This window comes from Gadus macrocephalus, chromosome 16 (assembly GCF_031168955.1).
Source record: "Gadus macrocephalus chromosome 16, ASM3116895v1".
Lineage (NCBI taxonomy): Eukaryota > Metazoa > Chordata > Actinopteri > Gadiformes > Gadidae > Gadus > Gadus macrocephalus.
This window is the reverse complement of record NC_082397.1, coordinates 9,613,342-9,674,289: the sequence shown is the minus strand read 5'-3', so window position 1 is coordinate 9,674,289 and position 60,948 is coordinate 9,613,342. Positions and strand designations below refer to the sequence as shown.

General features: G+C 40.3%; 9 protein-coding genes and 1 long non-coding RNA gene across 11 annotated transcripts in view; 1 reads left to right on the top strand and 9 right to left on the bottom strand.

Annotated features, from left to right (window-relative positions):
- Nucleotides 1-824: 824 nt before the first annotated feature.
- On the bottom strand, nt 825-4,152 carry LOC132474375 (extracellular calcium-sensing receptor-like). Its single transcript, XM_060075024.1, has 6 exons — nt 4,004-4,152; nt 3,622-3,913; nt 2,673-3,467; nt 2,340-2,567; nt 2,096-2,219; nt 825-1,726 (listed from the first exon to the last, which is right to left on the bottom strand). The coding sequence occupies exons 1-6, from the start codon at nt 4,135-4,137 to the stop codon at nt 825-827; spliced, it is 2,475 nt and encodes an 824-aa protein (XP_059931007.1). The 5' UTR covers nt 4,138-4,152.
- A 1,528-nt stretch (nt 4,153-5,680) lies between these two features.
- LOC132474377 (extracellular calcium-sensing receptor-like) lies at nt 5,681-8,968 on the bottom strand. Its single transcript, XM_060075029.1, has 6 exons — nt 8,820-8,968; nt 8,435-8,726; nt 7,484-8,278; nt 7,150-7,377; nt 6,906-7,029; nt 5,681-6,586 (listed from the first exon to the last, which is right to left on the bottom strand). The coding sequence occupies exons 1-6, from the start codon at nt 8,951-8,953 to the stop codon at nt 5,685-5,687; spliced, it is 2,475 nt and encodes an 824-aa protein (XP_059931012.1). The 5' UTR covers nt 8,954-8,968; the 3' UTR covers nt 5,681-5,684.
- Nucleotides 8,969-10,156: 1,188 nt separating this feature from the next.
- LOC132474637 (extracellular calcium-sensing receptor-like) lies at nt 10,157-13,678 on the bottom strand. Its single transcript, XM_060075432.1, has 6 exons — nt 13,497-13,678; nt 13,114-13,405; nt 12,159-12,953; nt 11,826-12,053; nt 11,611-11,734; nt 10,157-11,073 (listed from the first exon to the last, which is right to left on the bottom strand). The coding sequence occupies exons 1-6, from the start codon at nt 13,628-13,630 to the stop codon at nt 10,172-10,174; spliced, it is 2,475 nt and encodes an 824-aa protein (XP_059931415.1). The 5' UTR covers nt 13,631-13,678; the 3' UTR covers nt 10,157-10,171.
- Nucleotides 13,679-14,584: 906 nt separating this feature from the next.
- LOC132474636 (extracellular calcium-sensing receptor-like) lies at nt 14,585-19,034 on the bottom strand. The gene is made up of 6 exons (XM_060075431.1): nt 18,847-19,034; nt 18,431-18,722; nt 17,480-18,274; nt 17,140-17,367; nt 16,944-17,067; nt 14,585-15,590 (listed from the first exon to the last, which is right to left on the bottom strand). Exons 1-6 carry the CDS (start codon nt 18,978-18,980, stop codon nt 14,689-14,691), a joined length of 2,475 nt encoding a protein of 824 aa, XP_059931414.1. The 5' UTR covers nt 18,981-19,034; the 3' UTR covers nt 14,585-14,688.
- Nucleotides 19,035-20,388: 1,354 nt separating this feature from the next.
- On the bottom strand, nt 20,389-24,727 carry LOC132474432 (extracellular calcium-sensing receptor-like). Its single transcript, XM_060075137.1, has 6 exons — nt 24,562-24,727; nt 24,138-24,429; nt 23,234-23,994; nt 22,859-23,126; nt 22,663-22,786; nt 20,389-21,290 (listed from the first exon to the last, which is right to left on the bottom strand). The coding sequence occupies exons 1-6, from the start codon at nt 24,693-24,695 to the stop codon at nt 20,389-20,391; spliced, it is 2,481 nt and encodes an 826-aa protein (XP_059931120.1). The 5' UTR covers nt 24,696-24,727.
- A 777-nt stretch (nt 24,728-25,504) lies between these two features.
- LOC132474433 (extracellular calcium-sensing receptor-like) lies at nt 25,505-29,625 on the bottom strand. The gene is made up of 6 exons (XM_060075138.1): nt 29,129-29,625; nt 28,632-28,920; nt 27,521-28,345; nt 27,200-27,430; nt 26,963-27,086; nt 25,505-26,830 (listed from the first exon to the last, which is right to left on the bottom strand). Exons 1-6 carry the CDS (start codon nt 29,332-29,334, stop codon nt 25,917-25,919), a joined length of 2,589 nt encoding a protein of 862 aa, XP_059931121.1. The 5' UTR covers nt 29,335-29,625; the 3' UTR covers nt 25,505-25,916.
- Nucleotides 29,626-29,778: 153 nt separating this feature from the next.
- Nucleotides 29,779-33,503, bottom strand: LOC132474430 (extracellular calcium-sensing receptor-like). Of its 2 annotated transcripts, XM_060075136.1 has the most exons (7): nt 33,289-33,503; nt 32,759-33,047; nt 32,164-32,666; nt 31,851-32,124; nt 31,475-31,702; nt 31,056-31,179; nt 29,779-30,689 (listed from the first exon to the last, which is right to left on the bottom strand). In XM_060075136.1, exons 1-7 carry the CDS (start codon nt 33,489-33,491, stop codon nt 29,779-29,781), a joined length of 2,532 nt encoding a protein of 843 aa, XP_059931119.1. In that variant the 5' UTR covers nt 33,492-33,503. The 2 variants fall into 2 exon arrangements, with proteins under 2 accessions (XP_059931119.1, XP_059931118.1); XM_060075135.1 differs by having other exon boundaries at nt 31,851-32,666.
- Nucleotides 33,504-35,277: 1,774 nt separating this feature from the next.
- On the bottom strand, nt 35,278-38,482 carry LOC132474434 (extracellular calcium-sensing receptor-like). The gene is made up of 6 exons (XM_060075139.1): nt 38,224-38,482; nt 37,823-38,111; nt 36,964-37,716; nt 36,655-36,882; nt 36,334-36,457; nt 35,278-36,179 (listed from the first exon to the last, which is right to left on the bottom strand). The coding sequence occupies exons 1-6, from the start codon at nt 38,475-38,477 to the stop codon at nt 35,278-35,280; spliced, it is 2,550 nt and encodes an 849-aa protein (XP_059931122.1). The 5' UTR covers nt 38,478-38,482.
- A 6,588-nt stretch (nt 38,483-45,070) lies between these two features.
- On the top strand, nt 45,071-49,321 carry LOC132475051 (extracellular calcium-sensing receptor-like). The gene is made up of 10 exons (XM_060076017.1): nt 45,071-45,693; nt 45,908-46,205; nt 46,321-46,407; nt 46,521-46,628; nt 46,699-46,865; nt 47,000-47,471; nt 47,582-47,812; nt 47,898-48,021; nt 48,104-48,576; nt 48,681-49,321. Exons 1-10 carry the CDS (start codon nt 45,416-45,418, stop codon nt 49,113-49,115), a joined length of 2,673 nt encoding a protein of 890 aa, XP_059932000.1. The 5' UTR covers nt 45,071-45,415; the 3' UTR covers nt 49,116-49,321.
- Nucleotides 49,322-60,415: 11,094 nt separating this feature from the next.
- Nucleotides 60,416-60,948, bottom strand: part of LOC132474751 (uncharacterized) — a 1,471-nt gene continuing 938 nt past the window's right edge. The window contains exon 2 of the long non-coding RNA XR_009529720.1: nt 60,416-60,948. This exon is cut by the window's right edge and continues 233 nt beyond it. This is a non-coding gene — a long non-coding RNA (uncharacterized LOC132474751).

Genomic DNA, 60,948 nt, shown 5'->3' with positions numbered 1-60,948 from the left:
CCCTCCACCCTGACCCGCCTCTTAAAAACAGCAAATTTGTTGAAAGCTCATTGTGGGACTGGCTCGTACTGGCTGTAATTATGCACCAAGGCTGAATTTCTTGAACGTCTTCAAAATACCGTAAAAAGGGCACACTAACACCTATATATAAGCATCCATAAAGCAGCATGCCATGGGACCTTTAAACCACTGTTTGTGTGTGTGTCTTTGTGCTTGTGTCTTTGTGTGTGTGTATGTATGTGTGTGCATGTATGTATCCATATTTGTCTGTGTGAGTGTGGGTCATAGTGTGTGTCTTGAGTGTGTGTATGTGCGTGTTTGAGTCAGTATTTCTGTCTGTGTGTGTGTGTCGGTCTGTGCGCGCATTCATTTTTGGGAGCAAAAAAAAACAGGGCTGTAGTACAACGACCCACCCTTTTCAGAGGAGTAGTTGGGGCTAGGAGTAATGATGTGCACCTGTGAATCAGTTTGAGATGCCGGTCGCTGGGGTTGGCGTGCATGGGCTGTGAATACCTTGGGTGACTGCTTGCAGTCCTAGTTATAGATGACAGTTTTACTTACTGACTGAAAGTTTTAAACTCACCTCATCACAGTTACTAGGATGTAAATGCCAAAAAAGGAAGCTGGGGGTTTATTTGTATGTAATAACGTTAACATGATTATAAATGATGAATTATGATAGCTAAAGCACTTTCGAATAAAGATGACAAAAATAAGAAACCAAGAGGCCAGGATGGCACAAAGAACACATGTCACACTCATGAATGCTGAAGTCTTTATTGGAAAATTTATTTTTTGGACTATGAATAGAAACTTCTGTAAAACTAACTCTTCTTCTCCATCATATTCTTTTTTGTGTTTCTTTCTGGTTTCAACAATATTATGTAGCATTTTGGAACAAAAATACAAAAAAGTAAACCAAAACTAGAGGCCAGGATAGCAAATATTTCCACAGCCACACTGAACTTCCCAGGAGAACTGACATAAGCAGGGATGAAGGTCATCCAGACTGCACAGAATATCAACATGCTGAAGGTGATGAATTTGGCCTCATTGAAGTTATCAGGCAGCTTTCTGGCCAGAATAGCCAGTATGAAACATAACATAGCTAGGAGTCCTATATAACCCAACACAGCCCAGAAACCTATAGCGGATCCCAATGCACATTCTAGAATGATCTTATCTTTAAAATGTCTTAAATTCTTAAACGGATAGGGAGGGTTCGCTGTTACCCAAACTATGCAAATCACAACCTGTATAAAAGTAAAAGCTAGAACAACGATTCTTTGTCGACGAGGTCCAAACCATTTCATTAGATTACTTCCGGGTAGTGTTGCCTTAAAGGCCATTAGCACAGCAAGAGTTTTCCCCAGAACACAAGAGATACAGAGGACAAAGGTGATCCCAAAAGCTGTGTGGCGAAAAATACAGGACCAGTCTGAGGGACGGCCGATGAAGGTCAGAGAACACAGGAAACACAGAGTCAAGGAGAAGAGCAGCAGGAAGCTCAGCTCAGAATTGTTGGCCTTGACGATTGGAGTATTCCTATGTCTGAAGAAAATGAATGCCACTGTAGCAGTCAAGCAGGCTCCTAACAAGGAAGACAGTGTGAGAATTGTCCCCATGATTTCAGTGTATGACAAAAACTCAGTTTCCTTTTTCTCACATTCGTCTCTTCTCTTATTGGACCAGAACTCAGGATGACATCTAACACAGGTGATTGAATCTAAAATTAAATAAAAAATATGAGGTTACATTTATTAAAATAGCATTAGTAGCATTATATAATTTAAGCATTTTTTTTAATGATCTTGTTTTGCCAGTTCTCTCATTTATTTTCTACTTTTGTTTGGAATGCACAATTATTCATATATATGGTAAACCATACATATGTTTTTACCAATATATTTCATTATATTCAGTGTAACTTTCATAATGGACACATTATTATATAATGTGTCCTTTATGACTGAATGAATTCATAATGGATATATGACTGCATACATTGCAGTCAAATGATTGCGATGTAAAAGTAAACACAAATGATTATATTTATGGCTGTAATCCTACATTCTCTTGAGCCAGGCTATAGTACCTGTTGTGTTACTGACTTCCCCCTCTGCACACGGTATACAGTCATAGCAGCAGACAGGCTTTCCTTTCTGGAGGACCTTTCGAGTTCCCAAAGCACATGTCCCACTGCAGACTGAAATAGGTACCTGCATGTGAAAACACAGTCAGAGGACTTTCAACTGTATTTAAAATTGAACATACAATGATGTTTAAACATCATTCATAGACTGTGCTGATCAATATTTAATGGAGCAAATTAATTTAACCTGTTTTGAGTTATTTGCCCACGTCAATGTTAGGTTATCTATATGAAGCTGTTTTTCTTCAGGCAGAGACGCATCAAAGAGGCCAACAGTAACAAACTCCACACTGCCATCCTTCTTGGGCTGCCAATTTATGATGTCATACTTTGCAGCTGGGTCTCCATACTGATTAAAGTAAACCTCTTCTCCATCTTTTGTTTTAAACCTTATTTTTTTTAAATGCTGCAAAATCTGACGACAAATGATTAATTTTAGCACATTGATCACATTTAGGGCCTATCTAAATCTCCAATCAACGAGTAATTTACAGTTAATCACATTTTGTTTATAACTCACCACTTGCGGATCTGATGCTATAGTGTTGCTACATGTGTCTCCACAGCCAAGAATTGTATGAAGAGTGTGGGCAACTGCATACACTGCTTTATATACATTGTTAAAGATTGGCATAAGTGACATATCATGGAAGCTGTTTTTTATCTGTGTCAGATCCTCATAACCAGTACACTGTTTGAGTGTTTTTTCTGTTTGATTTATATGATTAAAAATACAACCAAAGGTTTTCTCCCAGAACTCTATGAACAATTTATTTCCAGAGGAGTTGAGTGGCTTCACATCCAAAATGAACTCTCTAAGGCCAGTGACATGGGCCTTTCGGATGGCAAGGCCGATGGAGCCATCCAGGATGTAGTGGCCCTTCGCTTGTGCATTTTGGGAATCTGATATCCAGCTTTCAGTGCCTACCCATTGGTACCCTGTGAGGTTGTGATGGGCAAACTCCTCAATTAGCACATCCATATCCATATGATTGACAAACGCAATAATAACTTTGGATGTAGAACCTTTAATGGTCTCTATAATCTTCTGCTTTTGTTCTGGTGGATCTGTTCTGATAAAAGGCAATGAGTACTCAAGACAGATTCCGAGCTGTGTTGCTGTATCTATGAATATGGCCATTCCATTGTTTCCATAGTCATCGTTTGATCTAATAGCCCCTACCCAGGTCCATCCAAAGTGCTTGACCATTTGGGCCAGGGCTCTGCTCTGGTAGTAGTCACTGGGTATGGTTCTGAGGAAGGATGGATACCGGACTTTGTTGCTAAGACAAGCACATGTTGCAAAGTGGCTGACCTGGGGGACAGAAAAAAAAAAAATCACAAATTCAGTTTTCAAGTTAGAATTGCAGATAAGGTGAAAGACATTGAAAGAATACAGAACTATCAGCATACAGAAAAATAGACAGATTTTGTGTGTTCAGGAAAGAGGTTACTTGGAAAGACTTTACCAATGGAGTGTGAAAGGGTCCAATAACTGTGGATATTGCCATGCAAGGAGAAGACGAGGTCACTCCTACAATGGCAGGGACAGATCCACTGCAAGGTTTCTCTGACATGGAGGCCACTTCCTCATTGCCATTAATCAAAGACAGCGCGACTTTAACTGCCCGTGCAATTGAACCACATAGATCATACAATTTATAACCTAGTTTAATGCCAGGCAGAATGTCTGTGCTGTTGTTTATCTCCTCAATGGCAAACAGCATCACCTGGGCATACTGGATCGCTCTGAAATTCAGACTTCAACCAAAGGGTTTTTATTACATATATAATCGAATACATGTTCATTAGAATTTGGTAAATCTATATATGTATATGATTTCAAACTACCTTATACACTGTAGTGGAAGTGGTCTGTGCACGTAGGTCGACTCCACAGTCTTGAAGGTGCTGTGGAAGGAGAAGATTCCACCCAAGATGATGTCTCCAGTCTTGAAGAGCTGGGGCTCCTCTGGCTCCCCCATCAGACTGCACACTCGCTCCTCAGACTTGGAGAAAGACGCCACGAGCAAAAGCTGTAGAAGAGCCAAACCCTGCTCTGACCACCTCTGTGTGGAGAGCATACCTAACATGGGTGGCATCACATGCAGCAAAGAACATGGCTGATACAGCACTGGTATTTATATCAAAGAGGAGTGCATCAAATATAGTAATCTGACCGTATGAGGGGGGGGGGGGGGGAGGGGGAAACAAAGATTTATTTTATAAAAATGTAATGCAGTGAAAGCGCAATGGATAAATGGTCTTCCATTAAATTTCCTGTGATTAATGAATCAATGTTATTCAAGCCATGCAGTATTGAAAATTAAACACAAATCATTCAACACTATTGCATTTTCTATGTTTCACGATTATCAGCCCTCATATGATTTACCCTAAGAAACTAAAAACCAGAGAAATCCCAGTCAGTTTTTTAGATCAAGCCAAAGTATAGATGACTAGCTAAACTAGAAACGTAGTAAGTTGCTGCAGTTTACTATAGTATTTAAATCGTAATATTTTGGTTCTTAGTGGATCTTTTGCATTGGCACTATTAACCACAATATTTGAATACAGTTATATGTCATTGAGACGGCATTGTTCGTATCACAAATACAATCAATGCACTTGTATTTTGTAATATATCATAGCAAATGTTCGATATAATTAATAATTGTTCATGATTCAACTGTTTAATTTTAAACCTGCTTCATATTTTTTGGTTGGTCTCATTGTCTTCTGGAGAGGTGGCTACCACAAATGCTAACCATTTCCAACATTGTGGAGCCTAACGTCAATATTAAACCTTGAAACACAATGTAAAGCTGAAACAGTTGCGTTATTTCTTATTACACTGGCGCTACAATGATTAATAGATTGGAAACATGATTGTTAAGTACCGGGCGTCTATTTGACGACCCCAGTACCTATGGCTAGAGGCTAGGTGCTTGCTACATATCTGGTGTACTTCCAGTAGAAGCTAAATGCTAAAAACAATGCTTTAAAACAATATTTTATCGTCATGCTATTTATACAAACGATATGTCATATGAAATCTAAGACTCCACATAGAGTCCAACGGTATAAGCCTCTTCATTTTGTGAGCCTATCTCGATTACCTAGATGTGAAGGGTTAGTAACATACTTTTCCAAGTTACTACCACACACACACACACACACACACACACACACACACACACACACACACACACACACACACACACACACACACACACACACACACACACACACAGTGTGTGGCTTTATTACAACATAATTCCAACTTTACTTTGCACTACAGCACTCACCACACTTTCTGCAGGAAATGCATCTTGTAGTTTGAATTTCACATTCTTAATATAATTATATATGATCAATAATTGAAAGGATAGCTACAGCACTTTGAAATAAACACAGCAAATAACAAACAAAGAGGCCAGAATGGCACGAAGAACAAATGCCACGCTGATGAATGCTAAAGTCTTTATTGGAAAACGTATTTCTTGGACTATGAATATAAACTTTTGTAAAATTAACTCTTCTTATCCATCATATTCTTTTTTGTGTTTCTTTCTGGTTTCAACAATATTATGTAGCACTTTGGAATAAAAATACAAAATAGTAACCCAAAACTAGAGGCCAGGATAGCAAATATTTCCACAGCCACACTGAACTTCCCAGGAGAACTGACATAAGCAGGGATGAAGGTCATCCAGACTGCACAGAATATCAACATGCTGAAGGTGATGAATTTGGCCTCATTGAAGTTATCAGGCAGCTTTCTGGCCAGAAAAGCCAGCATGAAACATAATAAAGCTAAGAGTCCTATGTACCCCAACACAGCCCAGAACCCTATAGGGGATCCTAATGCACATTCTAGAATGATCTTATCTTTAAAATGTCTTAAATTCTTAAACGGATGAGGAGGGTTGGCTGTTAACCAAACTATACAAATCACAATTTGTATAAAAGTAAAAGCCAGAACAACAATTCTCTGTCGACGAGGTCCAAACCATTTCATAAGATTACTACCGGGTAGTGTGGCCTTAAAGGCCATCAACACAGCAAGAGTTTTCCCCAGAACACAAGAGATACAGAGGACAAAGGTGATCCCAAACGCTGTGTGGCGAAGCATACAGGACCAGTCTGAGGGACGGCCGATGAAGGTCAGAGAACACAGGAAACACAGAGTCAAGGAGAAGAGCAGCAGGAAGCTCAGCTCAGAGTTGTTGGCCTTGACTATTGGAGTATTCCTATGTCTGAAGAAAATTAATGCCACTGTAGCAGTCAAGCAGGCTCCTATTAAGGAAGACAGTGTGAGAATTGTCCCCATGATTTCAGTGTATGACAAAAACTCAGTTTCCTTTTTCTCACATTCGTCTCTTCTCTTATTGGACCAGAACTCAGGAGGACATCTCACACAGGTGATAGAATCTAAAATTCAATTAAAATATAAGTTAGAGTTATTACATTTATTAAAAGACATTTTTTATGAAAGAAAGTAGCACGATGATATAAATTAAGTATTTTTTTCAATTATCTTATTTGGCGAGTTCTCTTATTTAGTTTCTACTATTCTTTGGAATGGACGGTTTATTCATCCCTGTATATGTTAAACAATACATATGTTTATACAAATAAATGTTGTTATAGTAAGTGTATCTTTTATAATGGAGACAGCAATGTAAAAGTAAACACAAATTATTATTTTCATGACAATAATCCTACATTCTCCTGAGCCAGACTATAGTACCTGTTGTGTTACTGACATCCCCCTCTGCACACGGTATACAGTCATAGCAGCAGACAGGCTTTCCTTTCTGGAGGACCTTTCGAGTTCCCAAAGCACATGTCCCACTGCAGACTGAAATAGGTACCTGCATGTGAAAACACGGTCAGAGTAGTTTCAAATGTATTTGAAATTGAACAAACAATTATGGATAAAAATTCTTCACGGAGTGTGCTGATCAATATTTAATGGAAAAACAGAACTTAACCTGTTTTGAATTATTTGCCCACGTCAAGGTTAGGTTATCTAGATGTAGCTGTTTTTCTTCAGGCAGAGAGGCATCAAAGAGACCAACAGTAACAAACTCCTCACTGCCATCTTTCTTGGGCTGCCAATTTATGATGTCATACTTTGCAGCTGGGTCTCCATACTGATTAAAGTAAACCTCTTCTCCATCTTTTGTTTCAAACCTTATATTTTTTAAATGTTCCAAAATCTGATGACAAATGCTTAATTTTAGCACATTGTTCATATCCAGGGTTTATTTAAATCACCAGTCAACAGAGTCATTTACAGTTAATAACATTTTGTTTATAACTCACCACATGCGAATCTGATGCTATAGTGTTGCCACATGTGTCTCCACAGCCAAGAATTTTATGAAGAGTGTGGGCAACTGCATACACTGCTTTATATACATTGTTAAAGTATGGCATAAGTGACATATCATGGAAGCTGTTTTTTATCTGTGTCAGATCTTCATAACCAGTACACTGTTTGAGCGTTTCTTCTCTTTGATTTATATGATTAAAAATACAACCAAAGGTTTTCTCCCAGAACTCTGTGAACAATTTATTTCCAGAGGAGTTGAGTGGCTTCACATCCAACATGAAGTCTCTAAGGCCAGTGACATGGGCCTTTCGGATGGCAAGGCCAATAGAGCCATCCAGGATGTAGTGTCCCTTCGCTTGTGCATTTTGGGAATCTGATATCCATCCCTCAGTGCCTACCCATTGGAAACCTGTGAGGTTGTGGTGGGCAAACTCCTCAATTAGTATGTCCATATCCATATGATTGAGGAACCCAATAATAACCTTGGAAGTAGAACCCTTAATAGTCTCTATAATCTTCTGCGTTTGTTCTGGTGGATCCGTCCTGAAAAAAGGCAATGAGTACTCAAGACAGATTCCGAGCTGGGAGGCTATTTCTATAAATGTGGCCATTCCATTGTTCCCATAGTCATCATTTGTTCTAATAGCCCCTACCCAGGTCCAACCAAAGTGTTTGACCATTTGGGCTAGAGCTCTACTCTGGTAGTAGTCACTGGGTATGGTTCTGAGGAAGGATGGATACTTGACTTTGTTGCTAAGACAAGCACATGTTGCATAGTGGCTGACCTGGGGGACGGACACAAAATTATCAGAATTGCAGTTTTCAAGTTAGTATTGCAACTAAGGTGAAAAAAAAGTAGCGAAAAGAACAGAACTAGAAGCATACAGAAAAAAAGCCAAATTTTCTATGTTCAGGAAAGAGGTTACTTGGAAAGACTTTACCAATGGAGTGTGAAAGGGTCCAATAATTGTGGATATTGCCATGGAAGGAGAAGACGAGGTAACTCCTACAATGGCAGGGACAGATCCACTGCAAGGTTTCTCTGACATGGAGGCCATTTCCTCATTCCCATTAATCAAAGACAGCGCGACTTTAACTGCCCGTGCAATCGAACCACATAGATCATACAATTTATAACCTAGTTTAATGCCAGGCAGAATGTCTGTGCTGTTGTTTATCTCCTCAATGGCAAACAGCATCACCTGGGCAAACTGGATCGCTCTGAAATTCAGACTTCAACCAAAGGGTTATTATGATTACATATATAATCGAATACATGGCCATTAGAATTTGGTAAATCTACATATGTATATGATTTAAAACTACCTTATACACTGTAGTGGTAGTGGTCTGTGCATGTAGGTGGACTCCACAGTCTTGTAGCTGCTGTGGAAGGAGAAGATTCCACCCAAAATGATGTCTCCAGTCTTGAAGAGCTGGGGCTCCTCTGGCTCCCCCATCAGGCTGCACACTCGCTCCTCAGACTTGGAGAAAGACGCCACGAGCAAAAGCTGTAGAAGAGCCAAACCCTGCTCTGACCACCTCTGTGTGGAGAGCATACCTAACATGGGTGGCATCACATGCAGCAAAGAACAATGCTGATACAGGACTGGTATTTATATCAAAGAGGAGTGTGAAAAATATAGTAATCTGACCGTATTGATCCCTCCTGGGGGGGGGGTTAACAATCACATTGTTATCTGTCATTTAGATGGCGTTATTCGCATCACAAATACAATCAACACACTTGTGTTTTGTTATATATCATAGCAAATATTCAATATAATTAATACTTTTTTCATGATTCAACTGTTTAATATAAAACCTGCTTCTTATTTTTTCAGTTGGTCTCATTGTCTTCTGGTGAGGTGGCCTTAACAAATGCTAACCATTTCCGACATTGCGAAGCTTAACGTCAATATTAAACCTAGAAACAAAATGTAGAACTAAAACAGTTACAGTCTTTCTTATTACACTGGTGCTACAATGATTAATAGATTGGAAATATGATTGTTAAGTACGGGCGTCTATGTGACGACCCCCGTACATATGGCTAGAGGCTAGGTGCTTGATACATATCTGGTGTACTTCCAGTAGAAGCTAAATGCTGAATACAATGCTTTAAAACAACATTTTACCGCCATGTTATCTATACAAACGATATGTCATATAAAATCTAAGACTCCACATAGAGTCCAACAGTATAAGCCTCTTCATTTTTTGAGCCTATCTCGATTACCTAGATGTGAAGGAATAAGGTGAGTACCATACTTTTCCAAGTTACTACCACACACACACACACACACACACACACACACACACACACACACACACACACACACACACACACACACACACACACACACACACACACACACACACACACACACACACACACACACACACAAACAGTGTGTGGCTTCATTACAACTTATTTCCAACCTTTCTTTGCACTACAGCACGCACCGCATTTTCTGCAGGAAATGCATCTTCTAGTTTGAATGTCACAATCTTAATGATCAATTATTGAAATGATAGATATAGCACTTTGAAATAAAGATAGAAAATAACAAACCAAGAGGCTTGGATGGTACAAAGAACAAATGTTACGCTGATGAATGCTAAAGTCTTTATTGGAAAACATATTTTTTGGACTATGAATATAAACTTTTGTAAAACTAACTCTTCTTATCCATCATATTCTTTTTTGTGTTTCTTTCTGGTTTCAACAATATTATGTAGCATTTTGGAATAAAAATACAAAAAAGTAACCCAAAACTAGAGGCCAGGATAGCAAATATTTCCACAGCCACACTGAACTTCCCAGGAGAACTGACATAAGCAGGGATGAAGGTCATCCAGACTGCACAGAATATCAACATGCTGAAGGTGATGAATTTGGCTTCATTGAAGTTATCAGGCAGCTTTCTGGCCAGAAAAGCCAGTATGAAACATAACAAAGCTAAGAGTCCTATGTACCCCAACACAGCCCAGAACCCTATAGGGGATCCTAACGCACATTCTAGAATGATCTTATCCTTAAAATGTCTTAAATTCTTAAACGGATAGGGAGGGTTGGCTATTAACCAAACTATACAAATCACAACTTGTATAAAAGTAAAAGCTAGAACAACGATTCTCTGTCGACGAGGTCCAAACCATTTCATAAGATTACTACCGGGTAGTGTGGCCTTAAAGGCCATCAACACAGCAAGAGTTTTCCCCAGAACACAAGAGATACAGAGGACAAAGGTGATCCCAAACGCTGTGTGGCGAAGCATACAGGACCAGTCTGAGGGACGGCCGATGAAGGTCAGAGAACACAGGAAACACAGAGTCAAGGAGAAGAGCAGCAGGAAGCTCAGCTCAGAGTTGTTGGCCTTGACTATTGGAGTATTCCTATGTCTGAAGAAAATGAATGCCACTGTAGCAGTCAAGCAGGCTCCTAGCAAGGAAGACACTGTGAGAATTGTCCCCATGATTTCGGTATATGACAAAAACTCAGTTTCCTTTTTCTCACATTCATCTCTTCTCTCATTGGACCAGAACTCAGGATGGCATTTTACACAGGTGATCGAATCTAAAATTAAATGAAATATCCATTACAATTATCACATTTATTGAGAGACATTTTTTTATGAAAGAATGTAGCATGATGAGGAAAATGTAGCATTTATAAATGTATTTTGTCTCACTAGTCTTGTTATTTACTTTCTAATATTGCTTAGAATGTTTAGTGTATTTATCTAATTTTTGTGTAATTATAATCGGTGTAATATTAGTAATGGAGACTTTTTCCCATGAATGCATGTCAAATAAACACAGTTGTGGCCCACAGCATTAATAATGGTCTTGTTTGTGCTAGAGACCAACAGGGCTTGAGCGCTGTATTGCTTAGCCTACTCCACTCATTCCTTGGCAGTAACCACTTCCTTAAGGAAACACATATCAAAGTTATAGGATGCAACTTTACTTACTCTGCATTTACTGTATAAATGCTCCATTAACAAATTCATGGTAACTTTCTTGTGATGATTAACTGCCTAAAAGAATGGTTGACAACTAATTCATATATTTATGGCACTACCCTACATTATCTTGAGGAACACTATAGTACCTGTTGTGTTACTGACTTCCCCCTCTGCACACGGTATACAGTCATAGCAGCAGACAGGCTTTCCTTTCTGGAGGACCTTGCGAGTTCCCAAAGTACATGTCCCACTGCAGACTGAGATAGGTACCTGCATGTGAATACACAGTCAGAGTTGATTCCACTGTACTGATCTGAACTTGACTGTGCTGATCATTATTTAATGGAAAAAATAACTTAACCTGTTTTGAGTTATTTGCCCAGGTCAAGGTTAGGTTATCTAGATGTAGCTGTTTGTCTTCAGGCAGAGACGCATCATAGAGGCCAATAGTAACAAACTCCACACTGCCATCCTTCTTGGGCTGCCAGTTTATGATGTCATACTTTGCAGCTGGGTCTCCATTCTCATTAAAGTAAACGTCCTCTCCCTCTTTTGTTTTGAACCTTATTTTTTTTAAATGCTGCAAAATCTGATGGCAAATGCTTAATTTTAGCACAATGTTCGCATTCAGTGCCTTTTTAAATCACCAATCTACCGAATAATTTAAAGTTAATCACATTTGTTTATAACTCACCACTTGCGGATCTGATGCCATAGTGTTGCTGCACATGTCTCCACAGCCAAGAATTTTATGAAGAGTGTGGGCAACTGCATACACTGCTTTATATACATTGTTAAAGATAGGCATAAGTGACATGTCATGGAAGCTGTTTTTTATCTCCGTAAGGTCTTCAAAACCTGTACATTGTTCTAGATTTTCTCCTGTTTGCTTGTTATGATGAAAAATGCAACCAAAGGCTGTCTCCCAGAACTCTGTGAATAATTTATTTCCAGAGAAGTTGAGTGGTTTCACATCCAACATGAACTCTCTCAGGCCAGTGACATGGGCCTTTCGGATGGCCAGGCCAATGGAGCCTTCAAGGATGTAGTTGCCCTTTGCAATAGCAGTTTGGGAATCCGATATCCAGCTTTCAGTGCCTACCCATTGGAACCCTGTGAGGTTGTGGTGGGCAAACTCCTCTATGAGTACATCCATATCCATATGAGAGAGGAACCCAATAATAACCTTGGAAGAGGAACCCTTAATGGTGTCTATAATCTTCTGCTTTTGTTCGGGTGAATCTGTCCTGAAAAAAGGCAATGAGTACTCAAGGCAGATGCCGAGCTGTGTGGCTATTTCTATAAATGTGGCCATTCCATTGTTCCCATAGTCATCATTTGTTCTGATAGCCCCTACCCAGGTCCAACCAAAGTGCTTGACCATTTGGGCTAGAGCTCTACTTTGGTAGTAGTCACTTGGTATGGTTCTGAGGAAGGATGGATACTTGACTTTGTTGCTAAGACAAGCACATGTTGCAAAGTGGCTTACCTGGAGGATAGAGAATAATATCAGAAATGCATTATTACAGATCAGAAAAACGTACAAAGTGAGAAATTAACACAAATGAAAAGATACAGACAGCTAGAACCGTAAAAAAAGACACATGATATCTCAATGTTCAACCAAGGATTATTTTGAAACACTTCACCATTGGGGTGTGAAAAGGTCCAATTACTGTGGATACAGCCATACAGGGGGAAGATGAGGTCACTCCTATAATGGCAGGGACAGATCCACTGCATGGCTTCTCAGACATGGTGGCTGTTTCCTCATTTCCATTGATCAAAGAAAGTGCAACTCTGACAGCTCGCGCAAGTGAACCACATACATCATACATCTGGTAGCCTAGTTTAATGCCAGGCAGAAGGTCTGTGCTGTTGTTTATCTCCTCAATGGCAAACAGCATTGACTGGGCAAACTGGAACGCTCTGAAATTCAGACTTGAACCAAAGGGTAGTTATTACATATAACATCAAAACATGTCCTTTAGAATTAGTTAAATCTATATGTATATATACAATTTAAAACTACCTTATACACTGGAGTGGTAGTGGTCTGTGCATGTAGGACGACTCCACAGTCCTCCAGCTGCTGTGGAACGAGAAGATACCACCCAAAATGATGTCTCCAGTCTTGAAGAGCTGGGGCTCCTCTGGCTCCCCCATTAGGCTGCATGCTCGCTCCTCAGACTTGGAGAAGGACGCCACGAGCAAAAGCTGCAGAAGAGCCAAACCCTGCTCCGACCACCTCTGTGTGGAGAGCATTACTAACATGGGTGGCATCACATGCAGCAAAGAACAAGGCTGATACAGCACTGGTATTTATATCAAAGAGGAGTGTATCAAATATAGTAATCTGACAGTATTAAACCTTCTGGGGTAGGGGGTAAACTATTTGTTCAGGTGAGCACACTTGTTAAACCAAACGTTACCCATTTATTTAATAAAAATGTAATGCAGAGAAAGCAAAATGGAATCGTTATGAATGCTTTTAGATGAGTTAACTGGCAGATATGCCCATAAGTTGATTAAGGTTAGTATGATGGAAACGCAAACATAAATGATGTAACAATATTATATTTGTTTTATTCTTATGATTATCAGCCCTCAAGTGATGTAGCCTAATAAGTCTCAAAACTAGGTCAGGTTTCAGCTCAAACTATAGCACATAGGACTTAACTAGATAGTTTCTTGATGCAGTTTGACGTAGTATTTGCATGTTTTTGCTGTGATTGGAGCATTTGCATTTCTACTATATCACCGTATTTATATACATGGTCTTGTTACATTGAGACGAATATGAATGTCAGTGTGGGAAAAAAATGTGTGTCAGAGCAGTAGAAGGAGGCAGTCTTGTTTCTGTTCTGTTTTCATTAGAAATGATCCACTTTGATGATAATGAGACGGCACCATATTATCTTTGTGCAGAACATTATTTCATTTCCTTTGAGTTTACTGACTGAACATTTTAAAACTCGTTTTATCATGTTTACCAGGGAGCAATTGGCAAAAAGGCAAGATGGGTGGTTATTTGAATTTCTTTATGTTCATAGGATTATATTTTAATAAGAAATTAAAATGATAGCTATGGCTCTTTTGAATAAAGCTAGAAAAGCACAAATCAAGCTGCAAAGATGGCAAAAATATAATTTGTCCCAGTCATTCATGCTACAGTCAATAATGAAATATATATTATTTAACTATGAATGAGTACATCTACTAATCTAACTCTTCTTATCCATCATGTTCTTTTTTGTGTTTCTTTCTGGTTTAAACAATATTATGTAGCATTTAGGGAAAAAAATACAAAATAGTAACCCAAAACTAGAGGCCAGGATAGCAAATATTTCCACAGCAACACTGAACTTCCCAGGAGAACTGACATAAGCAGGGATGAAGGTCATCCAGACTGCACAGAATATCAACATGCTGAAGGTGATGAATTTGGCCTCATTGAAGTTATCAGGCAGCTTTCTGGCCAGAAAAGCCAGCATGAAACATAATAAAGCTAAGAGTCCTATGTACCCCAACACAGCCCAGAACCCTATAGGGGATCCTAATGCACATTCTAGAATGATCTTATCTTTAAAATGTCTTAAATTCTTAAATGGATAGGGAGGGTTGGCTGTTAACCAAACAATACAAATCCCAACTTGTATAAAAGTAAAAGCCAGAACAACAATTCTCTGTCGGCGAGGTCCAAACCATTTCATAAGATTGCTACCGGGTAGTGTAGCTTTAAAGGCCATCAACACAGCAAGAGTTTTCCCCAGAACACAAGAGATACAGAGGACAAAGGTGATCCCAAATGCTGTGTGGCGAAGCATACAGGACCAGTCTGATGGACGGCCGATGAAGGTCAGAGAACACAGGAAACACAGAGTCAAGGAGAAGAGCAGCAGGAAGCTCAGCTCAGAGTTGTTGGCCTTGACTATTGGAGTATTCCTATGTCTGAAGAAAATGAATGCCACTGTAGCAGTCAAGCAGGCTCCTATCAAGGAAGACAGTGTGAGAATTGATCCCATGATTTCAGTAAATGACAGAAACTCAGTTTCCTTTTTCTCACAATCATCTCTTCTCTCATTGGACCAGAACTCAGGATGACATCGCACACAAGTGATAGAATCTAAAATTCAATAAAATAAGGTATAAACATTAGATTTCATGAACATTTTAAGGAAAGTAGTAACATTGTGTAAAATACATAACAATCTTATGATTATTAAAGGTCCCGTGTATAGAATTGAGTGTCATTAGGAACAGACTTGACAAATGGAATATAATAATCATAAATAAGTTTGTTTTATTAGTGTTTAATCCCATGAAAATAAGAATTGTGTTTTTGGCACCTTAGAATGCACCCTCTATATCTACACTGAGAAAAGGTCATTTTCAATGGACCCTCCCACTTTGGACCCAAATTGTACTACGGACGCCCAGAATGGACAAAAGAAGTTGTGCATCTTTAATTGACAATCATGCCCTATCTTACTTGTAAACTTTGACCTATTCTTTTTCGGACAGCTAAACTAAATACAATTAATGAATCCATCAAGGATTCCCATCACTTAACTTTTGGCAACTTGATACTGTCTTAGATGATGAAATCATTTTGGTGAAACCGACTGACACATTACCGCCAAGTACAGGCCCCCGTAACCCTTCCTACATCTTTGTAAAGGGAGGGGTGGATATTAAGAAGGTGGTAATCTGCAACCTCACCGCTAGATGCCAATAGTTCCTACATACTGGACCTTGACAATGTAATCTAAAACTGCATTGCTTTCTCTAAGGTCTTCTGGATTGTGATGAGAACCCATGATAAAAATAAATGCAAAAAAACCTTCACTTTTGAAGCATCAAAGCGCAACAAGTAATTTTTTAACCACGCTAATTCACTTGAAAAGGGCTTTTGAAGCTCTCCTAACCCCCATAGTATGTTGATACTTTGCAAGTTAAGAACCAAGATGCAGGTTATTAACAGCTTCAAAAGCCATTTCACATTGTCCTTCAAAACACTTGTTGTCAACACATATGGTCTGTGGAAACAGAAGAATATAATAGTCATCTCCAACCAGTTTGGCTGTTTGTTTTCAAGCAACTGACTAATGTGAATGCCAATTATGAAATTGTGATCTTATGCATATATTGTTAGACGATAGATGTTCATGATTGGGATATTTACATTACAGTCATAATGGAAGGATAATCTAACTGTCATGATAAATTACTTGCAGATAAGTGCCATAGATGAGTAAATAGAAGTGTCTCAAAGCATTATCTTGTTTGATTTACAGCTGCTGGGTAACATAAAGTGCTAGGCCGTTTAATTATTTAGACTGCTTCACTAATTGCTGATCAAGCTACACTGCCTTTATGAAACAGTCCATAGATAAATGTATAAGCCTCCCCTGTCTTTAATCTGCTTTGACACTTCTGTGAAAGGGTTCCCTAATTGAACTAAGAGCAATGCTAGTACCTGTCCTGTTACTGACTTCGCCTTCTGCACACGGTATACAGTCATAGCAGCAGACAGGCTTTCCTTTCTGGAGGACCTTGCGAGTTCCCGAATCACAGGTTCCACTGCAGATGGACACCGGTACCTGCATGTGCAAAACATATTTTATAAAGGGGTCTGAGGTCTGGGCTTATAATTATGCCAAAACAAGTTGTACCTTTTTTGAGTTATTTGCCCAATTAAACGTCTTGTTATCTAGATTGAGTTGTTTGTCTTCAGGCAGAGAAGCATCATAGAGACCGATAGTAACAAACTCCACACTGCCATCCTTCTTGGGCTGCCAGTTTATGATGTCATACTTTGCAGCTGGGTCTCCATTCTCATTAAAGTAAACCTCCTCTCCCTCTTTTGTTTTAAAATGAATTTTTTTGATATTTTGCAAAATCTGAAAATAGATGCTTGATTTATTATTCATCATGGATTTCCTTCAGACAAGCTTTTTTTATAACAGCGTTTACGTTACATTTATATTATATAGCATTATGTGTGTAACTGACCGTGAATGGATCTGGTGATGCAGTGTTGCTACACTTTTGCCCACAGCCAAGAATATTATGAAGACTGTGCGCTATTGCATACACTCCTTTATATACATTGTTAAAGATAGGCATAAGTGACATGTCATTGAAGCTATTTTCCAACCCTGTGATATCTTCGTAACCAGTACACTCTTTCTGACTGCCTGCTGTTTCCTTTGTCCGTTTAAAGCTACAATGAAAAGCGGTCTCCCAGAACTTTGTGAACAATTTCTCTCCAGAGGAGTTGAGTGGTTTCACATGCAACATGAACTCTCTCAGTCCAGTGACCTCAGCCTTTGGGATGGCAAGACCAACCGAGCCATCAAGGATGTAGTGACCCTCTGTCGTAGCTGTTACAGAATCTGATATCCAGGCCTCAGTGCCTACCCATTGGTAACCTGTGAGGTTGTGGTGGGCAAACTCCTCAATGAGTATTTCCAAATCCATGTGTGACAGGAAGGTGACAATTACCCGAGAAGTGGAACCCTTAATGATATCTATTATTCTCTTTATCTTTTCTGCTGGATCTGTTCTGAAAAATGAGACTGAGTACTCAAGGCAGATGCCGAGCTGTGTTGCTGTGTCTGTGAATGTGGCCATTCCATTAGTCCCATAGTCATCACTCGATCTGATGGCCCCTACCCAGGTCCAACCAAAGTGCTTGACCATTTGGGCCAGGGCTCTACTCTGGTAGTAGTCACTTGGTATGGTTCTGAGGAAGGATGGATACTTGACTTTGTTGCTAAGACAAGCACATGTTGCAAAGTGGCTAACCTAGGGGATAGAGAGGAACGATATAACAAATGTGTTATTATAGATAAGTTACTCAAAGTGAATATAAAAATCAACATAAAACTACAAATTTAGAAGCAAATGCTTTTGAAATATATTCTATGATTAGGCTCGAGATTATTTGATGAAACCCTTTACCAGTGGGATGTAGAAAGGTCCTAAGACGGTGGATATAGCCATGCAGGGGGAAGAGGAGGTTTCTCCCATAATGGCAGGGACAGAGCCACGACAAGGTTTATCAGACAAGGAGGCTGTTTCCTCATTAACATCCGTCAAAGCCAGCGCCACTCTCACAGATCGTGCAATTGAACCACATGCATCATACATCATATATCCCAGTGTAATGCCGGGCAGAAGGTCGGTGCTGTTGTTTATCTCTTCAATTGCAAATAGCATCGCCTGGGCATACTGGAACGCTCTGAAATTAAGACTTGAATCAAATGGTTAAGGATCCAAATATGCATTTATCATATGACTTTAAATTTGATGTGAAACCTTAAATGATGAAATGCAATGTATATGTATGGATATAGACATGCAACATTTTTTATTACCTAGTGCACTGCAGTGGTAGGGGTCTGCGCGCGTAAGTCGGCTCCACAGTCTTCCAGTTGCTGTGGAACGAGAAAATACCACCCAAGATGATGTCTCCAGTCTTGAAGAGCTGGGGCTCCTCTGGCTCCCCCATCAGGCTGCACACTTGCTCCTCAGACTTGGAGAAAGACGCCACGAGCAAAAGCTGTAGAAGAGCCAAACCCTGCTCTGACCACCTCTGTATGGAGAGCATACCTAACACGGGTGGCATCACATGCAGCAAAGAACAAAGCATACACAGTAGTGGCCTTTATAGGGAGTTTGAAACATGATGTATTGGGACAATAATTCTAATCTGTATGGTGTTTTGTGTGTGTGTGTGTGTGTGTGTGTGTGTGTGTGTGTGTGTGTGTGTGTGTGTGTGTGTGTGTGTGTGTGTGTGTGTGTGTGTGTGTGTGTGTGTGTGTGTGGGGGGGGGGGGGGGGGGGGGGGGGTGGGGGTGGGTGTGTGATAGTTTTTGTGTGTGTGTGTGTGTGTGTGTGTGTGTCTGTGTGTGTGTGTGTGTGTGTGTGTGTGTGTGTGTGTGTGTGTGTGTGTGTGTGTGTGTGTGTGTGTGTGTGTGTGTATGTGTGTGTGCATGCACATGCACATGAAGAGAGGTCATGAATGAGCTCTCTTCTTCTTGTAGGAGTCATTGCAGAGAGTATACGGGAAGGTTGGCAATCTGCTCCAGTAGTGTCTACATTTGACCTGACCCCATGAATCAGGACAGCCAAGCCGCTATGGAACCATGTAGCATAAGGCTGACTTATGTTCATAAGGAACTTATGGGGGTTGTTTTTTACTCGTACTGTTGGCTACTTTTAATTATGACTGCTATGTCGGGGATGATATGATAGTGGTGCAATTGAAACAACTCAAAGCATACAGTACATGTATTTTAACTGGCTAGATTAAGGCTTTTCTAGTTTTTATTTATTTATTTTATTGTAGCCTTTATTTTTGCCAATCTAGCGTGAAAGACTTTACTGTAACTCAAAGTTGTGTTGGTGAAATTATGCCCGGACAAGCACAGACGTTTCCATGGTTATTTTATTTCGTTACTTTACCCATGTTTTTTTACAAGGAATGAAGTACATGAAAAATATGACATCAAGATAATGTAAATTGCATTAATAATTTACACTGATAATATATTCTTTCTTCAATAATAATTTTTTCACATTAGTATCATTGCAAGCATAAAAACACAGTGGCCCATAATTTAATTTTACATTTTACTAGTAACATCATTCATGGCTTGGTGAAAGGAGATTTGGTATGTTGCCATGATTTTTATATAATTACATAGTTTGCATTATGTGAAATGTGGTCATACTTTAATTACAGTAGTTATTATATATGATATATATTTATGTACATCAACTTCAAAGAAAACCACCTTTCCAATGTTGTTGAATGTATAATGCAATGTCCTCTATAATGTTCTTCGTGTTATCGGGCCCATCAAATGTTTCTCTGTATTTTCTCTGGTGTAAGCAATATAATGTAGCGCTTGGAATCTAACTCTTCTTATCCATCATGTTCTTTTTTGTGTTTCTTTCTGGTTTCAACAATATTATGTAGCATTTTGGGAAAAAAATACAAAATAGTAACCCAAAACTAGAGGCCAGGATGGCAAATATTTCAACAACCACACTGAACTTCCCAGGAGAACTGACATAAGCAGGGATGAAGGTCATCCAGACTGCACAGAATATCAACATGCTGAAGGTGATGAATTTGGCCTCATTGAAGTTATCAGGCAGCTTTCTGGCCAGAAAAGCCAGTATGAAACATAACAAAGCTAAGAGTCCTATGTACCCCAACACAGCCCAGAACCCTATAGGGGATCCTAACGCACATTCTAGAATGATCTTATCTTTAAAATGTCTTAAATTCTTAAACGGATAAGGAGGGTTGGCTGTTAACCAAACAATACAAATCCCAATTTGTATAAAAGTAAAAGCCAGAACAACAATTCTCTGTCGTCTTGGTCCAAACCATTTCATAAGATTACTACCTGGTAGTGTAGCCTTAAATGCCATCAACACAGCAAGAGTTTTCCCCAGAACACAAGAGATACAGAGGACAAAGGTGATCCCAAACGCTGTGTGGCGAAGCATACAGGACCAGTCTGAGGGACGGCCGATGAAGGTCAGAGAACACAGGAAACACAGAGTCAAGGAGAAGAGCAGCAGGAAGCTCAGCTCAGAGTTGTTGGCCTTGACTATTGGAGTATTCCTATGTCTGAAGAAAATGAATGCCACTGTAGCTGTCAAGCAGGCTCCTATCAAGGAAGACAGTGTGAGAATTGATCCCATGATTTCAGTAAATGACAGAAACTCAGTTTCCTTTTTCTCACAATCATCTCTTCTCTCATTGGACCAGAACTCAGGATGACATCGCACACAAGTGATAGAATCTAAAATTCAATAAAATAAGGTATAAATATTAGATTTCATGACAAATTGGAGGAAAGTAGCAACATTGTGTAAAATACATAACACTCTTATGATTATTAAAGGTTCTGTGTGTAGAATTAAGTGGCATAAGGATCGGAATTGACAAATGGAATATAATAATCATAGCTAAGTATGTTTAATTAGCGTTTAATCCCATGGAAATAAGAATTGTTGTGTTTTTGCAACCTTAGAATGCACCCTCTATATCTACACTGAGAAAAGGTCATCTTCAATGGAGCCTTCAACTTTGGACCCGAATGTTACTACAGAAGCCCAGAATTGACAAACAATACTGGAGGTTTTGCATCTTAAATTGACAATCATACCCTATGTTACTTGTAAGCTTTGACCTATACCTTTGTGGACTAAATTAACCTAAACACAATTGTTTAATCTATCAACGATTCCCATCACTTAACATTTGGCAGCATGATGCTGTTACATATGAGGAAATCATTTTTGTAGAACCAACTGACACATTACCGTCAAGTACAGGACCCCGTAACCCTTCCCACCACCTTTGTAAAGGGAGGGGTGGATATTCAGTGGGTGGTAATCTGCAACCTCACCGCTAGATGCCAATAGTTCCTACACACTGGACCTTTAAAATTTAATCTAAATATGCATTGCTTCCTCTAAAGTGTTCTGGATTTGTGATGAGAATCCATGATAGAAATGAGTGTGAAAAACCTTCACTTTTGAACCATCAAAGCGCAATAAAAAAAAATATGATCCACTCTAATTCACTTGAAAAGAGCTTTTGATGCTATTCTAAACCCCATAGCATGTTGATACTTTGCAAGGTAAGAACCAAGATGCAGGTTATAAACAGCTTCAAAAGCCATTTCACATTGTCCTTCAAAACACTTGTTGTCAACACATATGGTCTGTGGAAACAGAAGAATAATAGTAATCTCCAACCAGTTTGGCTGTTTGTTTTCAAGCTACTGACAAATATGAATGCCAATTATAAAATTGTAATCTTATGCATACGTAGATTGTTAGACGATAGATGTTCATGATTGGGATATTTACATTACAGTCATAATGGAAAGATAATCTAACTGTCATGATAAATCACTTGCAGAAGATATGTGCCATAGATGAGTAAATAGAAGTGTCTCAAAGCATTATCTTGTTTGATTTACAGCTGCTGGGTAACATAAAGTGCTAGGCCGTTTAATTATTTAGACTGCTTCACTAATTGCTGATCAAGCTACACTGCCTTTTTGAAACAGTCCATATATAAAGTTATAAGCCTCCCCTGTCTTTAATCTGCTTTGACACTTCTGTGAAAGGGTTCCCTAATTGAACTAAGAGCAATGCTAGTACCTGTCCTGTTACTGACTTCGCCTTCTGCACACGGTATACAGTCATAGCAGCAGACAGGCTTTCCTTTCTGGAGGACCTTGCGAGTTCCCGAATCACAGGTTCCACTGCAGATGGACACCGGTACCTGCATGTGCAAAACATATTTTATAAAGGGGTCTGAGGCCTGGGTTTATTATTGTGCCAAAACAAGTTATACCTTTTTTGAGTTATTTGCCCAATTAAACGTCTTGTTATCTAGATTGAGTTGTTTGTCTTCAGGCAGAGAAGCATCATAGAGACCGATAGTAACAAACTCCACACTGCCATCCTTCTTGGGCTGCCAGTTTATGATGTCATACTTTGCAGCTGGGTCTCCATTCTCATTAAAGTAAACCTCCTCTCCCTCTTTGGTTTTAAAATGAATATTTTTGATATTCTGCAAAATCTGAAAATAAATGCTTGATTTATTATTAATCATATATTTCCTTAAGAGATTTTTTTTTTTCAAACCACGTTTACGTTACATTTATATTATATAGCATTATGTGTTTAACTCACCGTAAATGGATCTGGTGATGCAGTGTTGCTACACTTTTGCCCACAGCCAAGAATATTGTGAAGACTGTGGGCTATTGCATACACTCCTTTATATACATTGTTAAAGATAGGCATAAGTGACATGTCATTGAAGCTATTTTCCAACCCTGCGAGATCTTCATAACCCGTACACTCTTTCTGGCTTCCTGCTGTTTCCTTTGTCTGTTTAAAGCTACAATGAAATGCAGTCTCCCAGAACTGTGTGAACAATTTCTCTCCAGAGGAGTTGAGTGGTTTCACATCCAACATGAACTCTCTCAGCCCAGAGACCTCTGCCTTTGGGATGGCAAGACCAACCGAGCCATCAAGGATGTAGTGACCCTCTGTCGTAGCTGTTACAGAATCTGATATCCAGGCCTCAGTGCCTACCCATTGGTAACCTGTGAGGTTGTGGTGGGCAAACTCCTCAATGAGTATTTCCAAATCAGTGTATGACAGGAAGGTGACAATAACCCGAGAAGTGGAACCCTTAATGATGTCTATTATTCTCTGTATCTTTTCTGATGGATCTGTTCTGAAAAATGAGACTGAGTACTCAAGGCAGATGCCGAGCTGTGTTGCTGTGTCTGTGAATGTGGCCATTCCATTAGTCCCATAGTCATCACTAGATCTGATGGCCCCTACCCAGGTCCAACCAAAGTGCTTGACCATTTGGGCCAGGGCTCTACTCTGGTAGTAGTCACTAGGTATGGTTCTGAGGAAGGATGGATACCGGACTTTGTTGCTAAGACAAGCACATGTTGCAAAGTGGCTAACCTAGGGGATAGAGAGGAACAATATAAAAATAATATTATTATAGATTACAATTTCACGAAGTGATTATAAAAATCGAATTAAAAATGAAATATTTGAAATATTTTCTATGATTAGGCTCGAGATTATTTTATGAAACCCTTTACCAGTGGGATGTAGAAAGGTCCTAAGACGGTGGATATAGCCATGCACGGGGAAGAGGAGGCCTCTCCAATAATGGCAGGGACAGAGCCACGACAAGGATTCTCTGACAAGGAGGCTGTTTCCTCATTAACATCCGTCAAAGCCAGCGCCACTCTCACAGATCGGGCAATTGAACCACATGTATCATACATCATATATCCCAGTGTAATGCCGGGCAGAAGGTCGGTGCTGTTGTTTATCTCTTCAATTGCAAATAGCATCGCCTGGGCATACTGGAACGCTCTGAAATTAAGACTTGAATCAAATGGTTAAGGATCCAAATACGCATTTAGTTCCACCCCATATGACTCTAAATTTGCTGTGAAACTTTGAATGATGAAATACAATGTATATGTACGTATATAGACATTCAACATTTTTTATTACCTAGTGCACTGCAGTGGTAGGGGTCTGTGCGCGTAGGTCAACTCCACAGTCTTCCACTTGCTCTGGAAGGAGAAGATTCCACCCAAGATGACGTCTCCAGTCTTGAAGAGCTGGGGCTCCTCTGGCTCCCCCATCAGGCTGCACACTCGCTCCTCAGACTTGGAGAAAGACGCCACGAGCAAAAGCTGTAGAAGAGCCAAACCCTGCTCCGACCACCTCTGTGTGGAGAGCATTACTAACATGGGTGGCATCACATGCAGCAAAGAACAAAGCATACACAGCATTGGCCTTTATAGGGAGTTTGATGCATGATGTATTGGGACAATAATCCTAATCTGTATGGTGTGTGTGTGTGTGTGTGTGTGTGTGTGTGTGTGTGTGTGTGTGTGTGTGTGTGTGTGTGTGTGTGTGTGTGTGTTTGTGTGTGTGTGTGTGTGTGTGTGTGTGTGTGTGTGTGTGTGTGTGTGTGTGTGTGTGTGTGTGTGTGTGTGCATGCACATGCATTAATTTGTGTGAGGTCACGAATGAGCTCTCTTCTTCTTGTATGAGTCGTTGTAGAGAGCATGTAGGGAAGGTTGGCAATCTGCTCCAGTAGTGTCTACATTTGACCTGACCCCATGAATCAGGACAGCCAAGCCGCTATGGAACCATGTAGCATAAGGCTGACTTATGTTCATAAGGAACTTATGGTGGTTGTTTTTTACTCGTACTGTTGGCTACTTTTAATTATGACTGCTATGTCGGGGATGATATGATAGTGGTGCAATTGAAACAACTCAAAGCATACAGTACATGTATTTTAACTGGCTGCCGCTAGAATCGTGCTTTTCTAGTTTTAATTTATTTATTGTATTGTAGCCTTTATTTTGGCCAATCTAGCGTGAAAGACTTTACTGTAACTCAAAGTTGTGTTGGTGAAATTATGCCCCAACAAGCACAGACGTTTCCATGGTTATTTTATTTCGCTACTTTACCCATGTATTTTTACAAGGAATCAAGTACATGAAAAATATGACATCAAGATAATGTAAATTGCATTAATAATTTACACTGATAATATATCCTTTCTTCAATAATATTTTTTGCACATTACTATCATTGCAAGCATAAAAACACAGTGGCCCATAACTTAATTTTACATTTTACTAGTAACATCATTCATGGCTTGGTGAAAGGATATTCGTTATGTTGCCATGACTTTTATATATAGTTATATAGTTTGCACTATGTGAAATGTGGTCATACTTTAATTACAGTAGTTATTATATATGATATATATTTATGTACATCAACTTCAAAGAAAAACACATTTCCAATGTTGTTGAATACAGTGTGTTTATATAATGCAATGTCATCTATAATGTTCTTGGTGTTATCTGGCCCATCAAATGTTTCTTTGTATTTTTCTCTGGTGTAAGCAATATAATGTAGCACTTGGGAAGAAAAATACAAAATAACAACCCATAGCTTGAAGCTAGAATTGCAAATATCTCCACAGCTACAGTGAACTTCCCAGGAGAACTGACATAAGCAGGGATGAAGGTGATCCAGACTGCACAGAATATCAACATGCTGAAGGTGATAAATTTTGCCTCATTGAAGTTATCAGGCAGCTTTCTGGCCAGAAAAGCCAGTATGAAACATAACATAGCTAGGAGTCCTATATACCCCAACACAGCCCAGAACCCTATAGGGGATCCTAGGGCACATTCTAGTATGATCTTATCCATATAGGTTTCCATATTCTTAATGGGATATGGAGGATTAATTGTTAACCAAAGAATACAAATCAAAACCTGTATGAGAGTGAAAGCCAATACACTGAGTCTCTGCTGAGTTGGACCAAACCATTTCATAACATTACTACCGGGTAATGTAGCCCTGAAGGCCATTAGCACCACTATAGTTTTCCCCAGAACACAAGAGATACAGAGGACAAAGGTGATCCCAAAAGCTGTGTGGCGAAGCATACAGGACCAGTCTGAGGGACGGACGATGAAGGTCAGAGAACACAGGAAACACAGAGTCAAGGAGAAGAGCAGCAGGAAGCTCAGCTCAGAGTTGTTTGCCCTGACTATTGGAGTCAGTCGGTAGTGGTAAAATATCAGTGCTATGGTTATCGACAAACAGGCTCCAAACACAGAAAATGTTACTAATAAAATACCCATGAGTTCTCTGAAGGTTAGAAACTCAATAGCTTTCAAATCACAGTTATTTCTCTTCGTGTTGGACTTGTACTCAGGAGGGCATTTGTCACATTTCACTGCATCTGAAAGCATAGATATATTTAAGCTGCACAGTAGAGACAACCTCAGAGACACCAGTACAGTGCTAGCAGGGATTCGGCCCAACAGAAACATGATGAAGGCTAAGGAAAAGGCAAGGAATCCTGCTGTCTCACTTGTGCTGTTGCTGAACTCCCCGTCAGCACAGGGGATGCAATCAAAACAGCAGATAGCTTTTCCCTTGACGAAAGCCCTCCGAGTCCCTGGTAGACAGCTCTCACTGCATATAGATCGGGGAACCTGCACCACAATAACCCAAGATCAGTCATGTTAAAATGGAAAACAATGATTAAAATTCAATGAGACTTATTGATGATGTATCATGTCGTAATTCAATCTAAGAGTTATCCTGCCTGTGTCTGTTGACCAGCCCAGACAGCGCTGACAGCTGGCTTCATTTTAAACTGCTGGCCCTCAGCTTGCGAGGCGTCGTAGTCGCCAATTGTTTCAAATCGGATGTAGCTGGATTCATCCATCTGCCAGTTCACCAGGGCGTAGCGGGCCGCTGGGTCTCCCATGTCATCAAAAGACACAGTCTCACCGATCTTAGTGGTGAAGTTCACCTGCGTCAGGTAATGCAGCACCTGCAGATAAGCATTTGCATCGTTACTGCTTTAGGATTCTCAACATTAAATTGCACTACAGGAAAATTGTAAACAGTACATAAAGCACACCTGCCATGGTTCTACGTTGCCCCTGTCTGCACATGAGTTGTTCTCAAAGGGACCCTTTGCATCTTGGCAGGTGAGCAACTGGTGCAATGCATGGGCTACAGCATATGTGGCCTTGTAGATATTATTCAGCAGACTAGCATCGGATACATCTGTGAAGCGGGATTGTGTCTCCCGTAGAGACTCCTTCCCGCTGCAGGATGTGACTAAATCCTGGGCCGGAGCTTCGGCCCCAGGAATGAGTGTGCAGCTGAACACATTCTCCCACAGCTCCACCAGCCCCTGGTCATACGGCTGTGTAGATGGCCTGCTATTGACCAGGAACTCCTGTAGTCCAGGGACATGAGCATTGTGTGCAGCAAAACCAACAGCACCCTGCACCACAGCATAGTTCACTGGGGAAGCAATGTAACGGTATGTTATCCAGCCCTCACTGCCCACCCACTGAAGTCCGGTCACATTCTGGAGGTACAGCTCTTTAATGAGGATGTCTAGATCAGTGCCATCGGCAAATGCAACTATAACCTTAGAGGACGACTTTTTGATGATGTCTACCACCTTCAGGAACCACTTCCTTGGGTCAGTTCTGTAAATGGGCAATGAGTACTCGACACATACACCTTCCTTTTTAGCTGCCTTCAGGAAGGTAGCCATTCCACCATTCCCATAGTCGCTGTTTGTTCGGATCGCCCCTACCCAGGTCCAACCAAAGTGCTTCACAAGCTTTGCCAGTGCTTGGCTCTGGTAAAGGTCACTGGGGATAGTTCTGAAGAAGGACTCATATTCTTTTCTGTTGCTAAGGCATGCACAGGTGGCTGAATGACTTATCTGAAACACATATTAGATAGACAAGCCAATTTTCCTCATGAGTATTTTCAACACCATAACAATGCTTTTTTCCTCTGGCAAAACACGTTATGAAGCATTCACATATGTTAGTAAGCAAGAAACGTATCTAAGAACAATGTTTAATCAGCCTGAGATGGGGAGAGTGAAGGGGAAGAGGATTTAAAGAGAGGGAGCCAGAAAGAGACACAAAGGGAAAGAGAAATCTCATGATAGATGTTTTACCATTTTAGTTCATTCACTTCGAACCCTTGACACACTAACTCACCACAGGTATATGGAAGGCCCCCATGGTGCTCGCTATACCTATAGTGGAGGTGGAGGTGGTTTCTCCAATGACTGCCTGAACAGTTAGCTTCTTGCAGCTGCCTTCCCCTTCCATACCATTCCATCCGTTCATTAGGTTGAGAGAGGCTCTGACAGAGAGAGGGATGCTCGGGCAAGAGTCAAAGATGCTATAGCCCAGCGTTATCCCTGGAAGCAGCTCAGAGCTGTTGTTGATCTCCTCTATAGCAAACATCATGGTGTATGCATATTGTAGTTCACCTGGATCCAGTCTGTGAATCATTTCCAAAACGAATACATGAGATGAGAAATGTTGATTGTGACATTCACTGTTACATTCATGTTACATTCAGGGTTACAAAAATGTACCCCTGGATGATTATTTCTGACATTAGTGAATTCATTCTGCAGCAAAAGCAGGGCAATATGTCATCCCGCATAAATCACATTCTATAATATCAATGCATCACATTTTCTTACCCATTACATTGCACGCTTCCCGGGTCAACCTGGAAAGATGGGTTGACACTGACTGGATTCTGATGGAAGGAGAAAATGCCTCCTATGTTGATGTCCCCTTCCTTTGAAAACTGAGAGAGTTCTTTAGTGCCGTATGTTCGACAGACGGATTCCTTGCCTCTGACAGCCAGCAGAGAGAGAAGCAGCAGGTTCGCTAACTGCAGCATCGCTAGCTTTCTGTGTATACCTCCTATAGAGGGAGCTGTTCATCAAATCCCTCAAGTCTAAGCGTTTTATATTCTATTCCTTGATTGGCACAACACTTTGGGGAATTCATTTAAACGTCAGTGACTGTCAGTGTTTTCCTCACCGATGATGATGATGATGACATATGTTGTGGCATTAGCAGAATCCATTGATAGGCCTATTCCATTCGCCATGCTCATTTTCCAATTAAATAACTGCCGTCAATCAATCTATAGTCCATGGCGATGTCAATAGAGACTTAATTGGTTTGAATTTCATTATAACATTTAGATAAGTCTGGTATACATTTGAAAATATTTGAAACGGCTGTTCATTGTGCACACAGTTAACATCACACTGATATATATATGATCTTTCATTGTTTAATACTGCTAATTCAATCAAGTCTAGTGTTTAATATTGGGTTACAGTGATTTCCGCTGGGTTTTTCCCATCATATTCATTTTGGTATTCCTCTCTGGTTTAAGAAGTAAGATATAAAGTTTTGGAGCAAATATGCAAAAAAGCAATCCAAAGCTTGAGGCCAGAATTGCAAATATCTCCACAGCTACGGTGAACTTCCCAGGAGAACTGACATAAGCAGGGATGAAGGTGATCCAGACTGCACAGAATATCAACATGCTGAAGGTGATGAATTTGGCCTCATTGAAGTTATCAGGCAGCTTTCTAGCCAGAAAAGCCAGTATGAAACATAACAAAGCTAGGAGGCCTATATACCCCAAAACAGCCCAGAACCCTATAGGGGATCCTAGGGCACATTCTAGGATGATCTTTTCGCTAGACTGCTCAGTATTTCTGTATGGAAATGGTGGGGCCAGAGTTAACCATAACACACACACCATAACCTGTACTAAGATACAACCAAAAACACTGGTTCTTTGTATTGGCAATGAGCACTGAGGAACTGTATTTTTGGGCAGTTTTGCCTTGAAGGCTACCACGACTGCTACAGTCTTTGCCAGGACACAAGACATGCACATTGAAAAGGTGATCCCGAAAGCTGTGTGGCGAAGCATACAGGACCAGTCTGAGGGACTGCCAATGAAGGTCAGAGAACACAGGAAACACAGAGTCAAGGAGAAGAGCAGCAGGAAGCTCAGCTCAGAGTTACTCGCTTTTACCAGAGGTGTGTGTCGAAAGTGGAAGAAGACCACTGACACGATCAAGGTTAAACTTGTTCCAAACAATGATATAGCAGTGAGGAGGGCTCCCATAGTTTCTTCAAAAGACAGGAACTCAACCACCTTGGGGACACACAGGCTGTGGTCTTCATTTGACCAGAATTGCAACAAACACTTGTTGCATTCTGCAGAATCTGAAAGCAAAGCACTAATTTTAGAGTTATTACATTTTACAAATACATTGACTTGCCATGCATTTCAGATGCCGATCGTTAACAAGCAGGTAGGGGACAGCCATTTTGCTAAATGATGGCCACAGTCAGGCTGCAAGAATGTAGTTTCAAATACAGATATCAAAAAACTTGAGGGACAGTATCCTTCCCGTTAGTATTAACAGATCCCAGAATCACATTTTGAAAACCTATGGGAAAATATTTAATTATATGAATGTAAAGTACATATTTTGAATATGCATCATACAACACATTCTGAACACAAATATTCAATCATATTTGTGTGTTTTGTCGTATGCAAGTCGTCACCTGCCGAGGAAGTCTTACCAGTGGCATTGCTGATCTCTCCGGCACCGCAGGGAATGCAGGAGAAGCAGCAGACAGGTTTCCCTTTAATCGTAGCCTGCCGGAAACCTTTCAAACAGCTGGCACTGCACACAGACTGAGGTCTCTGCAACATCACCACAACAACACTGCTCAGCCTGGCTTCATATATTTCACATGGATAAAAAGCATTACTGTCATATTATTATACTAATAAGTGTAATTTTAATTGTTCAAACATTTATGCTATATATAGTATATACTACGATTATTAGCCTAACACTTATATCAACTATTATTTTATATTTTGTATGCACACAAGCACTAAAAAAAATGGATTATACAAAGTATTTGTCATGTATTTTTGGAGAACTTGAAAAAACAAGATATAAATTAATAAATATATACAATTAAAGACCTACTTCTCTAGATTCAGCAGCCCATGTGATGTTAATGCCATTCATAGTGAATTGCTTTTTATTTGGTAATGAGGCCTCGTAGTTCCCTACTGTAACAAACATTGGCTCGCCGGCTCGGTTCCTCTGCCAGTTCACCAGTTCATACATGGCCGCTGGATCTCCGTTCTGATCAAAATATACCCTTTCCCCTGACTTCAGAGAGAAGTTCACCTCCTTCAGGTATTTCAATACCTAAAAGAACAATTTACATCAAACATTGACATGAAAAAATAATGTGAATGTTACGAAAATGTACAAGTTGAATATATGATGAAATAACATATCTTATGCAGATGCTTATATTAATAGATGTGTCTGTGTTACATCTGTGTCATCTCACCTGCACTCTCTTTGAATTGTTTGTCCATGTACATGATGGATTGACATTGCCCCCTGTCTTTTCACAGTTTAACATGTTATGAATGGTGTGGGCCACAGCATATACTGCTTTATACACATTGTTAGATATCCGTAACTCTGACACATCAGTGTACGGATTACCGATGTTTTCTAGTTTCTCTGATCCAGAGCACTGCCTGTCATTGGCCTGGTTTTCCAAGTCGCTGTCGAATTTGCAGTCAAACATCGTCTCCCAGAACTCTTTAAGTAGGCTGCTCTGAGAGTCTTGACTCGGGCTCACCCGTAGCAAGAACTCTTTCAACCCTGAAATGTTTGACTTCCTAATGGTGAACCCCAGCGATCCGGTCAGGATGGCGGTGTTTCTCTGGGTGGCCAGGTGGCCGGCCGTGATCCAGGACTCGCTGCCCACCCACTGCAGACCTGTCAGGTTCTGCTTCACCGCTTCTTCAATCAGGATGTCCATCTCTCCCTGAGCGAGGAAGGCCACCAGCACCCTGGTGGTTCCTCGGCGGATCACACTGACCACCCGGGCCACCTTCTCTCTGGTGTCCAGTCTGGAGATGGTTTCTGAATACTCGATGCAGACCCCCTCCAGACGGGCAGCGTCTGCAAAGGCAACCATGCCGTTGTTGCCATAGTCGTTGTCACTCCGGACCGACCCCACCCAGGTCCAACCAAAGTGTTTGACCAGCTTTGCCAGTGCTCGGCTCTGGTAGTAGTCACTCGGTATGGTCCTAAAGAAGGTAGGGTACTTGGTTTTATCACTCAGACAGGCGCATGTCGCAAAATGGCTGATCTAAATAGGAAATGAGAAGGAAAATAACGAGGAAAATAAATGTTTACGATACAATGGTAACAGTTTGATGAATATCAATTATAAACATTTACCACTGGTATCTGGAACGCCCCTAATGTTCTGAGCATGATAATGGTGGAGGAAGATTCAGAGGCTCCTATGACTGTATGAATAGAGGACTTTTCAGAGCAGGTTTTCCCATACGTTGTGTCATTTCCATTAAGCAGAGCCATCGCCACACGCATAGATGCCATGATGGAGCCACAGCTGTCAAACACTTTGTAGCCCAGTGTGACGTTAGGGAGTAGAGAGCTGCTATTGTTGATTTCCTCAATAGCAAAGATCATTGTTTGTACAAAACGAAACTCTCTGAAGTTAATCCTGTAAACCAAGGAAAACCATAACAGAAGTTATAGGACAATAAAAGCATACAGTCAATATTGGACTTCTCAAACGATCTCAGAGCTGCACCACCATGTCTTGAAAAGAGTGCAGAGCATCTATCGCAGTCAGGAAATGTAAAGCAGATTTTATTTTTTAAATATTATTTAATTGTATCTAAACTGTTGCTTTAAGAATGCACCTGGAAGAGGATAGACCATATAGTAAGCCCATATAGTACCTGGAACAGGTTAGAGAATTTGGAGTGTCTGTGAAGGAGAGCAGAGGACTGGAGATCTGGCTATGGATGGAGAAGACCCCTCCAATAGTGACGTCTCCTTCCTTAGACAGCAAGCAATGCTCTGGGCTCCTCAGCATCTGACAGAGTGGATCTCCATCTTCTTCCCCAAAGGCTCCTAGGATCCCAAGCAGAAGGAGCAGCATTGTAACGTTGAACAGTATCGCTGTGAACACAGTCCAATCAATGGACACACGCTGCAATCGCATCAAATAGAATGTTATGCATGTTTAACACTAAAGCTTTATACACATTTGTGAACGTCGATGACATCCGGTTGGCGAGGGGCCAAAACAGAGCTCAATGACGTCCAATAGTTCCTGCTGTTCCCTTAAAGGAAACGTGGCCGCCATTTTCTTTGTTACGCGGCCGCTGCTGTGGAAACAGTTACAACCGTTTCTAATTTACAATTTTTTTAAGCGGAGGCAATCAAATCATATTTGAATCAATCTAATAATTTTTTGTTGTTATATTTTTGTGTCCGATCATTGATTTATTTCGTAAGAAGCAGTGTAATAAGTAGGATAATGTACGGCGCGCCTACATTATTTTTAAATTAACCCTGAAAGGGTGAATGAAGATACTGCATCCCCCTTCAGGGTTTATTTGTTTAATGATAGCGCTATAGTGCACCGTCACTGAAGATTTAGTAGAGTTACAGTTGGGGGGAAAGATGCACCGGAAAGGTTTTAGTGAAAGTGTACACATTCTTTGCACTATTATATTTTATTGTTTATTTTTAGATTGGGCCTAGTACATTTTTTTTATCTGTTGTGCACTTTATTGTTTACTTGTCTATATCTGTTGTGCCTGTGCACTTTAGCTCTTTCACCGTGGGATGGTGAGAAATATATTTTTGATTGCTTTGTATGTTTGTTACAAATTGACGACAAAGCTGACAATGAATTCGACTTTGACTTTTTTTATTTTTTTATTTTGTAAAACGCTTTGGCAGTAAATCTTTCATTGATTCAATGGGAACAGCACCAAAAAGCAGTACTGCCTTGACAAGTCTGTGTGCGACTTGGCCATATTAGTGGCCCTTATTGGCTTATTATGATATCTTAGATATCTCAATGGTATGTTTGAACGTATTTGTCAGTGCTTTTATTTTCTTTCATTTTGTTTTTGAGTCGGTTGAAATGTGAAGCGTTTGACGATCATCGAAGATTTTAATAGTTAATGGAGTCTGATTGAGGGACCAGTTATTAATGTTTTATCGTGAAAAGGTATCGGTATCTATATAAAAAATTATCACAAAATATGTAGAATACACATATTCTGTATAACTTAAGGTTTACAGGGGTTACACACACAGAGACACAGAGAAACACACAGATAAACACACAAACACATGCACAAACACACAAACACACACGCACACACACACACACACACACACACACACACACACACACACACACACACACACACACACACACACACACACTGACATTTGTGAATTGATTAATGCTCAAATTGACCATGGCCAGTTATCACAGTGCGTCAATCTATGGCAGGGAGATGGAGAGAGGCTCCCTTCCTCTTGTTTCTGATGTTGTATGATGTAACTTGAAGCAGCTTGATAATTTGATTAATTGTATGTACTCGCATGATCTTTCACTTTTTGGTAGCATCGTCATGGTCGAATGCACTTATTTTGATTCACTTTTGACAAAGTAACGACATTACATTGATATAATGTCATGTTCATGTTTCTTTTAGTTTTTGTGCAATTTAATAACTTTGAACGTTCGTTTCATTGAACTTAAAAAAACATGATAAATATTTAAATCAACATCTGATACTGTTTCATGTATTTATTCTACAATTATTTCAGAATAAAAAAGAACAATATTCAAAAGCGAGAAGTAAGGAAAATTTGAAATAATATTTAATTTAAGATATATAGTCATATCTTTATTGAGGTATTTATTTACCTTTTGCCATCATGTGTTTCTTTGTGTTCAGTTCTGGCTTGAATAAAATAATGAAGCATTTTGGGGCAAATACACATACAAGTAACCCATAACTTGAAGCTAGCATAGCAAATATTTCCACAGCTACAGTGAACTTCCCCGGAGAACTGACATAAGCAGGGATGAAGGTGATCCAGACTGCACAGAATATCAACATGCTGAAGGTGATGAATTTGGCCTCATTGAAGTTATCAGGCAGCTTTCTGGCCAGAAAAGCCAGTATGAAACATAACAAAGCTAGGATTCCTATGTACCCCAAAACAGCCCAGAACCCTATAGGGGATCCAAGGGCGCATTCTAGAATGATCTTATCCATATAGATTTCCATATTTTTAAAGGGATAGGGAGGGTTGATTGTTAACCAAAGTATACAAATTACAACCTGTATGAGAGTGAAAGCCAATACACTCAGTCTCTGCTGAGTTGGACCAAACCATTTCATAACATTACTGCTAGGTAGTGTAGCTCTGAAGGCCATCAACACCACTATAGTTTTCCCCAGAACACAAGAGATACAAAGGACAAAGGTGATCCCAAACGCTGTGTGGCGAAGCATACAGGACCAGTCTGAGGGACGGCCGATGAAGGTCAGAGAACACAGGAAACACAGAGTCAAGGAGAAGAGCAGCAGGAAGCTCAGCTCAGAGTTGTTGGCCCTGACTAAAGGCGTGTCCTTATTGATCAAAAACAAGTTTGCCACAATTATAGTTATAAATACCCCAAACAAAGAAAAAAACACCAGTACTATCCCCATTACTTCTGTAAAAGTTAGGAACTCAACGGTTTTCAGAACACATTTATCTCTGTTTTCACTTGACCAGAAATCTTCAGGGCACTTTGTGCAACCATTAGAATCTGCAATGACAATGTGACTCGTCACGTGGTAGGATTCATCAAAAGAAAACATGTATTATAGACCGTACCATGGCGCACTTCAGTATTATGCATAGGGTTACACAAACAAAGGACATGTGCTTTACAGGTATTTCATGGTGTGTGATATGCATACCTGTTGTGTTGCTGATTTCACCCTCAGCACAAAGTATACAGTCATAGCAGCACACTGGCTTCCCTTTCTGGAGGACCTTGCGAGTTCCAGGGGGACAGCTTTCACTGCACACTGACACAGGCAACTTTCAAAGACAAGAGGAGGGAGATTTTGAGTCAAAATTATTATTTCTCTGTTGACATATTAAGGCGAATCTGTGTGGCTAATGGCCACTGTATATTTGCTATTTATTTATTTAGTGTACACCTTATCACATGCATCCCTGTGTATACTATCCATATATGTAACAATCTAAACAATATATGAACAATATATATCTGCCTCTGTCTTTCCACCAGGCCACATTATGTCCTTGTTCCTGAGGACAAACTTTTCTCCAGGAGGTAATGAGGCGTCGTAGTAGCCGACCGGTTTAAACTCGACCGAGCCATCGGCCCCACGCTGCCAGTTCACCACCTCATACCGGGCCACGGCTGCGCCTGTGCTGTCAAACCACACCTGATCCCCGTTCTTTATGGTGAAATTGACCATCTGTAATGCTTCCACTACCTAGGAGAAGAGAATGGATTGTGTTGATATTTCTTTTTTTGTCAGGGGTGAAAATCTATTTGCACATCCAATGTCCTTTACCTGCCAGGGATGCACTTTAATCATCTTGTCGCACCCACTGACGTTTTTGCATTTGAGTAAACGGTGCAGAGAATGAGCCACAGCATAGATGGCCTTGTAGATGTTAGCAGAGTATCTAAGCTCAGGCACATCATCATTGTAATCCTTTGTCTCAATCAGATCAAGGTTGTCTTTACATTGTGTATCCATTACAATTTCACTGTTTGGCTGTGTGCATGGAAAGGCAGATTCCCAGAACCCTTTAATCACAAAATCCGAAAAGCCACTGATATTAGCTTTCTGCACAGCGAAACCAAGGGACCCTCCTAACACACTGAAGCTGGTGGGGGTCACCAGACTGTCAGCAGTGATCCAGGCCTCCACACCAATGAACTGCAAGCCTGTGATATTGTGGACGCTCAGCTGCTCTAAAAGGTTATTCATTTCCACGTGGGCTAAGAAGCCAACAATCACTCTGGCCGTACTCTTGCGAATAACTTCCACCACTTTCTTGAGCTTCTCTGGTTCCGTCCTGTGGAACTTCTCTGTGTACTCCACACATACCCCTTCCTCCCGCGCGGCGGCGAGGAAGATGGCCATGCCGTTGTTGCCATAGTCACTGTCACTGTTGACCGCCCCCACCCAGCTCCAGCCAAAGTGTTTGACCAGCTGGGCCAGAGCCCGGCTCTGGTAGAGGTCGCTGGCGATGGTGCGGAAGAAAGAGGGATATTCTGTCCTACTACTCAAACACTCACACGTGGCCGAGTGACTGATCTGAAGAAGGAGGGAAAAAAAAAAACGCAAGGAAAGGTTGATTAGTGTGAACGTGGTTTCAGCAGTTCTCGGTAAAGCACAGATTTGAACGGAGGTGCAAACCTACCACGGGTAGTTTGAAAGGTCCGGTGGTGCGTGACAGAACAATAGTCGAGGATGATTCAGACTCTCCAATGATAGCGTGCACAGCAGATTGACCGGAGCAGGCGCTTTCCGAAGTCGCGTCAGCGCCGTTCATGAGGGCCATGGCGGCACGCATTGAGGATAATGTGGAGCCACAGTTATCATAGATACGATATCCAATAGAAACATTGGGAAGAAGATAGTCACTGCTATTTATCTCCTCAATGGCAAAGATCATAGTTTGTGCAAATCGAAACTCTCTCAGATTCAAACTGTAAAATAAATGATTCATAAAGTGCTTGATTATTCTATTAAATCACAATATAACCACATTCATCTGTTTAGAGTCATTTTTGCAATTGATACAGGGAAATCATACGATACCTTGAGCATGTAAGCCGAGTGGGTGTGTCTGTAAAGGACAGTAGTGGCTGAGTGATTTTGCTGTGGATAGAAAAGGCTCCTCCAATGGTAACATCTCCTTCTTTGGACAGGAGAGGGGACTCTGGACTGCCCAGTATCTTACATAGGGGTGTCTTGCTCTGTGCTTCGATTGCTCGCACCACCCAAAGGATAACTAGCACTAGCATCACTAGTGACAGTTTAAAAGTCATGCGAAAGTGACCACACTTACACATCAAGTCGAGCCAAGTTCAACCTGGTCATGTTGGTCTCTATAATGTCAACTTATAACCTTGAAGGTTGCCATGGTCACTTGGCAGCCAATCAGGGAGACCGGTTGGATGAGACAGTCTCAACAGGACGTGGCAGACATTGGAATATCATTGTGATACAACAAGAATGCATGATTTACAAAGTTCTCTCACATAGCCTGTTGAGTATCATGTACTTTTGACGGAAACTTTTGGTTAATATTTTGAAGTGTAAAGCAACCTAAAAACGGGTTTGATTCCTTGAATACAACTTTGCAATTTTGGATAATTGAATTGAATATCTAAAGATAACATAATTAACCCCAACCCCAGCAATTAAGGGGGAATTATAATGATGACGCCCATTCTTGTCCTTATGTCAATAGTGTCATCCCTGTCATTTCCGACAAATAAATGGTTCTATATTTATAGAAGGCAAAGTGATGCTATTCATGCACATCATGCATTCAACCATTTGAGCAGCTATGTTTCCTATATTTGATCTGTATAGGTGACAGAGATTATTGATAATTGAGGGTTACTATATCTGTATGTTATCAATTATCTTTTCATAGAAAACATTTTTATGATGAAGAAAAACTTAAAACAGGAATGCCATATTGTATTTCCAGCATCTCCAGGTTGAAACAGGAGTTGGCCTTATCCTGTCCGGGGCAAGTGCAATGGCTCGCAGAAGTTCCCTTGGAAATATGTCCTCTGATCTCTGTGTCTTGATGGCCAGAAGTTATGAGCTACCTTCAAGATGTGACATTGCGGTATCTCCATCACCACCAGTACATGGTCTGGGACAATCTGTGATGCTGTGAACATCATTGTGGTGGCCCGAACCTGCAGATTTATTCTCCACAACATCTGCAGGATCTGGCCCTTCCTCAAGAGAGAAGCAGGACCGTAGTTTCGCTCACCAGCTTCCACAAGAGGCTCAAGACTCACTCGAGTTCACCTAGACACTGCGTAGCCTCCTCCCTAATAAAACACGCAACAGGGATATCTTTAGGCCTACCATCCCCAAACCTTCATCCTCTCCCACAAAGTACAAAGAACATAAAAAAGGTATTCAGCACTAACTCATACAAGGAATATGGATCCTATAAAATTATATTGGAAAAGAACAAGTTCTGTAGTTCTGCACAAAATATACCAAATATAACACTGCAGGAGAGCTGGGATACATAATAATATGGGAAGTATTTTTAAAATGTATTGTTGCAAACAGATCTTGTTGCATCATCTTGAATGATGCAAAACAATATTGACATGTCAATACAAGTATGTGCTTAATTTTACCACAAACTGTCAATATTTTTTTGGGGAGATTTCCATTTGGATACGTGCATTATATTTACAATTTTGACAGTGAGGAAAAATAAACAATTAGTCCAACACACCTGAGTTAGCAAGCTACTGGCCCATGTAATTTTTAATTGGATGTTATTGTTAGTTTTCAGCTGTGGAGCTGTTTAATGGTTTGTTTGTATCGCTTTTTAGCCTTGCCTAATTAAAAATGAACTCTGTTTGCATCTGTGTTGACATGTATCTCATCTAACGCTTGAGGGCTCTGTTGAGGATAAACCACAAGGGCGGTGAACTTGACATTTGAACACTTCAGATGAACCGATATGGCCTGTAGCATAAGGGAGACTTCCCCTCCCATGGCCTACACACAACATGTCTAACTAACTGAAGAACCCCCTAAGGACAGCTGCCCCCCACACTTCTCCACGACTCCTCCTGCTGGATTCATCCTTTCATGCATGTTGCATCATGAGTCTTGTTGACTGTGGTGCCTGATGGCTGAACATGGCAGGATGGATGATCTTGACCTTGAAGCCACTTGAAATTGATCTAGAATGATACAGTGAGAGACATTGAGAAATAAAAAGCTTAAATGTTGTGTTTTACTTCAACGTGGTACATCTTGTCACGTTGCACTTATTTATTCATTTGACAGGGACAATGCATTGCTCATTAGTAGTTCCAAAGTTAGCTATTAGCTAATTTACATCTGAAGTCCCTGGGCGGGAAACTGATTTGTGGTGTGTGTGTTATTTAGTGAACTCAACAGACTACCTCGTCCAACCAAAGTTACTAATTGTCTTTTTGACTAATAATGAAATATTTGAATATGTAATATATGATTATCATTACAATAATATTGTTATATTGACTACAAAATGAACATTCCCACAGAAATATATTGTGTATATTATGCCACATTTTATACATTATACAATATGGTTTCCACTTGCTACAATTTATACTTTTCTCTTTCTATTCCCCTGTATTCTAAATAGACATAAAGAAATAAAGATAACAAAAAATGAGTATCAGGAAAATTCTAATTAAAATTTGTTATCAGTGTATAAACTGGATGGTGTTCAATATTCCCAGAGGCCAGAGAAAGAGAGGGGGGGGGGGGGAGAGAGAGAGAGAGAGAGAGAGAGAGAGAGAGAGAGAGAGAGAGAGAGAGAGAGAGAGAGAGAGAGAGAGAGGGAGGAGGGGGAGAGGGAGGTGGGGAGGTGGGGGGAAGAGAGAGAGAGAGAGAGAGAGAGAGAGAGAGAGAGAGAGAGAGAGAGAGAGAGAGAGAGAAAGAAAGAGGTGGAGAGAGAGAGACCTTTGGAGATGGAGCAGATGTAAGGCAATGTTGCCCTCTGCTGTTATTACTTTGTAATAGTCAAGTTATATCCCTTCAAGATCCATCAAAGATCTTTCAAATGATAATGATTTGAATGACAAAATATGAATAATTATTATCCTCTATAAAATATATGTTATTATTTTATTTGAAATGACACATCTCTAAATATATATAACCAATATAATGGTACACACTAACATTTTAATATTTATCTTTCATAAACGTTCACGTTTTAAATTGTCAAACCCATCAGGTATATTCAAAAGAATAGAAAAGAATACAAGACGAAAGTACTTGGTGATATGTAAAATCTGCAAAAGAGGCCTGATGGGTATCTCTCATTGACGTAAGCAATGGACAACACTAACATTTAATATAAATGTAATGACTTGAGGCAAATCAGTAAAGAATGAAATAAATGATTACATACATAATGGAATATAAAGACATTTGTAACGATAGACAATATTGAATTCCTTAATGGTTAGTGATCTTTTCATTTAAAATGAATAGTTTAATATTAAATACACGGTTTGTTCAACTAGATTCTGAAAAGTAGAAATTATACACAAATCTGTATTTGAAATACTCCTGAGTGTACTGTATGGAGACAGAAAATGAAATGTGAAAGAAATACTTTGTTACCACTATATTTCATTTTTTTATATACATTTTTTGTTGTACTTTAGTTAGAATTGAATAAAAAATGTAAACATTTATATGACACATATATTACTTTAACCATTGTCAAACACTGTGTATCTCTGTTTTTAAACAATACAATATGGAAATTAGTTTTTTTTCTACAATATAAAATGAATGTTCATGAATTTTTTACTTTACTTTTCTATCCATATATTAGTATAAACATTATATTAAAAGGTTTTCCACATATTAGGCTTCATACAATAATTTGAAATTAACAACAAGGGACCTTGCTAATTAATTATTGCAACATTTCTCCTGGGAGATGCCAAATTAATGAATTTTCCAGACCACACCTGTTGAACTCCTTCCCTTAGCTCAAGGCCAGGTGTCATCATTGTGTCTATGACACCTACCTGCCTTTGCTTGCCCAGCCCGCCCCCCTGGTTCCCACCCTAGTCACATGGGTGAAAGGTAAATTAGCAGTTCTCCAATGATGAAATCTTTTCATCAGTACAGTAACCATAGCACATGTTTTTGTTACACTTGACTGCCACAACATTCAGGCTTGTTTGGGCATCCACTGTGTGCTGTAGGGGGTATTTCAAGGCATGTCAACAAGTTCGCCAACAAGCCGATCCCTGATCCTTATGGGAACGTCTCAATTTAATCATGCTTCTAATTAAATGTTTACGACTACAGTAAATGATGTAAATTGTTGTTGTGCTTTAATTTCACATCTATAATGTAATTCATAAATTAGATATAATTGTATTTTTTTTTAATAATATAACCAATTATTCTAGAATGATAACATTCAAATAATGGCCTGTGACCTTAAGTTTTGTTTAAAAAATTAACAGCAAGCATTCAAATCATTAGAAATATATAATATTTAATATATTGGAAGTATAAATGATGAGATGTATTCAGCCCCAATAGTTGCAACAGCAGACAGTACAGGATAGTAAAACATATTTTCTTTGACATGGTATAAGAAATAACAAGAAAAAAAGTGCTACATTCCCTAGTTCTCCCACTTTAAAGTATAAATCCATGAATCCAACTGATAACAATTACACTTGGCAGATGTTGATGAATTTTTTTTTCTGATGTTAATGGCAATTCATTTACTTTTTTTAAATGTCAAAGAACCACATCACATTCTGTTCTATAGTTACACATTCCAAACAGCACAACATTATTCTCTGTTCTAACAAACCACTGTGGTTTGGATGCTACTGAGTCCATGCCATCCATTCAAAGCCTGAAACTCTCGCTTTCGTAATTGATCATATTTTTTTCTCTATATTGTTTCTCGTTACCCTAATGAGTGTGTTTTTGGACCATTCTTTCTTTCTGCTGCCAAAAAAAGGTATTCATGAGTGGGTACACCAGCCATTTCCCTCTTCTATCACCTTTGAACCAAGCACCAAAAGGCCGCTTCTGGTACTCTGTCTGTGTAAGCCAGTAGCTGTAAACCCTATGTTCATGTAAACCCTTTGGGAATGCTCTCTTGCATGAATCGCCAACAATTACTTTTCTAATGATTTTCAAATGATCCATTTCAGATTAGTCTAATTGTATCTATGCAAACTATTTTAGTAGCTTGAAAAAAAGTGAACACTTATTAGTTTACAACAACGACAAATATACGGCAAATATAAATTAAAACTTTGTGGCTCTTCACTCAAATGTTCATCTGTCCGAGTGGTAATAGCACATAATAGCAATAATATTTATGTCAGAGAAACGGAGCCCATTATCATCTACATAGTAAAGCAATTCATGGACTTCCCAAACCAGCTACATACAATACTGAGAGGGGCTTAACCTGTTGTGCTGCTTAGGCTACACTGTGTGAGATTTTCCCCACTTAGACTGGTTCATACAAATAATGATAAACTAAATATTAAGAATTTGTTGTGGTGAAGCTTTGCAGCCCCCATACACATGATGGTGGACCATATTCTGAAATCAGGGACTTCCTTATGTTAGTTTTTGTATGTTACTACTGTAGTAAAAATGAATAAGTTGAAAATAATGTAAAATAACATGCACATGTTTTTTCATAATTTATTTATACTTAATTTGAACTTGAATTTCCTCAAATTGAACCTTATTTCTATCTACAGTTATTATTTGTTACAATCACCCCCAACATTAGGTGTAGTTCATTGATAAATTAATGAAGTGATTGATCAATAATCTTGACATTTTTCATACGTTTTTGATAATTCTGACAGCCTTCACTTTTCGTTGTAATTGTATCCATTCCGTTTGCTGGCTTCGGATCCCATTCACTGACTTTGTAGAGGGAAACCGCATTCTGCCAATAATGGCCCACAAGGACACCTACCTGAGTGACTTAATTGCTCACTCTACGTGATCAGATAATTTTCAGTGACACTGAAGCTAGCCCTCTTGAGAAATCAGGCCTTTTTGCTCCCTAAAGGCTCAGAGAGAAAGAGTATCATAAATCACACCAGTGGGGAGCACATTAGGAGAACATGGAAAGCACAGGCCTCAGGCAGTAAAACATGCACTTATATGTTTAAGGATCATTTTCGTAAAAGTCTCTGTAGTTTATTGTTGTCTAGCCTGAAGGGGTGTTGATCTTAATGAGTCACTAATTTCACCACATTTAAGAGGCAAGATGAACCCCTAGATCCCAAATCATGCAATCATGCCAATGTGATTGCAGGTGGTGTGAGATACCTGCAAGTGTTGGTCATGAGTCTCTCGCTATTTACCGTATAGTATCATTTCAAATATCTTCCAATATGTCATTGGTTAATCTCCTTGCAGAAAATCGGATCACTGAAAATTCAGTGATTACATTCTGATTGGAATTGTCACAAGATGCATTCAAATGGCACCAAATGCATATATCATATCAAATCATGATTCAGACTTGATAAACAATTTCAGAACACCAGCGATGTTAGGGTGAGGGTTAGTTAAGCTGGCATAAGCTGTTGCATATGTAGTGAGCAAAACATGTCTCTTCTGTCTCGGTTCATCACTAAAGCATGAGGCCCATTCAGGCATAACACTATGTATTTTGACAGCGAACAACAGCTCCCCTCTCTCTGTATTAAGATCCAATGTTCATTCCGTAAAGCTGTCCCTGACACATTGTTTTGAAAACGGAGTGATATATTTTTCCAATGATCATCCCGCAAGGGAGATGGGTCCTATTTTGTTCAAGTGATCGAAGCAGTTAGCACATATAAAGCCTTCTCAACTGACCCTGAAGCGAGGTGTACACTCGTGCATCTCCTTATATTGTGCTATGATATTTGAGGAGGCTTTAGGGAAAGCTGCTTGACTAGGATATGACAAGATTATGGCACTTTTTTAGAAACATTTAGGGGCTGACTCTTTTGTATATGTTTGTACATAATTTGGGAGATTAAATTGATTGTCTAATACTTTGAACTTTTTTTCTGCATTCAGAATTTGTTTCCAGTTCTTTTTTTTTTTATTGTTGAGATTTAGCTCATTATTGAAAATATGGATGGAATGTCTAAAAAAACATTGTCCAATCTGGTATATTAAGACCAGTCTCAACTGTATCTTTGTCTAGCACAACCCTTGTTTTAGCATTGTAGAGAGAATGAATTTCTTGAAAGTTGCATTGATGAAGCCCAAGGCGTCAGTTAATTTGCCAGACTATGTACATTTACATGTGCTGCTGTGGGGGATATTGTCAGTTATGTTTAACCAGGTAGAAACCAAGGCTCAGCAATGTAAACTTATACCAGGGTCCATGTCTCTGCCTGTTCTGCAAAGACACGGGGATATCACACTAGGGGGTCTCTTTTCTCTTCATGACATGGTGGTGGAGCCTAATCGTTTATTCACCACCATGCCACCACACCCAAGGTGCACCAGGTAAGAACTTCAGGCTTAGAGGATGATTCTTTGCAGAAATATGGCTGCCGGCAGGAACTCAAGCCTAAGGCACATTAGCTCAAGCTATCTATTTTTCCCATCAAGTATTTGTTACCTGCATTATTCATTCTGTATAAATTGCGACCTAATTGTGAAACAAACTGTCCACCTGCAATGGACATAGGAATACCTAATGTTTATTTTTTTCTTTAAGGTTCAACTTCCGAACATTTCGTTGGATGCAGACTATGATCTTTGCAATTGAAGAGATCAACAGGGAGGGAAAACTCCTTCCAAACGTCACTCTGGGCTATAAGATTTATGACTCATGCAGCACCCCCTACCAGGCCTTGAAGGCTGCCATGGAGCTGATGGGAACCGAGCAAGATTCAGAGGTAGAGATGGTGGATAATCACATGTGTCACGGGACTGTTCCTGTGGTGATAGGAGATGGAGGCTCAACACAGTCACTAGTTGTGGCTCGATTCCTTGGAGCGTTCAATGTGCCTCAGGTCAGACGTCAAATGCCCACTCTCCATTCACCTGAAACCATCTACTCTTTGGAGGTAACATTTTGAAAACACAAATGGAAAGAGCTGTTATATCTAATTGTTTTTCTCCTCTCAGGTGAGCTATTTCTCCAGCTGTGCTTGTCTCAGTAACAAAATAGAGTATCCTGCCTTCTTAAGGACCATGCCTAGTGACCTCTTTCAGGTGAGGGCATCAATGTACTATCATACAAAATAAATAAGCTGTATTCAAGAATTTCTACCTTAACTATTGTCTTGTGCTGATGTCTTCTTTGCTACTTGCTGCTCTGCTTGAAGGTGGATGCCCTGGTGCAGCTGGTCAGACATTTTGACTGGACATGGGTGGGCGTAATAGCAGGTGACGATGCATATGGTCGAGGTGGTGCGACAATCTTTGACAATGAGGTAGGTGTGTCTTTATCTTTCTAAAATGATTGTCTTTTCTGAAAATTGTATTGACCCATTGCTCTTAAAGGTTCAGAAGTTTGGTGCCTGTGTGGCCCTCCATGAAATCATCCCTAAGAACCATGCAAGAGATGCGATGGCCGCTATTGTTTCCAGGATTCGATCCTCAGGGGCTTTGGTGGTCCTGGTGTTTGCTGTGGAACAAGACGCTGCAGCGCTGTTTGATGAAGCACTCAGGTATTAAGCATTGTTTTTACAACCACATTGTCTGTAGAAATCACTTTTTCACTTATGCTTCTGATTAACCTGATCTTTGTTTTGCATTGTATTTACAAGCTCAACGCTAAATGTGTCATATGTTCTGTCGTTAGGCAGGGGCTGTCAGGGATCCATTGGCTGGCGAGTGAGGCATGGAGCACCGCATCTGTCCTCTCTACCCCTAAGAAGTACCAACACATCCTCCAGGGCACAATAGGTTTGGCTATACGTAGAGCACAGATCCCTGGCCTGCAGGACTTTCTGCTTCGCCTACACCCCTCAAACTCAGATGCTTCTGAGAATCCCTTTCTGATCCCTTTCTGGGAAGAGGTCTTTGGGTGTCGTCTAGGTGAAAGGACTTTAATGGAAAATGAAAATTATAAACCTCCATGTTCTGGTACAGAGGACCTGAAAAGTATAAAGAACATTTACAATGATGTTTCCCAGCTAAGGATTTCTTACAATGTCTACAAGGCTGTTTACGCAATTGCACATGCGATTAAAGCTATGAAGAGCTGTAATGATGGGGCTGGGCCATTTTTACTGCAGGCTTGTTCAGAGGCAACCAATATACAGCCATGGCAGGTGATTTACAGATTCTGGCTGCACATCTAGAATGTATTAATTCTAGAATACCATTTTTACACTTAGAAAGACAAATGAACTCGATTTCTCCCCTACCCCCCTCTCAACAGCTCCTTCACTACCTAAAAGAGGTGGAATACACAAATCAGTTTGGGGATGAGACCATGTTTGACCAAAACGGAGACCCCGTAGCTATGTATGATCTGGTCAATTGGCAACTGGGATCAAATGGAGAGATGCAATTTATAACCATTGGAATGTTCGATGGGACAGCACCGGCTGGCCGTAAAAAACTCCAGCTGCAAGATAATAACATTCTTTGGAATGACAACAAGACAATGGTAAGTAGTGTTTGTGTGGTGATATGTGTGATGTGGCTGTAGGTGTATTTTGAACCCTGTGAGTGTCTCTTCCATTATCTCCAAGGTTCCCCAGTCAGAATGCAGCAGTCCCTGTCCCTCAGGCACCAGAAAGGCCATCCGACCAAACTTTCCTGTATGCTGCCATGACTGTGTGGTCTGCAGAGCTGGGGAGATTAGCAATCGGACCAGTAAGTATCCATGTATATATTAACACAGTGACCTACCTGGAACATTACATGGAAACTAATGCTGTCTTATCCTTTTCCTCAGATTCCATAGAGTGTTTGCGCTGCTTGCCTCTTTTTTGGTCCAATGTTGAGAGAACAGCCTGCTTTCCCAAAGAAGTGGACTTCCTGTCCTTCAGCGACACCATGGGCAAAACACTGACGACTGTTGCTCTGCTTGGCTCCTTGTGCACTTGTTGGGTTATCTTTATATTCTCTTGTCACATATCTACTCCTATAGTTAGAGCTAATAACTCTGAGCTGAGTTTCCTGCTGCTCTTCTCCTTGAATCTGTGTTTCCTATGTTCTCTGACCTTCATCGGTCGTCCCTCAGACTGGTCCTGTATGCTTCGCCACACAGCTTTTGGGATCACCTTTGTCCTCTGTATCTCTTGTGTTCTGGGGAAGACTATAGTGGTGTTGATGGCTTTTAAGGCTTCACTTCCGGGCAGCAATCTTATGAAATGGTTTGGACCAGTACAGCAAAGAGCCATCATTACCCTTTCAACCTTGGTCCAGGTGAGGCTTTTGTGTCATGTCTACTTGTGCTATTGCTTGATTTTTGATGAAAACAGAAATTCCATTTTATTGTTTTTGAAGAACAAATATGTCTCTCCATACAGGTTATTATTTGTATAATTTGGTTGACGGTGGCTCCTCCTACTCCACAAAAACTGATGCCTAGAGAGAGTGCCATCGTTTTACTCTTATGTGATGAGGGTTCAGCTCTAGGATTTGCTCTGGTCCTCGGTTATATTGGCCTGCTGGCCTGCCTCTGCCTCTTCTTGGCCTTCTTAGCCAGAAAGTTACCAGACAATTTCAATGAGGCCAAGCTCATCACCTTCAGCATGCTGATCTTCTGTGCTGTCTGGGTGGCCTTCATCCCAGCCTACATCAGCTCTCCAGGGAAGTACTCTGTGGCTGTGGAGATCTTTGCCATCCTGGCTTCTAGTTATGGTCTGTTAGCCTGTATTTTTGCTCCCAAATGTTACATAATCTTGCTCAGACCCGAGAAGAACTCTCGGAAACATCTAATGTCAAAGACCAATGTGCAATAACATGTCGATTTTCCTGCTTTTGGTGCTGTTAAATCAAATCGCAATTGATTATTTTCTTCCATTTCTCCACTAGGGGGCACAATAAAAGTTGTTCTTTTGGCGCTGCACTGCAGCTGCCCACTGCTTGTATTGCTGCTAGTGATGATTAAATGCACCTATACTCCTAGTGATGGTTAAATGTAGAGATCCCATGCAGAGATACTTGCTACGAGAAACAAATAAAGACTATTCTCCTTGCTATTATGACTCATTCTTTACAATAACAAACTTGAATACAAACTCATCAATAACATCAAACAATAGTGCCATAAGAGTTCAACAGCTACTTCTTATTTATTCCTGACAGCCTTGAGTATATTGATGCATTACATCAAGTACACAGCTATTTTATCAAGGTTAGTCTCATTTAGGTACAGAGAAGACAAACCATGGTATAATTAATACATTAATACAAGCTACTAAATATGTAAAATATTAGTGTTGAATCTGCTCAGAATTCCAGCAGATGGCGTCCAAACCCCATTTCAAAGGCCACTATCTAAATGAAGGAGGAGCCACCATTTCATTTCATGTGATTTTTCTGGATGAGGTAATTTGGTTGTCAAGGCCGTTTACACACCTGACATGAAAAGGAAGGGGTTTTCACATATGGATTGATGCAAATGTTTAGCGATGGGGATACCCAGGGAAACAGATCAAGATAAACAATGAAAGACCTTTACCGAAATGACTAACAAGTCAAATCCTCTGTATGCCTTGGTCTATCAGAACCCAGCAGTCCATACTAAGGAAAGTAGATAGTGAAGACAGCCAGTACTGTGATAAGTTTTTTCCCCATCTTGTTTTTATTTCAGAGAGATTACCCAGGCATCACCTTTTTTTCAATGCATATGATAACTTTTACCAATTTGAATAAAAATCATTGAGTACTAAAAACTGTAGGGCATTAGTCAGGCAAGTTATGCTATAGTGTTTGTATTGCCAGTGGAACACCTTGATTTTGATTGATAAGGTTAAATTCTATCAACTGACAGATTTAGAAGGGGTGGCACTCGGGGTGGCCAATCAAATAAGGCCCTTCGCCTGGACAGAAGGCCCTCCCCCCTGGACATCCCTACGGATGTACAGTATATGGGAGGAGAAAACTAGTACCAAGCACAGCCTGATTGAGCATGTGATAATGATCATTCATAGTCGGGGTGCCCAGCCTCAAGAGTTCCAGTTCTAGCCCTTCGAGAAAGGTCCATATGAGTTGGTCAAAGTGGTGGCACTGTCAATGACGAGATACATCATCCTGTTCAGATTTAAGCTAATTTCCCACGTTAATTTGCTTAAGAGGTGAAATGCTATAATGCCATCCAAGATAACTGCTGCAACTGAGGACTGACCTGTATTCTAACCCTATTAGACATGAAATCCTAACCAACCCCTGCGCACATCTGAACGCAACCCTTAGGTAACCCTTTTTATGGCTATATTTCAACACTATTGATGATATTAATATCATCAATACTGATTATAATAACAGTATAACTAATCATACTCAGGGTTTCCTCATTACCTGATGAATGTTCATGTTCATTCATTTATATATGATATTATATTATTTAATTTAAGTCATTCGAATCTGCACACAACATATTTAAACTATATTTCCTTGAACATAGTGTGGAGTGTGTGTGGGGATGATGGCTGGTTTAAACAGCTTCACCTGACCAGGGTCTGATTGGACTCTGGGGCTGGGTGAGGCTGCACACCTGTTGCATATTGAGTGATCAATCTGCACAGGTTTAAGACACTCATCTCCCTCCACACTTAGTGAGAGATGTCCTGCATGGCAACATGGAGCACCAGAGGTCATGTATCATTATCTACAAACATTTACAATAAAACATTTTTACAAAATCCCTTTTAATCTAAGGGGATTTTGGAAACAATTTTTAATCTACAAACAAACATAAAATCAAATATAATTTTTTAATAGCTTCATGCAATACTTAAAAAGTGCTGTATATTATTGTGTATAAAAAGCGTTTTTGTATTCCCTTTATGTATTTCCATGATCTACTTCAGCATGATTCTGGTCATTCTTACATTTAATCAAGTGGTCTTTTACATATTTAAACATATCTTGGATAACACTCAAGGTTTCTGCCACAATAACTTGACATTTGAACTCTTGACACGTGACTGCTCCTTACAGGGCCCGTTCACAAATTAATTGGTAAGGAAACCCTTGTAGCTTGATTATCCACTGCCTGGTTGAAACTATTAAAGAATTATTGCATCATGTTTCTGTTTACTGAAGTCCTTGCCTTACAGATGTATTGTCCACAATATCATTAAAATAATAACTAAGTTAACATATCTGATGCTAAATGCTACTAACTAATCTTTGATTCGGCTTTTGTTGGTAAGGGAACTTTAAAATTGGAATTCGATTGTGAACTCTATTCAAGTCTGAAGTTATGAAAGATGTATTTATATTTGTTTATATTGTTATTACATTTATTATATTGTATTTCATATTGACTATATTTATTATCTTTGATGATGCAATGCTAGCATTAATACCACTGAGGTTATTTGTGTTGAGTGCGATTTGCATCATTTTTGCAACATGTTGTTGAACAGCAATCCCCCCTTTGGGAGGTGCTTAATTAATTCTCCAAACCACACCTGGTGAACACCTTCTCATAGCCCAAGGCCTGGGTGTCATCACTGTTTTGACGACATCTACCTGCCTTTGCATGCCCAGCCCCTGCCTCCTGCCCCAGTGACCTGGGAGAAAGCTTAATTGGCAGTTCTCGGATGATGACATCTTTACCGTAGTGAATAAATAGTAACAATTAACCTTGATTGCGTGGTTTTGTTACACATGACTGCATGTTTCAATTTGCAGTTGATTAAAACAACACTGGAGGCTACACTATGCTCTCAAAGGATCATCCCAGCATGCAGTCGACTTTACAAACAAGCCGATTCCCAAGTCCTAAGGGAATGTCTCAATATAATTACTTGTCCATCCAAATGATTTCTACCCATGAAACTAATGGACACAGATTTGTAATATTTGTCAGATATTCATGGCCAAATATCAGTTTTCATCACATTTTAGTGGTAATCTTTAATTTATTTTGATACATGATTTAATAAAGGCGTCTACAATTGTTTAAACTCAGTCTTTATAGCAATATAATGATTGACAATACATTATACGCAATTTATCTCCAACCTCTTTTTGATTTAGCTTATGCCTTTTGGGGATTGGCAAGAAAATGTCTCAACATATTATGTGTTAATATATGGATAAGTCAAATATGTGATGATTACCAAAGGTAGTTTTAGGATATTGGTTACTGGTTTCATTCATTCCAGAAGTCAATCAGTCATAACTTGAACCACCAACATGAACATCAACGCAACCAACCAGGCCCAAGTGACACTAATCAGATTACTCTGTACATATAAACGTACTGAGTCAGTACGTTTACGTGCACAGCCAACCCGGTATCACGCGATTGCGTGCTCCTGCGCACGAACGTTAATCTATTGAAGCGTGTTCCAGAGCACGATAGTCCGACTTTTTGCGTGTTACACAGAACGAAATGTAAACCAATGCATTCTGAATGGGAGTGTTCTAAGACAATTAACGTGCTCCACAAAACGGTACGAGAGAGAGAGAAAGAGAGAGAGGGAGGGACAGAGAGAGCGAGAGAGCGAGAGAGGCTTCAGAAAGGGTGTGCGCAGATAGTACAGTGCACCCTAGTTATGTTTATGCCAAAACCACAAATGCTATATGTATATATATATATATTGCCTAATTATATATATTGCCTATATATATGTATAGGATATATAATTAGGCTATAATTATATTATTTAGCGTGTAATGAGACAATCTATAGCCAAATTGTCGAAGATGCCCGAGAATCTTCGGGGATATCAGCATGGGAAATCGGCGAATCAGACCCATGAACCTATAAAGAAAGACGTCATCTCAAGCGGGAGAGAACGTTTGCGGTGCTGGTTTGTGTCACATAAGTACAGGGCTCTCATGTCTCATGCATTCGGCGTGAGACACACGCAATTCAACCCATGCAGTGCGCACACGCTCGAACCTGTGCCGTGTTCCAATACCCGTACTGTCCGTACTTACTAGCCACAATTTTAGTAAGATCCGGCGAAAAGAAGTATACTTCAGCCGTACTCAAAACGGGCTAATCCTGAAGTGTGGATCGAAGGACACTCCCCGTACTCAACGGCAGCCATCTTAGCTACGTAGCGGAAGAGGCGGAGCCAGGCTGAGCCAAAATCGGCGCATTTTCCACATAGCCTGCATTAATAGTCATTTTGTAGTTTTTATAGCTGCTAGGCGCAAAGAGTTCACCGTTCAAAGCGGGATGTTTATTGCGGGGGAGTAGCCACGGCGGCAGTCGTGATCGTAATTTCCGGTTAGTGCACCACAAAGTACTCGATTTGGAACAGCACTCACATCTGAAAAAATAACGTAGTAGATAGTGCGGATAGTATACTTCCTTTAAGTATACTCATGGAAGTACGGGTACGGTCTCACGAAAATACGTGACACTGTCACGTTATTTAATCTATTGAAACGTGATCAGGGACACGTAGGCCTATTTTCTAAATTTTGTATTTCAATTGGAAGTAGGCTATTTGTCGTGTCACTAAGCATGACTTCCAAACTAAGGTTCTGTCCGGGAGCGTTCTCCCTAATGTCCCTTATGGAGCTCCGTACAGATCATTCATTGTTGAAAATTGTCTGTGATAACTAACAAATGACAGCTTTTGGCCACCCGTTTCTACTTAAAATTGTCTGTGATAACTAACAATATGACAGCTTTTGGCCACCCGTTTCTACTTTCACCTTTGATACTGAGAAATTGTGACAATACACGGATAGGCCTATATTAAATGCAGGTGCGCTGCTCTGTAGGCAAACCGCGAAGGAAAAAAGGGTAGCTGCTTCATCTGTTCTTTTTAGAATTGTATGTCTTGATGTTTATTTTATCTAGCCATCTATTCTCTTGTTTTTGGCTATGTGAATGAACGTCCGCGTCGATGCCTCGATCGCAAGTCCAGTGTCGCGAGCGGACGTTGCCATGACATCTAGAAATCATACCGTATTTAATGGGTTGTAGTGAGTGTAACATAATTCACCTACAGTATTTTGTTATGTGTTGTTCTTTCAATTGTGTTAGGCATGTCGTTTACTGTCTTGGTGGTTCAGGAATCGCTGTCCCTTTTAAGGATTAGCGTCTCATGACGTCAGAGCCCATGCGGGATTTGTTTACCTTCAGCACGTTTTGATTTCCCGTTTCTCTCTTACTAAATAAACGAGTCACACAACTGTGTGCTCAACGTGCGAAATTGTGTCTCTCACTTATGGCAATTTCCACAGGGTTATCATTAATATTGATGTGTAGGGGTTGTTTATAACTCGTGAATAATATTGTTTATTCCCCCAGACCACGGTCTGGGGGAATAGGCCTACTCTGATTCTGATTGGCTGCAGTGCGTGCATTAACTCCTGATATAGCCCTACAGACACCTGCTAAGTAGTTCCAGTCAGTGTTTAGATTCTCTGCCCGAGCCCGAGCCCGACGCGGGCCGGGTCGGGCCGATATTTCCCACCACTATACTCGGGCCGGGCCTTTGATCGAGCGTTTTTTTTTTTTTTTTACCATTGGTTTATTGGCCTAATCTGAGGAGAAATCTATGCCATAAACAGAAATATTATAGGCCTTTATTACACGGGTCTTCTCAATGCCGTGGAACGCTCCGTTCACTTGCATGGGTAGTAGCCCGGTGACTTGTCTACCCCAGCGTCTACCGTTGCTAAGCGACGTCACCGTCTTTGCGGACAAATTATTTCTCTGCTGATCAACACTACAAATGGCCAAAAGACTTTTATCCCCCCCCCCCCCCCCCCTTAAATAAATACTATGGCAGAATTATTATTATTATTATTCTCATTCAACTTAAACATGTGTTTTTACAGTAGAGTGGTGGAGGGATGACGTATGTTGGCCAACCCGGAAGTGAGCGTCGCCCTGGATTCCCTCCATAGACATCTTATAGATAGACGGAGCATCGAATGCTACCGCCTACTGGCGCTGTTGGGAAAAATAACCTGATGAGCACATCACATGGCAGGCACATTAATATATAGTCGACTCTTGCTCTAAACCCAACGAACACATAACACAAACATGATAATATAGTCAGGTCAAGGCCAGAGCCGAAGGCCCCATTTCCCAGGCGATGGTAGACACTCAGACAATGCACCAGTCATCCTCAAGAACGGGAGAGCCACATTAATTTATCACACAGGAGACACTTTGAAGCTCTCCCCCGTTAGAAGGAACCAAGAGAAACACCTGCCCATACCAGGGGCCTGAGAGCCACATTAAATGATCACACACGAGACACTTCGGGGGGGCACTCCCCCGTTTTAATTTATCACACCGGAGACACGAGGAGCTCTCCCCCGTTACGAAGCTCTCCCAGGGCCTGGGCGCCAAGGCCAAGCAAAAACACACAGAACCACACACACCTCAAACGCACACACCTCATCGAGAGGAGGATACAGCATAAGACTGCATCACACAGGGACTCTTGATCTTCTTCTGAAGCAGACCTTCCACGGAGGCGAAGCTCTGGACGAACCATCAGCGCTGATTAGGGACTTAGACATATTCGATCTCTCACGCTTTATGACTCTGTATAACTTAATAAATCCAAGGTCCTCGTGCCGACAGACTTTATTACCTCTCCGTCTCATTTCATCTGGTCCAGTAACTAGACAGATCGTTTTTCCCCACAGCGCTGACGAGACGCGGGGCCGCCATCTTGGAGTGGTCATCCGCTCCACTCCGTTTGGCTGGAGCAATGAACTGTCAGTGCATTAAATAATCATACCTCACTGACTATCACTGATTTTCATGCGGTTTTTTGTCATACGTGTAGCTATGATAAAGGCAACATGGTTTGGCGTGTTTTATTATTCAATACTAATTATACCAATAGTACGGTAATGTTAAATCTTGCTTGTGAAAAGTAATCCCCCGATTCCTATTATGGATTGTCCGCCGATTTGAGCAGGAATACGCTGAACAACAGCCCGGCATCCCGTTTCTGCTGCTGTTGCTGCTCCCGGTTGACCACTCCAAGATGGCGGCCGTATTTCTCGCGTCCCAGCAGCCAATACTCCGTCTATCTATAAGATGTCTATGATTCCCTCGACAAAAAGCCAATGGATTTTGGATTATTATAAATTGAAACAATTTATAAAATAAGTATTTGTGAGATGTCATTACTCATTTGTGAGATGAGTTTGCTTCCTATTTATGTCGAGTATACACCCCTACTGTCCACAAGCATCCCCCCCATATGGATTTGGAGAATTGTTGCCACGTCCCAGTGGTGGAGGTACCATATATATGAAAGAGGGCATTCAATTATACTATAATGATCAATTAGGAGGCCGAAGCCCTAAAGGAAGTGATGCAATAGGTGACTGAGGGTCAACATTTGAGAACCCCTTTTATCAAAGGGGGTCTCAAAGGACTCATACGCTTCAACAGCGGCTGCAGCAGAAGTGTTGAGACGAAAGATGATAAAGACATTTATAGAATATTCCCATGATTCTTCGCACGACCTGCAGGTTGGAGAGACTGAAATAACCCCCAGAATGAGTAATAATGTAAAAGCAGCCAAGTCCCACAAATTGCTTGAACTATTTATTTCATTCCATTGTTTCGTTGATATGCATTATTGAAAAGTTTCAAGCATATGGAGTTAATGCAATATCCACAAACAGTTCAAAATGGTACCATGAAATGTCTTGTTTGTTGTATTAACCAGTTCATTTCTCTTTTGTGAAAGTCACCAAAAGTCAAAAAAAGTTAAACGCAAGGTCACAGGCTAACAGTGGAGCTGTGTTGGGAACCAGCAGCCAAGAGCTTCCATGGAAACTTTCTACCCATGTTAAATAGATTTAGTTGGCAGTTCCTTTTCTGCCCATTCTTGTGGAAGCACTTTGCAGTACTGGGAGACACCATTTCTAACGGCAATGGAGCTAGATTCTAAAAATATCAAAAGATGCCCAAACCAAATACCTTTAACCCATAGTTGTGTTTTATCAAATTAAAAAATGTCAGAGTTTCATTGACTACAAATTGAGCAGAAATATTTTGCATACAAATCTTTAAATAGTTGAACCACATTAAGAAAAATACATTTGTTAATTTTTTTTATTAGTGAAGCCACAAGTTTTGCACATTATCCAAACAGAATACCTGAAATCTTGATATTTCAGCCCTTTCGGGTTAAAACAAGAGAAAAGGACAACCTAACAAGAGTGAAAAGTTTGAGTTAGGTGACCTATAGTTCAAAGATGTCCGAGTGGTCAGGTAGACTAAATAAAAGTGTATTCCCAATTGCTCCAGGACATTTGTGTAATTTACTTGTGAGCTCTCCCTCAAGCCTAGAGAGACATCAGTGTTGAACCACCAACTGAAAGAGTATTTGCCATTAGTATGAGTGACAACATTTCATGGCTATTAATTTAGTTCATTATATTTAGCCGATTTGAATAGACTTTTCTAGCAGGTGAGGCTGTCAAAGAACTAAATCTGGAGCAACTACAAAAAGTAAATTTGCAGCATGACCAAAATATACAAAAAGTATAGGAACTGTTCTAGCAAATATGTTTTAGAAGTCTCTTTTGATAGTCAGTGCAGAATGTTGGTGTATTTTAGTGTCAAGGAAATGCTGAAGCTAGTGTTAGTGATGGCGATAGAAATGGACAAGCTTGCGTGTACAAATATGCAAATAGAATTGCAAGGTTCACAGCCCAGTTGCATAAGTGGTCACAACCGTTGGATTGTAAACAAGGGTAAAAAAATGAATAAAAAATTCCCACAAACTAGTCAACATGGTCAATTGAAAGCCTGTACAAAACGACCCTGGAATAGTCAAATGCAGCTTTACTGCGGATGAATTAAGCCAAATTGCATAAACATCCAATGGTAAACAGTATACAAATGCAATTAAGGTTGCACTCACACTAGGCCATGACCGTCGCAACTGTGGCCTGGCCACGGTAGGCTCTTGTACATACGCCATCACGTCGCTAGCATCCAAACAATTCTACCAAACCTTAACCAACTAGTGAAAAATGGAACAAAACTTTAGCACACACCCAGTGACTAATCACCTTGTCCAGGGGTGTTCCAACGTGGTTTACCAGAGGGCCTTGTGGACTTAAAGTAAGCCACACATTTGACAGAGACAGCACGGAATGACGTTAAACTAAGCTAATCTACAGGTTACTAGTGCTAGTGCAATTACGTGAGCATTTTGCACAATATTTGTACTCCAATGCTACGTAAAGCAGGCTTCTTCAGAACCCCGTAGCCTGCTACATTGAAGAGCAACTGTAACAAATCCTGACCAAGACGGCTCTGGAAGCCACTACGGCCCACGCAGCAGATTACTGCGTGGACCGTGGTGGCTTCCAGATCAACCCTTCGGTGGACCATTCATACACATGTATTCCGAGGATGTTTTGAAGACACTGGAGTCCCATGGCACTAGATTCCTTTGAAGACTAAGTTGGTATGGGGGGGCCCAAAGGGGGCCCCCCCATAGATCTTGTCAGTCATCTAACACCTGTTAAGAAAAACACACACACATCACAAGATACAAATCAGCAAAGCTAGGTTAAAACAGCAGTGACATGCATGTCAAGGTGCAAAGAGCAGGGATACTGATGGCTTGTGTCTGAGGAGACAGCCCAAAAACATCAACATTTAATAAAGGAAAATAACTTTTACTCACTGCGGTGGTCTGTTTCGAAGTGCCATGTTGGTAGCAATATTTGTCTGGGCTGTTCAGTCAAATGCCCACAAAAACAAACACGCAACAACGCATACTTTCAGTTTGTATAAAGTGACAATAGTGATCTGCAATCTAGATCGAAAACTTTCAACCCTCACTAGACTCAACCTCGATTGACACAGGCTGATGCGAAAAGTAAACCAAACCCAATGTGTTCACCTTTAATATAGGGGTGCGTGACAGGTGATCTCAATTAAAATTTGGGCGGGGCTGAGAGGCTTGTCAGCTGATGAGGTGCACCTGTGCAGGTCTGCCACGCAGGCTGTAGCCAGTCTCTCTCTCTTTCCACAGAGGCAGGTGGGCTTGGGTTCTGTTTAGGGTGGTTCCTTAAGGTTTTGGACCTTTGGATTGGTTCCATGTTTTGTTTTATGTTAACACTATTCAACATCCCCACAGCACACTTTCCACTGCCCATATACATAGGCTAGTCGAAAGAATAGGCCTATGTCACACTTCCTGCTTCCAGAACGCGTAATAGGGTAATCCAACTTCCGGTCGCGTCTAGCAGCAACAACAATGGCAGCTCCCGTTCGCAGTTGTTCTTGTAGTGTACCGTGTTGCTCTACATCAGGACGTATACAGCCATACATCAGCTTCCACGCTTTCCCGAAGGACAAACTAAATCTTGGTTGAGATAATTTTTTGCCCAGTACTGTCCTAACGTGCGAGTGATTCTAGACTGCACAGAAATCAGGTGTGAGGCACCCTCATCACTCACCCTCCAGTCTGAAACATTCTCCCACTACAAGAATACCAACACCTTCAAAGGTCTGATTGGCATTGCTTCATGTGGAGTTATCACCTTAATTTCTAAGCTGTACACTGGTTCCATATCAGACAGAGAAATCACACAGCAGTCAGGAATCCTCAGTCTACTTCAGCCAGGAGATGCATGCATGGCTGACAAAGGCTTTGTCATCGACAAGATGCTTTCTGAAGTTGGGGCCACCCTCATAATGCCGCCATTTAAAAGAGGTGCCAGGTTCACCAGTGAGTATCGCCCAATTTAGAATCTTGGTGGAGAGGGCCATCAGAAGGGTCAAAGAATATCATATCTGGGACACGACCATTCCTCTGACTCTTTCAGGCTCTGTCAATCAGCTGTGGGTAAATTGTTGCTTGATGTCTAACTATCAAGGTCCTTTAGATGTTAAGGGTGATGTCCCAGTGTTACACATTAAAACACACATGACGTCACATGACTATTTTCAAACGTTTATTAATGTTCTTTGTTTACATTTAGCAGAAAGAAATTAAAATGGTGTTTGTTTCCGTCCGTCCTTTTCAAATGTTTATTTAATGTTCGTTTCCAGTTCTTTTTTTAAATATAAATGTACATATATACATATTTACATTTAACAGAAAGAAATGAAATGTTCTGTGTGTTAGGCAAGGCAACTTTATTTATATAGCACTTTTCATACACAAGGGCAGACTCAAAGTGCTTCACATACAAACATTGTCATACAATAAAATAGATAAGTAAAAGAAAAAATATGCAGAGAAATGAGTAAAATAGAAAGTTAAAGGCATTTTAGTATTAAAATAGAAAATAAAGGCAAAGTTAAAAAAGCTTTTTAGAAAGTGCAATGTATTTAAGATGTAGCATAAAGCTAATGCAAACATAAGTCTTCAGGCTTGTTTTAAAGGTGCTCAGAGTGTGTTACCTTAAACAAATGTTCAGGAATGTTCGTTTCCAATTCTTTGATTAAAATATTTACATATATACATTTAACAGAAATAAATAAATTTAATGGGGTGCATGTATCCCTCGGCCATATTTACTTGGCATTCAGGAGGTATGTGTCCATGTATGTGCTAAAATAAAACACCTAACCCAAACCTTGGGTTTCCTGACCACAAGTTGGTCAGTGGGTTCCGGGGGAAATCCCCTGGAGCAAAAAGAAAA

What these genes read in the sequence shown, in the direction of transcription:
- LOC132475051 (XM_060076017.1), top strand. Translation starts at nt 45,416, where the DNA reads ATGAATTTCTTGAAAGTTGCATTGATGAAGCCCAAGGCGTCAGTTAAT. An exon ending in TGCCTAGTGACCTCTTTCAG is followed by an intron (nt 46,408 to 46,520) that starts GTGAGGGCATCA and finishes CTCTGCTTGAAG; the next exon opens with GTGGATGCCCTGGTGCAGCT. An exon ending in CCCTTTCAACCTTGGTCCAG is followed by an intron (nt 48,577 to 48,680) that starts GTGAGGCTTTTG and finishes CTCTCCATACAG; the next exon opens with GTTATTATTTGTATAATTTG.
- LOC132474637 (XM_060075432.1), bottom strand. Translation starts at nt 13,630, where the DNA reads ATGGGGGAGCCAGAGGAGCCCCAGCTCTTCAAGACTGGAGACATCATT. An exon ending in TGGCATCAGATCCGCAAGTG is followed by an intron (nt 12,054 to 12,158) that starts GTGAGTTATAAA and finishes ATTTGCCATCAG; the next exon opens with ATTTTGCAGCATTTAAAAAA. An exon ending in GGGCAAATAACTCAAAACAG is followed by an intron (nt 11,735 to 11,825) that starts GTTAAGTTATTT and finishes ATTCACATGCAG; the next exon opens with GTACCTATCTCAGTCTGCAG.
- LOC132474434 (XM_060075139.1), bottom strand. Translation starts at nt 38,477, where the DNA reads ATGTGTAAGTGTGGTCACTTTCGCATGACTTTTAAACTGTCACTAGTG. An exon ending in GACCTTTCAAACTACCCGTG is followed by an intron (nt 37,717 to 37,822) that starts GTAGGTTTGCAC and finishes CTCCTTCTTCAG; the next exon opens with ATCAGTCACTCGGCCACGTG. An exon ending in GGCCTGGTGGAAAGACAGAG is followed by an intron (nt 36,458 to 36,654) that starts GCAGATATATAT and finishes TGTCTTTGAAAG; the next exon opens with TTGCCTGTGTCAGTGTGCAG.
- LOC132474432 (XM_060075137.1), bottom strand. Translation starts at nt 24,695, where the DNA reads ATGGGGGAGCCAGAGGAGCCCCAGCTCTTCAAGACTGGAGACGTCATC. An exon ending in GACCTTTCTACATCCCACTG is followed by an intron (nt 23,995 to 24,137) that starts GTAAAGGGTTTC and finishes TCTATCCCCTAG; the next exon opens with GTTAGCCACTTTGCAACATG. An exon ending in CGAAGTCAGTAACAGGACAG is followed by an intron (nt 21,291 to 22,662) that starts GTACTAGCATTG and finishes ATTGAATTTTAG; the next exon opens with ATTCTATCACTTGTGTGCGA.
- LOC132474433 (XM_060075138.1), bottom strand. Translation starts at nt 29,334, where the DNA reads ATGCTGCAGTTAGCGAACCTGCTGCTTCTCTCTCTGCTGGCTGTCAGA. An exon ending in GGAAGCGTGCAATGTAATGG is followed by an intron (nt 28,921 to 29,128) that starts GTAAGAAAATGT and finishes AATGATTCACAG; the next exon opens with ACTGGATCCAGGTGAACTAC. An exon ending in GGGCCTTCCATATACCTGTG is followed by an intron (nt 28,346 to 28,631) that starts GTGAGTTAGTGT and finishes TATGTGTTTCAG; the next exon opens with ATAAGTCATTCAGCCACCTG.
- LOC132474375 (XM_060075024.1), bottom strand. Translation starts at nt 4,137, where the DNA reads ATGGGGGAGCCAGAGGAGCCCCAGCTCTTCAAGACTGGAGACATCATC. An exon ending in GGGCAAATAACTCAAAACAG is followed by an intron (nt 2,220 to 2,339) that starts GTTAAATTAATT and finishes TTTCACATGCAG; the next exon opens with GTACCTATTTCAGTCTGCAG. An exon ending in GGAAGTCAGTAACACAACAG is followed by an intron (nt 1,727 to 2,095) that starts GTACTATAGCCT and finishes ATTTAATTTTAG; the next exon opens with ATTCAATCACCTGTGTTAGA.
- LOC132474636 (XM_060075431.1), bottom strand. Translation starts at nt 18,980, where the DNA reads ATGGGGGAGCCAGAGGAGCCCCAGCTCTTCAAGACTGGAGACATCATC. An exon ending in CATCACCAGATCCATTCACG is followed by an intron (nt 17,368 to 17,479) that starts GTCAGTTACACA and finishes ATCTATTTTCAG; the next exon opens with ATTTTGCAAAATATCAAAAA. An exon ending in CGAAGTCAGTAACAGGACAG is followed by an intron (nt 15,591 to 16,943) that starts GTACTAGCATTG and finishes ATTGAATTTTAG; the next exon opens with ATTCTATCACTTGTGTGCGA.
- LOC132474430 (XM_060075135.1), bottom strand. Translation starts at nt 33,491, where the DNA reads ATGCTGCTCCTTCTGCTTGGGATCCTAGGAGCCTTTGGGGAAGAAGAT. An exon ending in GGGCGTTCCAGATACCAGTG is followed by an intron (nt 32,667 to 32,758) that starts GTAAATGTTTAT and finishes TTTCCTATTTAG; the next exon opens with ATCAGCCATTTTGCGACATG. An exon ending in GGGCTGCTGAATCTAGAGAA is followed by an intron (nt 31,180 to 31,474) that starts GTAGGTCTTTAA and finishes GTGATGTTGCAG; the next exon opens with AGACCTCAGTCTGTGTGCAG.
- LOC132474377 (XM_060075029.1), bottom strand. Translation starts at nt 8,953, where the DNA reads ATGGGGGAGCCAGAGGAGCCCCAGCTCTTCAAGACTGGAGACATCATT. An exon ending in GACCCTTTCACACTCCATTG is followed by an intron (nt 8,279 to 8,434) that starts GTAAAGTCTTTC and finishes TCCGTCCCCCAG; the next exon opens with GTCAGCCACTATGCAACATG. An exon ending in GGATGTCAGTAACACAACAG is followed by an intron (nt 6,587 to 6,905) that starts GTACTATAGTCT and finishes ATTGAATTTTAG; the next exon opens with ATTCTATCACCTGTGTGAGA.